At 41.5% G+C, this 72,089-nt stretch overlaps 4 protein-coding genes across 4 annotated transcripts; 3 read left to right on the top strand and 1 right to left on the bottom strand.

Annotated features, from left to right (window-relative positions):
* Positions 1-2,531: 2,531 nt before the first annotated feature.
* Positions 2,532-5,921, top strand: tmem216 (transmembrane protein 216; the record flags this gene model as incomplete). Its single annotated transcript, XM_080736900.1, has 4 exons — positions 2,532-2,550; positions 2,967-3,071; positions 3,802-3,894; positions 5,672-5,921. The coding sequence occupies 4 exons, from the start codon at positions 2,532-2,534 to the stop codon at positions 5,893-5,895; spliced, it is 441 nt and encodes a 146-aa protein (XP_080593026.1). The 3' UTR covers positions 5,896-5,921.
* A 15,395-nt stretch (positions 5,922-21,316) lies between these two features.
* eps8l2 (EPS8 signaling adaptor L2) lies at positions 21,317-48,371 on the top strand. Its single transcript, XM_080737624.1, has 19 exons — positions 21,317-21,618; positions 30,292-30,356; positions 32,718-32,879; positions 35,198-35,347; positions 35,577-35,656; positions 35,808-35,917; positions 36,088-36,164; positions 36,915-37,041; positions 37,865-37,953; positions 38,450-38,524; positions 41,073-41,221; positions 41,621-41,792; positions 42,120-42,154; positions 42,448-42,553; positions 43,050-43,181; positions 43,360-43,435; positions 43,815-43,998; positions 45,227-45,359; positions 46,108-48,371. The coding sequence occupies exons 1-19, from the start codon at positions 21,519-21,521 to the stop codon at positions 46,183-46,185; spliced, it is 2,100 nt and encodes a 699-aa protein (XP_080593750.1). The 5' UTR covers positions 21,317-21,518; the 3' UTR covers positions 46,186-48,371.
* Positions 48,372-48,974: 603 nt separating this feature from the next.
* fads2 (fatty acid desaturase 2) lies at positions 48,975-57,318 on the bottom strand (the record flags this gene model as incomplete). The annotated part of the gene is made up of 12 exons (XM_080736126.1): positions 48,975-49,026; positions 49,752-49,877; positions 50,617-50,696; positions 52,738-52,834; positions 53,145-53,242; positions 53,489-53,565; positions 53,660-53,720; positions 54,549-54,674; positions 54,781-54,882; positions 54,973-55,170; positions 56,568-56,678; positions 57,115-57,318. The coding sequence occupies 12 exons, from the start codon at positions 57,316-57,318 to the stop codon at positions 48,975-48,977; spliced, it is 1,332 nt and encodes a 443-aa protein (XP_080592252.1).
* A 7,277-nt stretch (positions 57,319-64,595) lies between these two features.
* Positions 64,596-65,810, top strand: lrrc10b (leucine rich repeat containing 10B; the record flags this gene model as incomplete). The annotated part of the gene is made up of 1 exon (XM_080736899.1): positions 64,596-65,810. The coding sequence occupies one exon, from the start codon at positions 64,596-64,598 to the stop codon at positions 65,808-65,810; it is 1,215 nt and encodes a 404-aa protein (XP_080593025.1).
* Positions 65,811-72,089: the final 6,279 nt, after the last annotated feature.

The following is a 72,089-nucleotide window of genomic DNA, read 5'->3' as shown; positions in this document are numbered from 1 at the left end:
TTCTCTTCTCTGTCAGCAGCAGTGGTGGAAAAAGTAGGCTACTCACTGTTTTACTTGAGTAAAAGTATCAATACTGCAATGTAGAAAGAAATACTCAAGGAGAAGTCCTGAATTCTAAATTTAATTGAGTAAAAGTACAAATGTAGGCTACTGGTATCAAAATGTAGGCCTATACTTAAAAGTAGGCCTATACCAAAAGTAAAAGTTCTTGTTATGCAGAAAGTCCCATTTCGCAAGTTTTCAAACGTAAAATAAATCTTTTGAAAATAGTAGATCTACAAGCTCACAATGCTTGTAGATCTACTATTTTCAAAACACAAAAATATATATCTGAAGTGGTTAAAGGGGAAGACCACCCATTTTCAATATTGAACTATGTCATTAATTTTATTATACCTTAGGAGTTGAGTGAAAATAAATAAAAAAGTTCCCCCTCTTCTGTGTTGCCTAGAACTGGAGGATTGATTTGGGGGTTTGTATTGTAAAGTACAATGTGTGATGTCATCAAGTTGTACCTTACAATACAAACCATAGTTCAATATTGAAAAATGGGTGGTCTTTCCCCCTTTAATGTAGCCTATGTTTTTTTTTAATAATAATCTAAATCTACAAGGTGTTAAATAGGCCTAATTGTACAGTAAAAGTACAATATTTGCCTCTGAGATGTAGTGGGGGTAGCCTATAGAAGTAACTTTACACCACTGCTTCTCAGGCCTTTTCATGTTAACACCCCCCCCCCCCCCCCCCCCCCCCCCCCCCCCCCCCCAAAGGACCCCTGGTGATCACTGGACCCCACTTTGAGAAGTGCAGGTCCACTGAAAACATTCCACTGCATGTTTGTTGGTTTTGTAGTATAGCTGTAGTGTCAATGAATCTGGCTGAACATTCATGGGTAACCATGTGGTCAAGTTGCTGTGTGTGGTCAAGGTGTAGTTTTCACAGGGACGTTTGACCTGATTCGGTGGAATTAGCTATACATGTATTTAGACCAAACTTATTTAGACCAAATTTATAATGTATAAGTGAATGGAGATACATTTCAAGGGGGCACAACATAAATTACAATACCATTATTGCAAATTAGAAGAAATTATAGAAAAGAAAAAAAACAAATCCTATTTATGGAAGAAGATGCACAGAAGAAGTACTATACTATTTTGTATACCGCACATGAAAAGCAATTAAAGCGTTATTTTAATCATACATATTTATGAAAACAAAGAAGGAAGAGGGCACCTGTGCCCAGACAGTGAACCAAGCTGGTATAAACATTAGTGTCATCTTGTGCTCAATTGATGCTAAATTAATTCCCCTTAGATCACATACTACATGCATGGTGTTTCTGACACAGATATGCAGTTTTGTGTAGTATGTACACATTGAAAAGGCTTTTTGTGTGTCCTGTTTCGATTCTCTCAGATTTCAACACACTACCGTAATAACAGCGTTTTGTGCCCGAGCTTCCCTATGGGGAGGATTTAAGGGAATGATCCATTTCTCTCTCTCCCTTATCAGCTGCAACCCCCCTATGCCCCCCCACACCAGCTCTCTTATAACAATGCCACTGTGTGCAGCCCTCACAGTGTTGGCCCCCACAGCCCCCCACTGAATGTGAGATGCTGTTTTGTTGTGTTGACCCCCACAGCTGGACCAACTCTCTCTCTCTCTGTCTGTCCACCCCTACCCTCACCCACCCTCACCCACACACACACACACACACACACACACACACACACACACACACACAACACACACACACACACACACACACACACACACACACACACACTTCCAGCATTGGACCCAAACAACGCCTCCGTTATAGTTCGGCCACACTATGCAGATTGTTTCAGAGGACAAGCGAGAAAGAGATAGATGCTGTGAGGGGGACAATGAAACAGCTGGCTATGTTAATGCAGTTCATTTTTTGTGTTTTAGTATGTTATATAAACCTGCATTGTGTAATGTGTAACTTTCTGGAGAGAGAGGGGCAGGGCCGGGTGGGATTTGAGTTGACATCCTTGCGATTTCATTTTACGTTTACTATAATTCCCTAGATTAACTTTACACTCCATAGAACAGGCCAGCTCTACTATACTGTAGGCCTAGCTGACCCTGCGTTGCAGTAACTTGAGTCATACTCATACAAGTTCCTGTTGACTGACAAAATAATGATTTAACAAGACATAGCATGCTGTTGTGACAGCCTACAGAGGCTGAAAAGATAAATCTATTTTTACTTTAATGCATTTTCTTCACATTTAACTTGACAGTACCACATTCCACACATGATAGATAACCTGGAGAGAGAGAGAGAGAGAGAGAGAGGAGAGAGAGAGAGAGAGAGAGAGAGAGAGAGAGAGAGAGAGAGAGAGAGACAGAGAGAGAGAGAGAGAGAGAGAGAGAGAGAGAGAGGATAGAGAGAAACTCTTTCACTTGCTGTAGTATATATTCCTGCCAATAGGTGGCGACGTTGATCAATGTAGGGATTAAGTGAAGTCATTGGAAAGAAGGAGAAAATCCAGTCCAAGATGGCGACATCCAGACCAGGTTGGCTGACGCGTTGCTATAGATACCATTTTTTTCCATGGCTAAATTACACTTTGAAAAACTGAGACGCCTCAATTTACATTTAAAACAGATACATTCTGCAGAATCTGCTTAGGTTTGCTACTTCGTTTGTGTCTGTAGAGTGCTGTATACTAGAGCGTGTGTGTGTGTGTGTGTGTGTGTGTGTGTGTGTGTGTGTGTCTAAAACTTTGTCATAAAAACAAATTGCCCTTCTAATTACCCTTCTCTTTGGTTCTATCTATAGGAAGGCCTGCCGTCGTTGTTGTATCCTTTTTGTTTAGCGTAGCCTACACTTGCATCTTGGGAAATGAAATGAAATGAAATGATCAGACATGATATGTAGAACTGCCAGTCTGCCAGGATCGTCCAACAATGCAAATAAAGTCCTTTAACAGGCTACATCCAGCTGTCATCTGTCCCTCTACAATCACTGCTGTACTTCACAGCCATCTACTACATCTTCTATTTCCTCTGCACTCTCAGCATGATCATCTACAAGAGTGAGTAGCCTACTCTACAGTTTTATTCAACTTGTCTTGTGTGCAAGTTGTCTTGTTTAATCAGGGACTGGACAGAGCTGGCATTCTATCTAGAATCTAGATGCAGTTAACTTTCTAGTAGAATAAGGAGGAGTAGTGTTAAATGTTGCTGTGTGTTTTTGGACCAGGGTGGGGGAGCATTTTGGGCTACACAGTCCAAGAAAGATAGATTTCTTTACCTCTCTAAAGCAGGGGTCTTCAACAGGGGGTCCGGGACCCCTAGGGGGTCCTCCAAATCTTTGTGTGATAAGATTTTTTTTTCTACACTACCACTTGAACCCTTGTATCCCTATTATATGTGGAACATTAGCCAAGAATAACCAATCTACAAGAATAGCCGATCTACAAGCTCACAATCGAGGCGTTGTGAGCTTGTAGATCTGCTATTCTTGGCAAAGAGGTTTAGTGTAGAGGGAAACAAGAGCAGTCAGACTAAGTATTGATGGTTCAAGTGGTTAAATGACACATTAGACCAACAACCTACACTGATGATAGTGCTGTCCAACGAGTCTACTCAGTCTAAGAAATCTATGAACATTTTTAATCTCCAACACAATTTTATACAATATATAGTGGGGGTCCCTGCTTGATCACTCTCTCAGCCCCTAGCTCTCAGCAAGGGGTCCTTGGCCTGAAAACGTTGAAGTCCCCTGCTCTAAAGTATCTAAAGTAATGTGTTACTGTGCCTCAGGAGAAATACTAAGCTACCCTAATGAGAACATCTCCGGTGATGTGTGCCTGCTCTTCATCATGGCTGGCCTAGAGCTGCTGCGTCTCTACTTTGGTGAGTTGATAGATTATTTTTTTACACTGCAGCACTGTAATAAATAAAACAATAAAACTGTACAGAATAGAACGGCATTGTATAGAAATACAAGCAACTACCGTCCTTGATATGATTATATACAGGTTATTATAACTGTTGCAATAAAAGGTAGGCATTGTTCAGGTTTGTTAATGTGCTTTACAATTGATTGTAGATAGTGTTGGATTTAAAATGCCATTTGATGATAAAGAGGGAAGTTCCTACGTATCTTCTATTTCAAGAGACACTTGGAAAAGAATAGAACAGAGACCCGGGTTTAATTTGGAGTGTTGCAGGCTTTCTGCCTTGTTGTCATGGAGACAGCATACAAAGTTCCAATCAAAATGGTTCTACCTAAAGTACAATAGTTGACATTTAGTTTATATAGCGTACATGACATAACAAAAACACTTCATGTAAACATCTTATTGGTCAATTCTACATAGCGTATGGATGGGACGGCATCACATGAGACATGAGTTCAAGTAGTAATGTCAACCATAAGGTGCTGTGGATAATCAAAGGGTCAGATAATATAGAGGTGGCGCTCTTCAGGGATCCTTATCTGACCTCGGCCTGCAGCAAGACACTAACAGAGCCATAAGAAGATTGTCCAAAAACAAGTTAAGCATACAGAGGGCCATTTCTCCACTAGAAGGAAGACATGGTATTTGTTGATGGCAAGATATGAATATCATCCATAAACGGTTGTTTCCATATCTAACAGATAGGTCAATGGGCTGCATAGTCTCCACAATACTTTATTTTGCCAGTGTTTTCAAGTTGAATTGCATTTTGAACAGCATCAATGTGGCATCCAAACAAGCACCATTTAGACTGATGATTCATGATGAGAGCTATTCCAGTAACATCATCCAAGAGAATGGATAGACACAAGTGCACAAAGGGCACCAGCTTATTTGGGGACTACGCAAGTCGAGAACGATGCAAGTTGGGAATGCATGCTCCACCCGGTTATGCAATACCCGTTGTACTTGTTTTCAGAGTACCCTTGTATCCATTATCAGAGTGCCCAGTGTGGTACCCAACCCACTACCATACGACTGATTGACTAAATCTGGAAATATGGGGATCCCTCATCATCATGACATCACAAAACTCTGGATTTGTTTCTCGAGAGCTGCTGGTCCGACCGACTTCCCACTCGCCACTAACCACACACTCCGGGTCATCGTTGGCTTTCACCAAGTTTGAAGTCAAGTAGTCGGACGCACCCGAGTTATGCCCAGGACAGATATACAGACAGATTGGATCAGTCTGAGTGAAGCCCTTGTGCAAACTACTTAAGACTAAACGTTTTGCCCTGAACTGAATTAAACATCCTGTGGTGCTGTGTGATCCCATCCAATGTGCATCATGTTACAATAATGCTTAGTCCGACACTCCGACTCCTTAACTAACGTAGTACAGAAACAGCTAAAGAACACCATATCATACAACACACAACAATAACACTATTTTAAAAGATCAGTATCATTTTGATGCATTCAGCTAACACTCTCACTGATAGTTAGTCAGGTGCAGATTCTCTTTGCAGATGAGTAAGGCTGGGGACGATTCTAGGTGCAGGTACTGTAGGTTGTTTTGTGCTGGTTAGGCTTCACAGACTTACAACAACAGCCATGAGTTATGGGACATTCTCTAACCAAAGTGAAATTATAGTGACTCTAACATCAACAATCAGTTTGTATCAAAATATATTCCCTCACTGTTGTTCAATCCCCTTTGATTCCAGGTATGAAGGGCAATCTAATGGAGACTGAGAGCTATGTGGTGGCTAGTTTGGCCCTGACGGGGACTACCGTGCTGCTGTCTGTATACTTCCTGGCCTGGCAGTCCTACGTCTTGCGTGCAGACGTCATCATCAATGCCGTCCTCCTAGTTGCATACTGCCTGGGTGGGGTGCTTTCTTTCATTACAGTGACCCGTTTTACCAGGTCAGAGTTTAGCTCTCAATAGCTCTTATCACAACCACTGTACTGGCATCCGCTACTCATGTTTGACAAGCTGTTTTTAATGAAGATTTTTGCACTGTTTTGAATCTGGTAAAAATCCTGTAGGCCTCAAGGCCTGTATTTATTCATTTATTTATTTTGTATTATAGCGTCAATTGTACACAGCATGCTTCACCAGCATGGCTGGAGTGCACTTCAGTCTTATGTTTCAGTCATACTGATTGACGAGATATTTCCATGTAATTGACATCTCAGTTATTCGTTTTGAATGGCCTAGCTTCGTTGAGCTGTTCTTTTGTGTACTCTTTTGTTCATGAATGAAATCAGCCCTGGTTTCTTCTGGACTTGTTTGAATTATTGATTTGGGTACCATTCATCAAACGGTTACTGTATACCTTGAAGGATGCCGTCAACATACTCAGATTTTCCTCCCAAGACGGATCGAAGGAACATTTCACGTCACTTAGTCTGAAAACAATGGATCTTTTGTGCAGAATGCTGGGAGATGTGTTCTTACTGTAAAACTGTATGGATGCAGGGTAGTGAAACACATATGCTATCCAGACAAAAGATTCTTTGCGTGAAAGAAAAAATCACACTCGTGTGAACTGAGCGGTGGAGGCTGTGTGTGTGTGTGTGTGTGTGTGTGTGTGTGTGTGTGTGTGTGTGTGTGTGTGTGTGTGTGTGTGTGTGTGTGTGTGTGTGTGTGTGTGTGTGTGTGTGTGTGTGTGTGTGTGTGTGTGTGTGTGTGTGTGTGTGTGTGTGTGTGTGTGTGTGTGTGTGTGCGTGCGTGCGTGCGTGCGAGTCTGAACAACAGCGCCCCTCCCTTAACATGTGTGGTCAGAAAAGGTTACTGCAGGCTACAGACACGCATACCCACACACACGGCCACAGGCTACAGACACGCATACCCACACACACGGCCACGTATAGGAGCGTTGTGACCACCGCTCAAAAAAGAGCTTGAACTGTAGTGTGCTGGCATTGATTGAGTTTCAATGAGAATGTCATCAGTCACCCCACACATTTCACCTAAACACTAGAAAAGCAACTACCGTATGTAGCAAAACTATTCTCTGCAGCATATTGCATTACAAATTAGGTGATGATGATAATAATGGGACACAGTAGGCCTACTACACTCATCAGTACACTGCACCGCGTGGAACTATTTGTAAGTCTTTGTTTCGGCCGGAAGGTTTATAATGGACGTACTATGATGTAATTCGCGTCATAGCATTAAATTATTGTTTTGTTTAATTGTACATTGTGCAAGTACAATACGTTCAGGGAAAGCAGCTAGGAATGTAGGGGGGAAATGCAGCGATGTATGTGTGAAAGGAGGAATCTGTAAAAGCAGTGGTGTGAGAGTCTATCAATGACATGCTTAAACAACACCAGGAGCTGGCCTGTCTATTATAGTAGAAAGATTGGTGAGCAGTTTGTCATTTCACTGCTTACAGTAAGTGTAACTGATGTCTCAGCACAATTGGCTGTGACTGTTGAGTAAGCACAAACAAATGAATGTTGTTTCTGGTCCATATTTCTGAAGACTAGTAAGAATGTTTATAAAGTTTGAACAATAAGGACACAGGACAGAGGTTCAAAAACAGGGTATATCTTTTTTCATTGTGGAGACCCTCAAATCAGACCCTTGAGTCCTAGTTTTTGTATAGAAAGGAAACTGTAAATATTTCTTTTGTAACATGTTTTATTATGTTTGGTTTTATTAAACTTTATATTTTGTACATTTAGTAAATAAAAGACTGATTGTATTTGTGGCACTTTTGAATGTTGGTACTTAACATACAGTAAATTGTATTATATTAAAGATAGGGTAAGTGATATTTTTATGGTCAAAACAAAGGTTTTTTGATAAAAGCTTAAAGCACTATATTCTGATAGTAATAATCATTGCTATAGAGTGTTTGTTCAATTACAGGGGTCGCCCCATCTCCCCAGACCTTTAATAAAACTGAAAATAAATGTTCTATTGGGTTGCAAATTTCGACTAATAAGGACTAGACCGAGTACCCATTTATCAGCTTAAATGTACATTTTGTCTGCTCATTTCTTTGTGTTGTCCCTTCAAATTTCACTTGTTTAACCTATCTCGTGAGCCAGACCGTTGCCTCCCACAATTTTCAAATGCTCCCGTCCTGTCATACAATCTGGTGCACGGAAGCTCTGAAAATGATCAGAGGATAAAGCGTACATTTCTCCTACTGTAAACCACATTAGTCTAAGCATATAGCTTGCTGCTTAGCAGAAATGGTCATTCAAATATATGTTTTAAAGATAATTATATTAGTTTTGTGAAGGGAAATGACAAACAGATGACAGCTTCCATTCTTGGCTTTTGGCAGGTGTAGTTCCAGACTACACCTCCCAGACTATAGCATATGGAGATTGTGGAATAGGTGTCTGGCTATGTGAGACTGTTTATCCTGTATCCTGTATGAGTCCTCTCCTGATTGGATAAAATTGGTATCCTGACCTGAAAATGCATTTTCTGTTTGTTAAAGAGCTGGAGAGAACAGGAGACCCCTGTCAGAATATATGGTAATTTAACACATCATTTTATAATAATAAAATAATATTACTCATCCTACCTTTAAATAATATATGTAATATTGTTCTCCAGTAGAGGGCAGGAGTGTTTTAAAATTTTGAAAGATACCAGCATTGATTTATAAACGCAACAAACATTTCTATACAAACCAGGCAACATAATTTAGGGACCCAAGTCCCATGTTTAACTCTTTATTTGTATAGAAATTATATTCTATATAACCTATATCATATGAGCCAAAGTTTATGTTCATTGTTTATTGATGTGATAGTAGCCTCGGAAACCCAGACTTTTAATGTGACAGCAACTGTACTGTATAGGCCTATACTGTATGTCTTACATTTCTGTTTTAGCTATAGGTTCGACTACTTTGCCTTTTGCAGATGCAAATCTGTAGAGCTGCTTTATACCATATCCATAAGGTAAAGCAGGTAATTTGTCATTGGAATTTAGTGAAACTTTCCTTTGCCTTCCACCACTTCATCCTTCAAATAGGCCATTACTCAGCTGTGACAGGTGAAGTTAATGATCAAACCCAATTCCAAGGTTTCCAAAGTAACCAGCTTCAACACAATGCATTTGTATGTGCCTATGTGCTTGAGCAACAACTATCAATGTGCACACATGGACATGGTGTTACATGAGCGGTTCTCAAACCATCTGTGTCAAGGACCCCCAAATGTATATTAATATGGCTGCGGACCCCCATCTGTAAATATTTTGTACCGGGGATCCCCATACAAGATTTGTGTTGTTAAAATATTTCAAAAATATACCACATTTTTCCATTTATTTTGAAAAAAGCCTATGAAATCAAATCAAACTTTATTTATGAAGCATTCACCAAAGTGCTTTACATAATAATAAAAACATTAAAATAAAACAATAAAAGCACAGGCATATACAGGTACACAAAGGTGTCAACATGAGCACAAAACACATATACCGTAGGCCTATGTATAAAATAAAACAAACAAGATGTGGTCTACAAGTTCAACTTAACTTGAAGATTTAACCCTATTTTCAAATAGCCAGTTTCAGCAGGTATTGGTTTAAAGTGCTTACTATATTAACTAATTTTGCAGGGAGTGGGGGACCTTCTTAAGGACCACTTTGAAAACCACATTACATTAACAAGAGGCCATCCAGGTCAATGTGAGTGAGGATTTATCTGTACCCTCTACAGTTTCCCACCACTGGTGATCATGTTCAAGTGTGTAATTAAGATCACTTGCTTTCCTGTAAGAAGAGCGTTCCGGGATTTACATGGTGATTTAAACAACTATTCTATTACCTTCTCTATCCTTTTCTAGAGAGGCCAATTGTCAGTTTAGAAATATTCTAAATGATCTTACACTAGAGACTGTTAGACAAAGAGGGGTCATTCTTCATATCTGGAGACTGAAACCTGGGCTGGGCAGTGTTCCATACTGTTGCTCCTCTTCAGTCACCTATATTTAAATTCACCTTCCTCAAAGTAAGCCTCTCTGACTGACACACATACAGTAAGTAGCCTACATGTGGGAGTAATGTTACCAGTAGTCTATTGAAGAAGTCTACAGGCGAATTAATGATAGGCCTGTTTAAAGGTGGTCTATATGACTATAAATGTTTGACATTTATTGTAAGTCACAACTCAAATGATCTTTTGGTTGGATATCATGTCATGTTAGTCTACCACCCAATTTCCCTGCTAGGAGATAGCTTGGCTATCTTAGAATTTGACAAAAAACTGCACCACCCTTTTCATGGGGGGGCCTGACAGAGGGTTTGATATAGGCCTACTTTTATCAGGCTTGCTTTACTTGCACTGGAAAATTATGGGTCTAGCCTACAATTTCAGCCATTAAAACGCAAGAATTATGCCTCATTGATTTGATGATTTTGATGAAGCAATGTAAGACCCATCTTTAATGACCAGTAAGACTCCCTAATCGGAAGATAAGCGACCGTCAGGTCACAGTATACACAAAGAGGCCTGTAAGTGGCATTGGTTCCACCCACAAGTTTGTACGACAAACGGTTGATGAGTAAAGCCAAATAAAGTTTCGGCCAATCAGAGGAGGGGGCGGGGCAACGTTAAACCAATTAAGGTGAAGGACTCTTAATGAAGTTAATTGACACCACCCACAAGTGTGTACGACAAACGGTTGATGATTTAAGCCAAATAAAGTTTGGGCCAATCAGAGGAGGGGGCGGGGCTAAGTTAAACCAATTAAGGTGAAGGACTCTTAATCAAGTCAATTGACACCATCCATAAGTTTGTACGACAAACGGTTGATGTGTAAAGCCAAACAAAGTTTTGGCCAATGAGGGGAGGGGGCGGGGCAAAGTTAAACCAATGAATGTGAATGACTGTTGGAGCAGCAGGAGTCGGTGGTCCCCGGGAATTCCCCGTGAGCAGCCCAGTTGGGGTGTTGATTTGGTCATTTTTGCACTATTTGGCAGCGGTGGCAGGGGGTCCCTGCGGGTCCGTGGAGGTGCGGGGGTCCTGAAGGTTGTGGTTTGGCCGGCAAGGAGTGTGTGGAAAATTTCACATGGATAGGGGCAATGATGGCGGAGATATGAGTAGGGCAAAAGTGTGACGTGACGTGACAGACAGACAGACTGACTGACTGACGGACGTACGGACGTACGGACGGACGGACGGACTGATGGACAGACAGCCGGTGGAGGTTTTGATAGTAACTGCGACCTGACGGTTGCAAAAAAGTGAATATCTCGACTGTTGCATTCACTGCCCTCCCCCGAAACATTTTAACATAGTAGATGCAATTTCCTGTGTTCTGGTGAATTTGGGGAGTTTGATACCAAATCCAGGAGAAATCCAGAAGAAATGACAATCCAGGAGTCCAGCAGGAGATGTGGTCGACTCGAAATCCAGGAGACTCTTGCTGGATCCAGTCACTTGGCAGCCCTGCTTTTACTGCCTTTTACAGAAGTCACAGCTGTCACACAGCTACATTCAAACACGATGCTGTTGCTTACATTTTTGCAACATTGTTTAGGCCTATTTTATGATATAGACATAGACTATTATATCTATATGATATGATATACATATGGTGTCCATTTGAATTTTGAATTCATATCGTCCAGGTCAGGACGTGCGACTGCTCCGCCCCCTCTCAGGTTGAGTTACCTGCCGACTCACGTGTCACGCACCTGCTGTCCGGACTCCGGACTGAGAGCCTGGCTGGCCACATCGTCAATGTTGAGCTTGCAGAGTGCAGACGCAGACCTCCATCTGTTTTGCATCTCTTTTTTTATTCAACAACACCGCAGCATTCGAACTGGTTTGCAGGCTGTACCAAAACGAAAAGGTCCCCTGCTGCCGTCAAGAGTTTCAGTGGAAAGGAGTCTGACAGCAGTGATGATGGCAGGCTGATGCTTCAGGCAGCTTGTCACCTTGAGCATCCCTCCAGGAAACCACCAGGTGTGCACTGTGTGCAGTGGTAAAATGCTTTCTTTGCTTGCTGTCTTATTGCCTTCTTTCCTTCTTTCTTTCTGCTAGTAAATGTGCTTGACTATTCAAGGTTTCTTTCTTTTCTTTTGGTAGTAGCCTAGCCCACTGTTAGCCTGTTTCCCAAACAGTGGGTCGGAGAACCCTTCATTTTTGGTTTCCTACATTTTGTTTTTAATTATTATTTATTTCAAAACATTTGCCAAAAGCATTCCCCAAAAAGTTATAAGATTTTCATGAATAAAAAAATAATTATCAATTATTTTCTAAGTAATTTAATTAATTAAAAGGCCAAAGGAAAAATATAAGGAATTCCATTAATTAGAAAACAAATAGGCTGGTGAAAATAGCCGATAGCTCGTTAATAGATCGGCTATTTTCACTATATAGTTTGTGTCCCGGGCAAACATCTAATTTCTCTTGAGCTATAAGTTTGGGAACCACTGCCTATTTGCCAAGATTCTATCTTTAAGCCTACATTATCTGAACTGGTCTTTTCGTTCTCTATAATCTCTAATGTCAACAGATGTAGCAATTATAGGCCATGGTCAACAAAAAGAGCTTTTGTTTGAAACCCTATCAAGCCATGAATGATGGCCTATTTTCAAAATGGCTTTTGTTGAGGTGTGTGTATGTGCAAAGAGGAAAATAAATATGTCATGTTGTGTTGTGTTGTGTTCCATGGGAGCCATTAGGGGTTCCCAGCTGCTAGCCATTAATACATTGATCCTAATGTGAGAGAAACTGTTTTCTCACGCTATACACATGTAGTGATACGCGGAAGCGGGGATTGAACCCGGGACTCCCACTCGCCAGTCCAACGCACAACCAGTCGTGCTAATAGAGCTGAGCCCGATTAGCAGGGCTGTTGTCGCTGGTTCATGGCTGGTACTAACTGTGGGGGCTACAATCACCCCCCTGATCTTTGGAGCGCGCCCTCGCGCTTCACACTTCACGCCGCGGACCGCCGCACACGACGTGGACCTGTCCCTCACGCGAGGATATTACGCTCCTCATCCTGCCGACAACGCCAGATGTAGTGATACGCGGAAGCGGGGATTGAACCCGGGACTCCCACTCGCCAGTCCAACGCACAACCAGTCGTGCTAATAGGGCTGAGCCCGATTAGCAGGGCTGTTGTCGCTGGTTCATGGCTGATACTAACTGTGGGGTGCTACACACATCTTTTCTTTTGTAGCCTAATACACTTTAATACAGACGCGACTGTAAAAAGTAATTGTAGTGTATTGTTTGTTTCTTCTATTTTTCCATTTTCTTTTCCCAGATTTGCAAATTAAATAAGCAGTAGACTTGGTACAATATAGGCCTACTGTATGTTGTCCTAAAAGGCAGCATCGTAGTATCTGAGCTACAAACATCAGATTCTAATCGCACAGCCTACATTTTAACCCTTACAATTACAACCACATAAATAGGCCTAGTATTCTCTCCGTGCCCTGCATCAGTCCTTCTTCTTATAGAGGCAGATCAGGTGAAAGATCCAAACACTTTCTTCTGATGGTCATTAAATGCCACAAATTCCAGGCAGATTAGGTTTCTGTGTAACTGATCACGTTTGCACATGGCAGACAGCGCCTTTGTTGAGTCTATTGTGTGTCATGTGAACCTGGCAAAGTTTTCAGTCCACCTACAATTACATCAACCTGACCAGAGCATCTACCCGAGGAAACAATCCTCACACCTCTTCACAAGTCTTTATCTCTCCTTAATTTACAGGCAGTACACTACCATGCAGGCAATCTATACCCATTGATTGTAATTGCCTCCCCCATGCAGGCCGAACATATAGATATATTTCGCTGCTGCAGTTCATTGGAACGACTGGTAAAAAAGGATAGGCGGAAGTGCGGAAGTGTGAAAGGCATGCTGCCACTTAAAGTGACTACTGGCCAATCACAGTGTGTCTTTTCCAGGACTTAAATTCAATCCAAAGGAGCTTTATTGGCGTGAGGAGACAAACGAAAGAGGAAGTACTGCATCTGATTGGTCTACCGAACTTCCGTTTCTGTGACACACGCGGAAGAATTCCGTGACAATTGCCTATCCTTTTTTACCAACACCCCAGAGCCAGAGGAGACGTCTACCTTTCTATGTCTATATGAGGCCGAAAGGCATGGCTGAGGCTATGTTTTGCACCCTGTCCGTCGATCTGTGTGTGTGTGTGTGTGTGTGTGTGTGTGTGTGTGTGCGTGCGTGCGTGCGTGCGTGCGTGTGTGTGTGTTTCTGTCCGCCTGTGAACAGCTAATCTCCGGCACCGTTGGCACGATGGCAGTGAAACTGTGCACACACTCCATGGGTGCCAGAGCAGAACCTCTGCCCACATGGGCCTTTTATAGCGCCACCGGGAGGAATTTGTGCCTAACCCTATAACCTTAACACATTTTTTGACCCTGCTCCTACAGTTTGTCCATAGTAAACATCACGCAAATCGGTACACAGTATCTCTATAGTCATAAAACGAAACAGGTCTTTCAGATCTTTCACATTCCATCTTGATTGGCATCCAAAGTTTGCATGAGTGCTCTGTTTTCAACAAAATGCCTCAAATCATGAACACAGTGTGTGATTTCTGTGAAATTCTGCTCGCACATTCCCACTAGGCCAAGGAAGAAATGCAACATTTATTTTTCTTTCAAATGAGCCTCATGGTGGCGCAATAACAGGCCGATTCATGTTTTTACCTATAACTCTACTCCACCGATCAGTGTAAAACATTATATACTACGTGCACTCCCTAGAGGCCAATGAAAAACCCTTGCCCTGCATTTTTCACTCCTTATAGCGCCACTATGATGTCAGACGTCAGTCATCCCCATATGGCCAAGACACTTACAAATGAATTCTGTCTTACTCTTATACAACCAGGTCTGTGATTTATTTTTGGTCAAAGTTGATCCCATGCCAAAGCTTCAGCGCTTGCCCAGCAGTCTGCCGTCACCCAAGTGGATGCATGCCCTTTAGGGCGAGGTCGCTTCTCGCCCTTAGGGCATCTTAGTCTCTATATAGTCATGTGATCAAGACGGATATATTTGCTTTTTCATATGCCATCCTGATTGGCTAAGATTGACTTCAGGAGTGGCCCGTTTGGAACAAAATGTTGCAAATCATGAATGCAGAGTCCAATGGCGGTGTGCACGCACATTCACACTTGGTCGAGGAACAAATGCCACCCTTTTCACATTGGCCTGTTATAGCGACACCTGTACGACGACTTTTGCTAAACAAATTAAATCATGAATTCAGTGCCATGAAATACCCTTTTCACCTATTATAGCGCCAACCTGACTTGGCGGAGACCTGTGCTCAGAAGAGCTAATTTAACAAATCAATTAATAGATCTAATAATGTCACACACAGATAGAGTCATCTGATTGATTGATTGATTGATTGATTGATTGATTGATTGATTGATCGATCGCTTGATTGATTGATTGATTGATTGATTGATTGATTGATTGAATACTTATTAGACAACATTTTTAACAGCACGTGTTACCGTCAGACATTAAGGCTAAAAGGATAACACAAAAAAGTCCAATAATTATTAAAAATGACAGCATTATGACACCTCCTTTTTCATGGGCAATTGCATTTATCTCCCCTTAGATGATGTCTCCTATATAGATAGATGATTTTTCAGGCCAGTTTTGAAAGAGACCAACATATTTTAATGGATGGTGTATTTTGGCGGCAGAGTAGTAGAATGAGAATGTTCCCATGTTTGTTTTATATTTGGGTAGAACCAGATTGTTGTCGCTCCCTCTAGTATTGTGGCTGTGGGTGTCACTCACTTTGGAGAAGTAGTTATAGTCAGGTAGGAGGGTATTGAGGGCACTGCCCCTTTGACTATCTTAAATAGCAATCCCATTTTTATTTGCTTAACCCTGTTTTCTACCTAGGGCTGTCACAATTATTACATAGTCATTTAATCGTGATGTTTGGACATAATCGTGATTATTTTTCATAATCGTCATAATCGTTTCCATGTTGAAAAATGTTCATATATTTAAATAAAAGGTCAAAAATAGTGGAAATAGCAGATCTACAAGCTCACATGCGACGCGTTGTGAGCTTGTAGATCGGCTATTTCCACTATCAATGTTCTTTTTTAAGTATAAAGTTGTCAAATATGTCAGTAATTATGTGTCATATCTACCATGTGCAACTTAAAAGCAGAAATGTAATTGTCAACGACAAAAACACAATTAAATCGTTAATCGCAATTGTTTGAGTGACAAATAATCGTCATGTAAAATGTCATAATCGTGACAGCCCTACTTTATACCCTGAGCCATCCCAGACAAAGCAAAGTGTGTTGGAATTAGGTGGTTCATGGACTTTAGGCAGAGAAGTTGTCAAATCAGTTTGTTTTGGGAGGTCTGAAGCTTAGTTTTTAGTGACATTCAGATGTTGGCGAACTAAGATGCAAGTGTGACGGAGAGAGTCGCAGCCCCAGCCTTGAAGCCTCAAAACTCTAGTATCTCCCCTGTAGCAAAGAGATGTTTCTTTGGTCTAGTGGTTAAGATGTTGGACTTTCACGTGGGAGACCCGGGTACGAAACCGGGCCGGGGTGGGTAGGTTAGGATCACCTCCGTTATACAAGCATATAGCCAAAATGGCACTCAAGAGTCTAGAGAGCACTTTTGTTGACAAAAGAGGGAATTTCCCCAAAATCATGTTTTTTGATTGACTTGATGCCATTTTCTCTCTTGTCAAGTCTCTTCTTGTCAAGAGTACAGCCCACATAAGTAACTTCTTTGCTTGAGATTAGCTTCTTTTAATTTATTTACTCTATTTACAACTAAGCATGTTTTCTTTTTCTTTCTTGTTGGACAATGGGGGGCAATTTTGAGATGTTCTTTCCCCCCAAATATATGCGTATGCACTAATGCAGACCTGGGCATTGTATGGCCCGGGGGCCCTTTGGTTCACTCTGACCGGCCCGTGTAGGGTTAATGGCAAATTTCAAAATAAACACATTTTCTAATTTTACCTCATGCATGGACTAAAGCTGCATTGCTTTTATTTTGAATTTTTTTATTCACGTACATATGAACGCAATGATCAGCACATGTGCGTGATCATTGGATCATTGTCTCAATAACAAGCAGGTGGTCAGACTAGTCACAAGTCAAGACGACCTGCCTTACCGTAACCATAAAAAAGTGGCTAAAAAAGAAAAGTCGATGCCGAATGCAGGTTTTCAACAAAAATTGGACTGCTAAATATTTATTTACTGAAGTCCAAGGTAAAGCCGTGTGTTTAGTTTGCGTGAAGCACATCTTGCAGGGAGCACTACCTTTTGGCCCTCCACAATATTTTCTGTTGTTCATGTGGCCCCATGGAAAAAATAATTGCCCACCCCTGCACTAATGTCTAAATCAAAGGTCATATGCTATCCTGAAAAACACCTCCTACTCAGTGATTACAACTAAATACAACCCTGTGTTATTTATTAGGCTTTGGCTTGATTTGTGATTACTGATTATTGATTTTCATGAGTGGGGTTGGTCAAAAGAAGCAACTGTGAAAACATTAGGGTCAGGTCAGTAAAATCTGATGGGATTTTAGGCAGTTCATTCACAGGATATTGTGCTCTGATTGAAATATATCAGACTCCCCAGAGTCCCCACACAGCTCTTTAAAAGACACAATGTGATCAGCAATCACAAGACTGGACTACATGATAGAATGGTTATAGTCATATAGGCTTTATATCTATTCTAGAATGCTCATTCAGGACCATGGAGCAAAGGTGATGAAGTGATGAAGGTATTGGACAACTGTTGTCATTTGCTTTTAAATGTATTTGACATTTTAGCTGCTGCGCATTTATTTATGTTACACATTTTCAAGCTGAAGCATTTCTGATTCCTGTTTGACATCCGAATTCCATGTTGCAATGTTTCATTACGCTGCATGTGGGGCCAAAGTTCACATCCCTCTGGGTCTAAGGATATGAGAGTTGCATAATTCCACATCAGTAGCCACACAATACAAACTGTATGGTACTGTTACATTTCTTGAATATGAATATGGCCTACTGTATGGCATAACATCTAAGATAAGATGTTTACAGTAATAATACCAAGAGATGAAATAGTATTGCTGTTGTCAACTGACATGATTATTGATTTGTGCGTGTAGTTATACAACTGATAAGTAAGGTATCTGCATACCTGTACCTCATCTGAAGTTGCATACCATTTGAATGCTAAATGTTTGTGAGCTCTACGGTAGATAATGATCTGAAAACGTAGGAGTCATATTGGTCAAACAAAAAGGATGGTTTATTATTTGTGCTTAAAGGAGGACTTCACCACTTTTCAACCTATCTTCATATAATAGGTCCTCATGATAAAATATAAAAAAAAAAATCCTACTCAGTTTGGGTCTCATAGGAGAGCTGTGGGCGGGTCAAATCCTTCCACCGGTGACATCATCAATGGGAAATGCAAGCTAATAGAAACTGCAGGCTCTCTATTCCTGAAAAGTTGCAATGTTAAAGTGGAAGCCATTGTTCTCATGATAATAAAAATCTAATTTTTCTTTCTTCAAAAATATTGTTTAAAAAAAATCTGTCAAACGATGATGTCACCGGTGGAAGGATTTGACAGCTCTCCCATGAGACCCAGACTGAGTAGAAAGAAAATTGTGCTATTTTATTTATGAACATTAGTGAGGACCTATTATATGAAGACAGGTTGAGAAGTGGTGAAGTCCTCCTTTAATTAGTACACAGAATAAGCTACATTGCAGACAAGGTAAATTGTATAACTTTCCATAATTGTTGTTCATTAATTACCCCAAGACAAGAGGGGGTTGTTAGTGAACAAGCAGAGCCTTAAATTGTGTGGACAGGGAGGTGTGTGAGACCTTTGCCATGAGGACATATAACAACACGACACCCTAGCTGTTCTCTTCTCCTCCCTCCTGAAACCTGGCTGCCGACCAGAGGCTGGAACAATAGAACGGAGAGATGGCCAGAGGGAGATAACTAAGTACAGAAAGAGGAAGTTCACCTTTTGTGCAGACATACTGAATTAAATACTACTCCTTTTCTCTTGTCTGCTCATCTGTTGCAGATAATCATACTTTGGTCCGCACTGAGGGGCACAAAGCTGTAGGACTTCAATTTGGAAGTGGGCCTGATTGAATACAATCTGACTTTGCCTGCAGGGAAATAGGGTGATATTAGATTTGGAGCTTGTTATGGATGCTGATGATATGATTTGCCCTTTATTTGTTTGAGATCTGAAGAGATTATCTTTAGAGGGCGTTTATCTTTGCAAACTGTTCGGATGAGCTCCACTGACTGTGCCTCTGTTGGTTATACATCAATCATTTGTATGTCCTGTGCATCACCTGCTGTCTATTAGGCATCAATGTTTTCCCACATTACTGCCCTATGGGAAGGAATGAAGGTCATAATGCTATCACTGGTTAAATAATGCTATTGAAATATTCCTAGCGTCACCCAGTCCTGCAAACTTTACTATTACAGATTGGATCAGCCATTACAGTGTTTAAATTGCTTGGAATTGGAACCTGTCCAATGTCCTTCTTGTACCAATTAATAAAACAAAACTAATAGCATTTCTAAAAGCAATATATAGCAGTTCTAGAAGTCACAAAAAGTAAAATAGGATTAGCATTATTATAAAAGAATGCACTCCAACTGCAAATTCTGAAACATTAACAGAGCCCCACATTGATCTGTGTGTGTGTGTGTGTGTGTGTGTGTGTGTGTGTGTGTGTGTGTGTGTGTGTGTGTGTGTGTGTGTGTGTGTGTGTGTGTGTGTGTGTGTGTGTGTGTGGACATTACATAACAACTGCTTCAGCAAATACCTTGGCAAGCAACTTGGAGCTGCCAGGCACTCTCTAGCTGACAGTGTAGGAGATTTGTCTTGTTACATTCTGTGCTGTTAAATTCAGTTTAGTTTTTCTAATCTCTGATTTACAGGCATCAGCACTGCATTGCAATTAGCCTTTTCCTTTGAGAGCAAAATATGTCCTCCCAAATGAATTAATTGCAACTATACAGATAGTAGAGTCATCAATAGATCAGATCTAATTACATTGTGTATATCAACCTGCTGTCTTCCATTGTCCCACAGCAGTCCCCTGACTCCAACCATGCAGGCCCAACACCTGGCCCACTCCAGTGGAAGGTCAGGCTGTGTAGAAAACTATATGTTGTGTTTTGGGTCTGAGGTATCAAAGACCTTAGTAAAGCTGCACGCAGCCCAGTGGCGTCAGTTCAGAAAAAGCTAAGGTATGATACATTTATTTTAAGAAGTACATCTATTTTCCCCCACGTTTCTACGGTTTCTTGGGCTGGATATGGCAGCCTGGAACAAGTGCAGCTAAACTTGGCATGTTAGTAAACGTGCCACAATTAACAACAATGAATTGCACCTGTGCAGCTGACCTGCGGAACCTGGGAATATACCATTTTGTCAAGATGGGGAGAATACAAGGATGGAGAATATAATTATAATACCTTGTTAAAGTGACCATTTTGTTAAATTTTGACTGTAATTTAACAACATAATAGCCAGAACCAGAACTTTTATTTTCACCCCTGGACCCAGGGTATGGCAGCTGCATACCCCTGCCATACCCAATTGACGCCCCTGACGCAGCCTCAGACTTATACTCACTGTAGGTGAGTTTCCAAAGTGGAACGGGAAGCAAGGAAATAAAAAGACACCTGATGCAACAGGCTAAAGAAAGGGTAGCTTGAACTGAATAATGTATGTTTGTTTTGTGGGGAAATGTTCTGTTTCCCTGGCCCTCCTCCACCCTTCCTTTAGCCCCCCCCCCCCCCCCCTCTATCTGTCTGTCTGGCACATCACCTGTCCAGTCTCTCACCCGCTCCATCTCTCATCTCTCTCTTCCAGGTGGATGTCTTGAACCATGAACATCCCAGGACCTCCAGGGAGGCAGGGCAAGTGAGTCAACATACATGTACTCTTTGGGAATTCCTGGCTTAACCAATGCAGCATGTTTACCTTTCTGCAAGTTAGCTAACACCCTTATCCTGAAGCCACTGCCACAGGGAACAAGAGAGAGTGAGGGAATCGCTAACCTAGTATGTGAGAGGCGGCATGGGTCAGAGACCTCGGGCACAGAGCTGTTCTGTTGTGGAATGTTTGCCTTCCCTGGGTACCCCCCCCCCCCCCCCCCAACACACACACACACACACACACACACACACACACACACACACACACACACACACACACACACACACACACACACACACACACACACACACACACACACACACACACACACATACTCTCTCTCTCTCTCTCTCTCTCTTTCTCTCTCTCTCTCCCAGTGCCCCACGCCCCCTTCCTCCTCTCTCTCTCTCTCTGTCTCCCTGGCTGGTCCATATGCTCAGAATCTCAGGCTATAATCTCCTTGTCCTGTACTGTTCGTTCTGACACTCTGTATACCACTCACTAATTGTGCGTGTGCATGCCTCGATGACAAGCGGCAGTGGAGTGGCCGTTCCGGTGCCTTGGTGACACCACAGTGGCAATTGGGTTTTTACGTGGGGCTAATGATGAAGGGCCGACAACGTAACGTTGCCTCCTCCTCTTCCTTCCCTTGCAGTGGGGTGGCCAGGTCGGACAGCAGGATAAGCGCCAAGGCCCTCTACGGTAAGATAACGCATGGAAGGATTCTGCTGTATCTTTTGGCAGTGTGAGTGAGAGTATGCTGATGTGTTCTTCCTCTACATGGCCGTTAACGCCACCTTATTTTCTGTAGGCTGACTAGGTTACCAGGTCAGGTGAAAATGTGTCATTACACAGTGTAATTGTCCTCCTTCATATACTTCATATCGTCGTTGTCGGGTGGAAACCTCGTATCTCCAAGTTTCAAATTTGTACGTTCTTTTGCAAAGTAAAGCCCTGCTTAATCATACAAGGCCGTCGCACAAAAGTAGTGAAAACAGCTGATCGGCTGTTTTCACTAGTTTAAATCATTTTTAAAATGATAAATGCTAAACGAACGGTTTTGGACATACAAGGTTTTCACCTGACAACGGCGATATATAAGTGTGATGGTTGCTCATCGTGTTCTTTCATTGGCCATGTTTACTGCTGCATTTCTTTGCAAGCCAAGAATGGACAGGCAGAGAATGTATGGTAACAGTATTGTAATTGAGTCAAATCATAGCGATCATGAATTTGCATGGCAAATGGCTGGGTCAGGAAATCCAGTGCCTCATATTGTTATGGTTATCTGGGAGACATTTTGCTGTGGCCCCACAGCTCTGCTGCCAATCCAGAGTCGTCACAATCCTATCCCCAGTGCACACACACACACACACTGATAAGAGGGGGCCAAGGTCCTTGCGAGGGTTCCTGTCCTGCTCAAATAAACCAAACAGGGTGCTGCTTTGCTTGCACCTCTGCTGCTACCAATATGAGGGGCCTGCGCTTCTGGAGAGAGCAAGGGTTGGCGGTTCTGTATGAACCAACAGCACACTGGGATTTGTCAAGAGACAGCTGATCTTTGTGCATTCCTATGCATGCAATACAATCTGTCTGGCTTACAGAGCTTCCAGATAGGGAGGAAATGTTATTGTCATGACAGTTTTATACGACGTGGCACAATAAATGTTGCATCACTTTGTTTCTCTGGTCACTATCTGCAATTAATCTCTATTAGGAGTTTACAGCATGTTATGACACTGTGCGATTTTAGCTGTCGCATGCCCGTGTTGGAGCTGGGTGTGTTTGTGTGACTCAAATATACCGTGCATTAGCAGGGAGTGCAGGGCGTGCCTGTTTTCAGAGTGCGGTTGGAACAGGGTGCGGATGGCCATGTCTTGCAGGTGAATGAAAGGGCCATTGAAACGGGGAGCGTTAGAGGTGGGGCCGCCTCGCCCCCTGGTCCTCCCTGCCCCAGACATGAGCTCACTAGTTGTAGCCAGCAACACTCTCTGGACTACCAACATATAAAGAACCTTTGTACTGTATTTTCGGGCCCAAATACAAACTCACACCAAGCCAAGCCATTCCCAATTTACAATTGGTCGGAAATTCAGATTCGGATGTTTACCACAAACATAGACAATGATAATGGGATTTGCTTATGGTTCTGCATCAGGATTTAGCTCAGTTAAACTATCAAGCACAGGGCTAGAGTCATTTGGAAAACACACGCACGCACGCACGCACGCACGCACGCACGCACGCACGCACACACACACACACACACACACACACACACACACACACACAGACTACTGTACTGTGCTTTACACTATTGTGTGTATATCATATATATACACAAGGAATATGTTTCCCTAGCATCATTATTATCCCTTGAATACACACATCAATGACACATATTGATCCTCCTCTCTTTCCTTAGGAAGCTTACGGTATAGCATTATTCATTAGCATTAGAATTATTCTCGAGAAATCTTGAGTGGTGTAAATACTGTAAGTCAAATACCAATATCCAGTTATCCACATGGCGCGTGGTGAGTAAGCTCTTCAGCACGATATCCTGCTGTATGTGTGATGAAGTGAGGCCTCTTTCTGTCATGCACGGCAGATGGTCACTGCTGTCTACTCACTGCAGGACCTCTGGGACATTATGGCTGCCTTCTCTGCCTAAAACCATATTCTATTGAATGAATCCCATATCATATTTTTACACTTTCAAAGTTAACACTGAGGATTTGTATGACCGTAGGCCTATAGAGGCACAATTGCAGTTAGAAGAAAACCAGTACTCAAAGATAGCTTACTGTATACATAAGTCCCTTTTAATGCATTAGGAAGCCAAAAGCAGCGTGTGGCACACAGCCAGCGTTAGATGGGTAATGATGGTAATAGCTTTGTGCCAGCTGCCCAATGCATTAAAGGTGACTTACCTACAGTATCTGTGAGCCCTGGGCTCCAACCTGTATCAGACATTATAGAACCACAAATGGAAAGCACTTTCCATTTGACATTATATTCATGAGTGGTTTAACAATGGGAGGAACATGAGGTTGCATCAGTCATTTGTACCACACCATTATAATCTTGGTGATACAGTAAATGAAAAGCAATTCAAACAATGATTATACATCTGAAAGATGTTTGCCATCAAATATTTGAACTTTTGGGGCATTGTGCTCAATTTGAATTAGTGCTACACATGCAGAGGCTTATGAATAAAATATACTGTACTAGTATATTACTGATGTAGTAGAACGACAACAGGAAGTGTCGCCAGCTCAATCTCCACTATGCAAAACGGCCCCATCACTCTTGCAGTAGTGCAGCAGACAAGCGATGCAAATTGTACGTAGGGCCTCCCACCTCTCCCGTTATCAGGGGCATCAGGGTGGGGTGATGAACTGAGGGGCAGAGGAACACAGGGGCCACAGACTCATCAGCCCTGGTCGGATCGGAAGACGCACCAACTTTATCAAATAATTCGGCCAGTTTCTCAAGGGGGAGAATGTCTATTCCAGGTAAAATAGAACTTTGTCAAACATGAGTGCTGGGATGGCATAAACAGTAGCCATAGAAATATTTCTGCACTGTATTCTTTTGTAGATCAGCATGTTTGTATGAAGCTGGCTTTAATATATACCGGTATTACAGAGCTTTGCTTCTTTTTCTAAGTCTATGTGTTGCAGTGTCATTTTATATACAGTAGGTTTGTCAACCTATTAGAGCTAAACGCAGTGCTGTAAAGCCTCATGTATACTTCTTCACACGATGATGTCGCTCGCCAGAAATAGCAGATTTTCTGCTGATTTTGAGTCATTGTGAGTTCATGGTAGCGTTGGGTATCTCATATGTATTCATAAAATATTATTGTGCTTTATAAACCATTGCACCGTCCTCTCAGGCTGTTATATAGACCAGTGGTGTTGGGACCTCTGATACTGAGAATTTGTTATTGTCCTATTGTACCAGGAAGTTATTTGCATTGACCACCATGCATCCCAGGTCATACTAACCCCTGTCAAAATGAGGTGTGAGATGGTGATGTGATTGCGTGTGGTGACGTGCTGTATGGACAAATCTGCACAGCACCACTTTTCCGTATCACCTGTAGTACTGTTGATATGTAGACAGATTTTGTACTATAAAGTTACAGATACCGTAAATGCCATAAACTCACACCAAGATATTTCTTATTTTATTATTATGGTTTTATTTGTCCAGCTAATTTTCTTTTTCTGGTTTGAGATGTTTCTTGAGAATGTCTCTCTCTTTCTTTCTCCTTTATCCATTTGTACACAGAGTTATGGTTATGATCATTATAATAATAGACTACTAGGGAACGATGCAAGTTGGTAATGCATGCCCCATCAGATGCATCAGATGCAAAAAGTACGCTTTATACCCTTCTGTCTGTGTCCCTTTAAAGGCTCTTTTCCACCGGCAGCGATAACGATGACGATAACGATTTAAAAAAGTGGGTTTTCAATTGAAGTGGATCGGCAGCATCCACCCAACACCGATACAGACAACGATAGCCGACAACTACATCAACAACGATGTGGTTAAGATCACAGTGATATGGAACTGGGTCTCTGACAAACAGCTCGCGATGCGCTCTGCGCGAGCGGCTGTTAATTGGCGCCTCTTCACATTGATGTCCGATAACTTTATCGGACATCAATGTGAAGGCATAATTATCGCTGTGATATTTGATGGCTATCGTCATCGTTATCGCTGCCGGTGGAAAAGGGCCTTTATGCCCATATATGAAGGTCTCTGTATGTTTTGCAAAATAGAGGGGTAAAGTCCAATAGACTATCATACTCGGACCCTACCCCTACTGTTTTCTTTTTCAATTTAGAGCAGCCAGTTTAGTCGTTATGCCAATGAATTCCTCCCCATATACATTTCTGTGTTGTCACTGCTGTTGTATCCTATACTGACTCACCTGCCAGTGAGGAGCCCCCACCAGGAGGACGTATAAGTCCTGGTCCTAGCGCCCAACACTCCCTGACAGGTGCCTCCCCAGCCCGTAGGAGTATGTGCAAATACCACCCTCCCTGCCCGGCTTATACTTCCCCTGATTGTGTTGGCATAGATGCCAGACAAAGCACCACAACCTCTGTGGTGGTGGGCTTTAACACTGCGCCACCCGTGCTGGGACCCTTTTGTATTTATTTGTTTGACAACCCGCTAGATGTGCTTTGGCTTTATCATATACTGTACATATATAAATAACACATATTAGGGCCACTGTAATAATGCTTGGTCGTTTTTGGTACGTCTGGATTCCAGCATGTTTTGAACGCAAGGATATAACATTGTAACTTCATGTTTGTCCTGCATTACATGCCACACTTCTGTTCGATGTGTTCACTGTCCAATTTGGACAGTGAACAAAGACAGCTTTGGACAGTCCAAAGACTGGTCTCATACATTACAGCCTGTTGCACTCTGGCTTTTATCACTTTTCCCCCAGCGTCCCATGCCTTTTTAATACATTTGTATATTTTTCATTATTTCGTTTTTTTGCTTATAAACTACCAAAACCTTTTCTGGCCTATATGGAAACACATTTAGTACAAAGACACTATTGCCACTTTAATCTCTTGTATTTATGTTGACTGAATAATGAATATAAAACCTGATCCCAGAGTGTGGTTTGGCTGTGATGAAGTTGTAATGGCAGAGGTACCTCAAGACTAGACTTTAAGGACCATTGACTTAAGGAGGTTCTTATCAAGCCCAATTAGATAGTCAGTGTTACCCATGCTTCGTGTCAGACACAGTCGGTTACTGACGTCCAGGTAGTCATGTTTGTCACTGGTCAGTGGGTCTGGAACGCCCTGAGGATCTGCCCATCTGCCCGGTAAGTGGCTCTCATTGCAAGCTGTCGCAAGGCTGTGAATTGATTGGCATAAATGTCAGTCATTAATAAGACATGAGGCAAGCTCGACTTTCACCAACACCTGCCGCTTGTGTTTCACCTGTGGGGAGCTAAGCAGGAAAGAGGAGTATTAGACAGGAAATGGACATATCACTGGAAGGTAAACAACACGCTTAGCTCATTGTGCAGTTACACAGACAAATTCCTCCCTTTAGACTTTGGTTGTATTTCATTTGGTTTGAAGGCTCAGGCCTAATCACATGACGCACACAGTCATTGCATTGAGAAATTGAGAGCTAGAGTCTGTGTGATATCAAAATGTTGACTCTATTGGGTGCGGAGACTCTATTAGGTGGGGAGAGAGACCTGATATGAGATCTGCAGAGCTGATAGGAACAAGCTCTCGTTTACCCGTAATTGTCACCTGCCGACTATTCACCTGGAGAATAGCTCAGTGACTGGCACAACTAGCACACTCATTTAACATTGACCAGAATAAAAACAATGGATCCAGCCCTTGGTTTATTCATTGCAATTAGAATTTTGAAGTCAAATTAAATCAGAAGAAAATACTTAATTCTGGTAGTAGTGTTGTTTATAATGATATGTCCTAAAAAATTATCTACTATCCATCTTGAGTATCCTCTTGTGCACACACCTGCTGGCTGTCATACATTGCAGAGTTCTGTGCATGTAATATTTTCAGGTTAGACCAATTTGAGATCATTGGCGATAATGCTGTTATCACCAACAATAAAGTAATATCATAAGATTCACAACACTGATAAGGAAGTGGTAGCGCGTTGCTGCTGGGAAACTGCATCCACTGCTCTTTGACACTCAAAAATCTGTTCCAGCCGCTTATTGGTTTGTCTGAGCCACAGACAGGCTGATGCAACATACCTTGTAATATCATGCAGGGGTGTCACACCAAATTCTGGGCCCTGGGTACAAGGATTCACTGGATTATTTTGTGCTTTAACTATTGAAAAATAGCAGATCTACAAGCCCGCAGCACAGCACTCTGTGCTATTTTTCTTTAATCGTGGAAATTTGTGCAAGTCTTTGAAATATTTCAAATCCTTCTGAGTTTTTTTGAAAAACCTATTTTTCTATGTCAGTGGTACTCAAAACGTTTTCATGTGAAGGACCCCCAAAATGATATGTATTTGGCCACGGAGTTACAAATGTTCGCTTAAAAAATACATATATTCAAAGATTTGCACACATTTTCACGACTGCTATTTTTCAATAGCTAAAGTATAAAATAATTAAGGCCCCTCCACCTTGGGCAACATACCTCGTAATATCATGTAATATGTCAGTAATATCATCATGAGTTTCACAACATGACTAGAAAAAGTGCTCCACGGAGCACAGGTCTCCGCCAGCCAGGTCAGGTAGGTTATTGTGGGCCAGCAATGTTGTGTAAGGATGTGTGTGATGTTTGGACAAAACCTGTAGCAAAAATCGGTTTAACAGAGTAATGCCAAAAGGGTGTCATTTGTTCCTCAATGTAGTGTGATTGTGCGTGTAAAATGTCACCGCAATTGGACACTGTGTTCATGATTTGAGGAATTTGTTCAAAACAGGCCACTCTTGCAAAAGTTAGATTGATCACATGACTATAGAGATCTTGTGTACTGATTTGGGTGAAATGTGGATAAAATGTTAAAAAGTAATATCAATAAATGTGTTTTACATAAGTCGGCCTCCTGGTGGCGCTATAAAAGGCAGATGTGAAAAATGCTCTGGCATTCAGGGAGTGTTGGTCGAGTCATCATTGTGATGTCCGAACAGGTCAGCTATATCCATATCTGGAGTCTTATGGAGATGTCTTGGTCATATATGGAGCATGACATGAGGCGTCCGTGAGGTCAGATGTAGAGGTATTGGCCAGCTCCATATATGGAGATGTCTTGGCCATATATGGAGCATGACATGAGGCGTCCGTGAGGTCAGATGTAGAGGTATTGGCCAGCTCCATATATGGAGATGTCTTGGCTATATATGGAGCATGACATGAGGCGTGACGCATAGATAGATGGACGGACGGACGGACGGACGGACGGACGGACGGACGGACAGACAGACAGACAGACATGATCTGCAGGTTTTTCATAGTAAATGAGACCTATACGGTCGCAAAAACATATTTTCGGCCATGTGTTTCGGCCTGGCGGAGACAATAGCACAGATGAGGAAGTAACACATTGCTGCTGGGAAACTGCCTTCACTGCTCTTTGACCCTATAAATCTGTCCCTGCCTCTGATCGTGCCTCTGATTGGTCGGGCTGGATAGAGTACTAAGAGTAGACTGCATGCCAGCATTGCCAAGACACTTTGAAGTGAAAAGCTATTGTTTGGTTGTTTCTTTTGCGTTGGTAGTTTATCAGTCAAGAAATGTGAGACCTTACTGCAGAATCTTCTTGTACAGCTGGACACAGGGTGAAGCAATGGGATTCTTGGCTTTCCTATGTTTGTGATAGTCGTAATTCGCTTTAGTTATTCATATCGCTTCCTTATTTCCCCGGCTATCATTCTTTAAAACACATCAGTCTCTCCTTTTATCTATCTTGTCAACTTCAGTGCTGCTAATATCAGCAAGTGGATTTCAGGTCAGTGTTATTTTATTTTATTTCCTTATTTTATTTGCACACCAGGAGTGTGATGAATAAAGATTAGGGAAATGCGGATTACTCACTGGTGAATATTTTGCATACAAATATTCGTGTAGTTGATGCTTTATTCATACAGGTTGATGCCTTTATTCGCGATGCGGAAGCTCAGAAATATTTACCTTGTTCGAAAAACAAATTATGTTGCTTTTCGGCGTGTAATATTCACGTTTTGTGTCAATAATGACACAATCGGCAATTCAAAATTCTAAAATATATATTCAGGCAAATTAATTGCACAAAAAGAAAAGAAAAATGCACGAAAATGTGCACGTCGGAAGGTCGCAACTCACCAATCATTTCGGAGGTTTCGGAGATACTATGGACAGGCCTTAATAGCTCAATGCATAAAATCCAGATGAAATAAATATAGAGAGGAAATAAAAACTAAGCTTACAATTTTAGGCAAATACAGAAAAAAAGTAAATGAATAAAAAACTCTAAACAAAAAAATATACAGTACTGTAAAATATACAGTACTGTATATGTAAAGAAATCTTTTGATTAAGACATCGTGAATGTGATGACAATTTCCTTTGTTTTAAGATAACGACGAGATAAGATCTCTTTATAATATGTACTTTGACATTCCATATCTGTACGCCACGATATCTGAGTGTGTGCTGGCCATGTTTCATTTCCTACAAAGGAAGGCGACTGAGATCAACCTGTCTAGTATTATGTGAATACATTTTTGAGTTACCGCTGGAATTAATTTGACATTGGATACATGGACAGAGAAACGACCTGCAAGGATCGGTTAGCCTCTTTTAACTGTAACGCATAACTTGTTCTTAAACTCAACAGAACAAAGGAAGATATACTCCAACTCCAATATGATCATGCATGAGACGTCCCAGTATCATGTGGAGGTAAGACCTGCTGTTTCCCTCCGGACACAAACCTACTAATAAGCATAGATTTTTACTTGCAATCTTGTCTGTGCTGTGTTCTTATAGAGGTCTGGAAAGTAAATGACTGTAGCAACAACAACAGGAAATAATTTATTTGAGATTTAATGCAATGCATTGTTCATATTTAATGAAAGGTGATTCTTGTTTGCTGACTTAATACTTTAAATTAATAGCTTTATTATCACCCCATTTTGTCCTTTACATATTGCCATTAGTACATTATGTCTACAGTACCTGTATGCCTATAAAGTATGTTCCTCTACAAGGATTAAAAAAGCTGATGAAAACAGCATATTTTGATTTTACAAGTAAATATTGCCCACCTTTATAGGGAAACTAAGATTGTGTTGTTTCATCTGGTATTAGAATTATTATAAGAAATTAGTATTATTCTAAAATTATTCTAATTCTAATTCTATTATTCTAAAAGCAAACTTCATAATTTAATATTATACCCATACCAGTGTTACTGTATAACACAACATTGGACATCTCTGAGAAAAGTGTTGTTCATTTTGGCCATGGCAATTACGTTAGCAGTTATGGATAGGTTATGGAAAGGTTAAGGTCATGGTTACTGCTGCAGCAGCACAGCGTTAATATGGCATGATGTCATGCACACGTGTTTCTGGCATGATAGCATACTGCACTGTCAAAATGATGTAATGTGGTGTGAATTCGCATGCTGCATGTGAGTTTTGAGGAACCGCGAGCTAGGATCGTATCACGTCATGCATTGCAAGTCTCCTCAGTCTTTGCACTAGGTTTACTGTCTCTACATTCTCATGTTCTCATCTCAAAGCAAATCAGTAGCAAACTAGAAGCAGTGCTCTTCCGAGCACAGGTCTCCACCAGGCCACACAAATTGCCCTGTTATAGCGCCACCATGAGGCTGATTTGAGAAATTTGAAGTGGCATTTCTTCCTCTACCTAGTGGGAACGTGCACGCCCAATTTCACCAAGATTGCACGCTGTGTTCATGATTTGATGCATTTTGTTCAAAACAGAGCAATCCTGCAAACTTTAGAAGCCAATTGTAGCCAATCAAGATGGAATATGGAAAATCGGACATATCCATGATGATCACATGATTGAAGAGATATTGTCTACCGATTTGTAGGATTTGTGGACAAAATCTCTAAGAGTAGTGTACAGAAATGTGTTTTGCAAACATCGGCCTCATGGTGGCGCTGGAACAGGGCCATTTGAAAAATGTCGGGCAGAGGTTCTGAATTGGCATCCAGGGAGTGTGTGTGCTCATTTTGACAGCGACCGGGCCAACGGCGCCAGAGATTAGCTGGTAACAAACTGGAGGACACAAGGACGCACGCACGGACGGATGGACAGGGGCGAAAACATTCTCTCCTCCATGCCTTCGGCTGGTGGAGACAACAAAGCAGAAACTGCTAAAACATAATATTAAAAAGAAAAATATCTAAGCATTAGGGTGATGAAGAAGAATAGGTTTTAAGTTAACCCTAGCACTTAAATGATGAATCTATCTATCTTGCCTATTGACACAAAAGAATGTACACTGGTTTAATGTCTTGATTGCCTTTCATATGCTGGACCTGTGTTGTAATAAAGCAATAAGGGCAGCTGATTACAGACGTCTCAGAGCTAGCTGGAAGCTATCTGAGGTGCATCAAATGGTGCAAATGATGTCACCAGCCCCCACACACATTATGTATCACACGTAATCACAGATAACCAGAGTACTGCACATGTAGAGCGTATCTCATATCAAGCTATATAATAGTGTCATTTAAAGGACAATTGAGGTGTGCAATAAATCCAACTTATTTGCAATAGGATCAGCACCTTATAGGCATTCATACATTTAGATGTTCATGTAGAGCGGTGATGTCTAACACTGGTGCGTGAAGAAAAAGATAGTACTATTTTTTTTCTTTTTCTTCCCAAGGCTATGTTTTTGGCATTTCTGCTTTAATTTTGATAGTGACAGTAAGTGGAGGGACATGAAGAGAGAGGGTGACATGCTGCCAAGGGCCAGCTATGCATTCTTACCAGGTGAGCCACCAGGCGGGCACCCCTCCTGGGTGTTTGATGCCTCCACCTGGTCAATACGTTGACTAATTCGACAACATAAATTACAAGAAATGCCAGGTGAATGCAAATAATGTTGAATTTATGTAATCAGGTTAGAAAGAAAATGTCCGGGAACCACTGCGGTAGAATACAACAGGCACTCCAAATCAACTCTCTCTCTCTCTCTCTCTCTCTCTCTCTCTCTCTCTCTCTCTCTCTCTCTCTCTCTCTCCTATCCTTCTCTGTCTCATTCTCAAATTTTCTCCCCAGCATCTCTCTACCTTCATGATGGACAAGGCAGAGTCCATCGCCACTGTGGACGATGCCATAAAGAAGCTGGTCCTGCTGGATTCCAAAGACAAGATCTGGACACAGGAGATGCTGCTGCAGGTCAGCGACAAGGCTGTCCGTCTGCTGGACTGCGACACGCAGGTATGAGGCTAAAACACACTGTCTACTCACCGAAATAAATATTTTCCCCGCTGAAAGCTCACAGTGCTCCCCAAAATGCCCAGAGATGAAAATATTTCAACTTTCTGTGACGTGAACGCGTGGCACAGAATATATGATCAGCGTCTGCACGTTCCTGACTTTTCCATCATAGTGTAAATAGTACTCACATTGAAAACAATTCAAAACATTTGCTGCTCCCAGGAAAAAAAATGCCTTATGGACACAGCCCCATCTTTCTTTTATTAAAAGAGATAGCAGGAAAGGTATGCGAGAAACTGGATAGAGCAGTGAACCAAGAATCAAGAAAGAGTGGTTTACAAAGTGATAACAGCTGGTATAGAATAGAGGACATTTGTTGAAGAAGAGGAAATGGGTGTGCCTTGAGATTTTGACTTGCTCTTTTGGGTGCTTTGGGCACAAAAAGTTTAAAAACAATGGGATAGATGACAGGAGAGAACTGCTGGAGTTTGATATTTTCTGACTATATGTAATATAATACAGCCTCAATGAAGGCAGATGCATTTCATAAAATGGTTTATTGCTTAGTTTATTGGCACTCGTCTGAGTCGAGTCTGACACCATCTGTATTCACCAATTATAGTTATATTCAAAACATTCACATGCCTGAAAAATAATGTTAGCACAGTAATATCATGATGACAGACAATTCTATTCAAGAGAATAGACAGGTTACAAGTTACATGGAGTGAAGTGTTCCATGGTTCCCTCATTGACAGGCTTTTTATAATGAATGACGTGCAGTTTATGACAGGTCAGCTGTGGAGTGCGTCCATTGGCTGAGATGAGAGGGCGGCAGGATGATGTCATCTTGGAGAGACTGGTGTCTTGACATGTGCATCTGATATTGACCAGTGGCAAGGATCATGTTCATAGGATGGATTGTTGACACGACTTGGTATCTTGTTGATGTTCAGAGAGGTGTCTGCACGTTGAAAACATTATCCTGGCCCTAATAGTGGTAGCTATCTTTGTATGTCAAAGATTGTTATCTGACATTGGAAATGTCAGCTTCAATCTCCTGAGGCTATGATGACGACATGTTGTTTCAACTTGTAGTATGTGTCAGTGTCAAGGCAGATCATACAGTATATGGATAAGACATTTTGATAACAATCCTAGCGGGGAGAAAACAGTACAGGTCAGGATTGGAGAAGCAGGATGTCATAACTAAATTATCCATAACTATCGGATATATATTGATAGGATCTCAGATCTATCAAACAATAAAACAAAAGGAGGTTCACCGGTTTATAACAATGTATCCCATGATTATTAAAGAACGTAAATCACAATTGAATTGCAGCCCACAAGAGATTCACAAGAATAGTTAGGTTGAAGTTGCGTTGAAGGTATGTTGAAGTTACGTTGAAGTCAGGTTGAAGTTAGGTTGATGTGAGGTTGAAGCTACTGGTATGTTGAAGTTACGCTGAAGTTACGTTGAAGTTAGGTTGATGTTAGGTTGAAGCTACTGGTATGTTGAAGTTACGCTGAAGTTACGTTGAAGTTAGGTTGATTTTAGGATGAAGTTAGGTTGATGTTAGGTTGAAGCTATGTTGAAGTTACGTTGAAGTTAGGTTGAAGGTATGTTGAAGTTAAGTTGAAGTTAGGTTGAAGCTATGTTGAAGCCATGTTAAAGCTATGTTGAAGTTACGTTGAAGTTAAGTTGAAGTTAGGATGGAGTTAGTGATAGATATGAATTATGATACATAAATGTATGATTCATGTATGAGGCTCATATGACCATAAAGGTTACATTCTGTGAACTACTGTCTGGAGTACAGGTCATGGCGACCTACCCTGACTACAAAATCATGTTTTGATTATACTGTATGTCACTGTGGAAAGTTACCAGGACCCTACGTGTCTCTGTATTCTTGTTATGATCTGTGATCTGTGAGAGAGATTAGAAAGCTGCCACTAGGATGGTAGCTCACTGTTTTGTCCTCTTTGTCTGACTCTCTTCAAATACAACAATGTATTGATATAGTCCTTTGAGTCTTGGTTATGGATTTAGAGATCCATATTTAAGTTGTTTAACAGTTAGGTTGATGTTAGGTTGAAGCTATGTTGGAGTTATGTTGAAGTTATGTTGAAGTTAGGTTGGAGTTACGTTGAAGTTAGGTTGAAGTTAGGTTGATCTTAGGTTGAAGTGTTTTTATGTAGTGCCATCATCACTGTATGGACATTTAAAATGATGTAGTAATGTTATGCCTACTGTACCTCAAAATCTCTTTGTCTGCATCATTTCATTGTCATCTCTCTAACATCTTGCGTAGGAAGAGTTGGAGAACTTCCCCCTCTCTACCGTTCACGTCTGTCAGACAGTGCTGAACCAGACGCGGTATCCCTCTGTGCTGCTATTTGTGTGTCAGGACAACGAGCAACAGAGGCCTGATGTCCACTTCTTCCACTGTGATGAGGTTGAGGTAGGTCTGTTTGTCTGTCTGTCTGTCTGTCTGAAATTTTACTGAAAGATCAGCCAGGAGTAATTCAAGAAACTCAAGATAAAAAAATAGAAAAAGCATTTTGAATCAATATCAAGGTGAAAATTCCCTCATCTCACAAGTGCCGCCTGGTACCAGCTTATGCATACATCAGTATAATATACACATACTGCATGTGCTGTAAGTTATATCTGTGTTCATTGCTATTCAGGCCGAGATGGTTCATGCAGACATAGACAGTGCCCTAGGAGACAACAAACATGGAAAGAAAATGAGGCCGCAGACGTTGAAGTGAGTGGTCTGGACACAGTATACTATTATGCTCTCTCTATCGCTTTCACCCTCTAACGCAAACATGGACTTGCTCACTCGTGTGCACACACACAAATTGCTCTTTGACACTTGAGCTGACTGACGGCTTGGATGTCTCTTCATCCTCCAGGATGAACCAGGAGAAACTGAAGTACCACAGAGAGACTATCATCCCTCCCTCCTCCCCCAAGGGCCCAGCCCCTGGCGCAAAGGGTCGAGTTGCTGCCTTGAACATGCAGGGTATGTTCACTTTTGACATACATGTGTATACAGCATGCATCTTTTTACATAATTGACACCCAATTGCTTTTATTTCACATTAAGAAAACGTCTTCGCCGTAGCCTATGGTGAGCGAGTTTAGTGGAGAAGAACCCTTCTTTTCCACAAATACCTTTTTTCTTTGCTACAGATGGAGACCTGCGAGGAGCGAGGCCGCATGACTCGGAGTCCTACGAAAAGCTGGCCCAGCGCATCGAGAAGGACGTGGTGAGTTTCCTTCCTGTCACAGTTATTACTTAGTCCCCTAATCGCAATGATTTAACATCATTTCAATTATTTTTGGACAATCGTCATACAGTAATCAATTTTCAAAAAAATGCATTGCATAAATAGCTGATATACAAGCTCACAAAGTGTTGTGATGTGACCCGTTGTGAGCTATTTCCGCTATTTTTAAAATAGTTTGAAATTTTTAAATGTAGGCATAATCTATTTATATATTAAATTATTTGTCATATTTTCCCATGTTTACAAAGCCTAAAAGGCAAACCGAAATGTAATTTTTATTTAATGTTCAATGCCAAAAACACAATTAAGTTGTTAATCACAATTATTTGTATGACAATTAATTGTCAAAAGTAAAATGTCAATGACAGACCTACAGTACTCACTCATGTTGCGTCTGGCTAAATCCTAAGATGAAAGAGCGTTGACGTGCATATCCAGTGGTTGCTGGTGCAAGACAAAATAACAGTGAAGAAAAGAAAATCTTTGCTGTCCAATAATCAGGTAACGTACACAACATTGTGTACCTGATTATTGCACAGTAAACCCTTTTCAGAGCTACAGCTGTGTGCGGAGTGCAGACATCTTCCCTTTTTTCCCCTAAATCCTAAAATGAGCCTCAAGCGTTCATGACTTCAGTCAGCTCGTCAGACTTAACTGAACCACAAAGCCTCAGGATTCGTTTCCTGTCAGATTAACTGTTCTAAAGCCTACACTCTGTCCTGCCTTTAGCAAATTCTCAACTGTGCCCTGGATGATATCGAGATCTTCGTGGCACGCCTGCAGAAGGCGGCAGAGGCGTTTGCGCAGCTCAAGCAGCGCAACAAGAGTAAGAAGAACAAGAAGAAAGGACCAGCAGGTCTGTCTCCCTTTCTTCTTATGCGGTGGCTTGAGCTCAGCGGCAATATGTCCATATTGTCCCCTCTCCTGTGTTGTTGCTATGCTCTTCAATACTTCACCGTGTCCTGAATACTTCACCGTGCCCTGAGACGACCTTTATCCAGTAATGTCTGGCTGGGTAGAGGGGGATGTTTTGTCTGGACATCAACATGTCTTGTGCAATGGGGAAGTACCTGTGCAGCTGTCTCTGATGGTAGGGCTGGGCGATATGGACAAAATCAGATATCATGACATTTTGATCAAATACCTCGATATTGCGATGATATTGAGGGAATGATTATTGGTGCTTTCACAAAGTATTTACACTGAGATTTTTTGATAAATAACAGTAATGCCTATATAATAACTAAGTGAGTAATGGAAAATAATATAACAGCGAGAACAATCAGGTAAGTTCAGAAAAATACCTAACTTTGGCACTGTAATGCAGTTTTTAAAACCAGGGAAAGAAAACACATATCATGATATTATGATTTCCAATTTCTGATGTCTAGTCTCATATCTTATCGATATGAATATCGATATAATGCCCAGCCCTGACTCACTCTCTGGCCAAGAAGGCAAAAAAGGAACATGACTATAACCTACCTCCAACTAAAAAAAAAAAAAAAGTATCATAATGTGATGCCATGTCTCAGTCCCACAGTGACTTGGTCACTTTGCAGCTTGGCTAAACAAGTGAAAACCATGGTTCTCCCCTGTCCGTCTGTGCTGTGACAAGGGCTGGTAACCCTGGAGGCTTTGTGTGGTCATTGTTGTCTTTCTGCTGTGTTTGTTTACAGAGGGCATGCTGACCCTGCGAGCCAAACCCCCCTCCGAGGCAGAGTTCATCGATAGCCTGCAGAAACTCAAGCTGTCCTTCAACCTCTTGGTGAGCTCTTACAGCTCCCCATGTTACCGTCCACTACTGACCACAACATGTTGTGCTTATAGTACTAATAATAGTGAAAATAAATACAAAATAATACTAATACACTACACGATACTATTACTTATATTAATACTATTGCAGAGCTGCTATACTACTATGAAATAATCAGTAATTCAACCCATGTCTATGATGCATTATAAACAAACAATGCTTATAACTGTATAATTATGGTTATAATCCCTCACAAATACTCATAATGCTTTATAACAATAATCATAACACATTATAAAGCATTTCATAATGACTTATAAGGTCAATTATTATAATTGTCTTGCATAAATTATATTTTCTTACAGTGCATTTTGCCCGCTCACTCTCTCTCTCTCTCTCTCTCTCTCTCTCTCTCTCTCTCTCTCTCTCTCTCTCTCTCTCTTTCTTTCTCTCTCTCTCTCTTTCTCTCTCTCTCTCTCTCTCTCTCTCTCTCTGCCCCCTACAGGCCAAACTGAAGAAGCACATCCAGAATCCAAGTGCAGCCGAGCTGGTACATTTCCTCTTTGGGCCTTTGGAACTGGTGAGGCACAAACAAAGCTGTTGAGCCCAGTCAAGCATGATTTATGCCTCAGCGACCAAGTGTTTTGGCGTAATGTCTAGGCTTTTTTCAGTTGAGAAGACATTATTTTTGTTGAACAACTGGTTGTATGACACTTTGACACTAAAGCATAAATCAGGTTTTAATGTGTGCTTGCTGTCACAATGGTAAATGAGTCATAACGATCTAACAGCTGGCAGCACTGTATACATGATGGTTTTCCTTAATAAAGTCAACCTTATCCATTCTCCACTTAGCCAAACAACTTACAGTATCTGTGTCAGTGAATACCCAGAATGTGGGCTTAGCCCATAGGCAAAGTACATATGGTATTATTACTATTGTCATATGATATTTCTATTTGATGAGGCTTTGCCTCATATAAATGCCCTGTATTGTCTTGGCTGACAGCACACCCACAGTGATCCTGCTTAACCCATTTAGGACTGAGGCCGATTCTAAAAATGCCTTCTGGGGCAGATTCACACTAGCCTGGGGCCAGCCTATATACTAATGCAGCTAACTAACTGCAGTAACGGCCCCTCCTTGTTTTAACATGTGTGGGGATGATGTCTAGCTGTAGCTAGGCTAGATTCACACAGTGCCCTGATTGATTCGAACTGTTCCCGAAATGGTTGCCTGGTCCCCGCTGACCAGCATTCACCATAGAGTTATAATAAGTACTGTAGGCATTCACATTGGCCAAGATTCTTCCATGCCTGGAGTACACTTCATTCAACTGTAATGGTGTTTGTGTGTCTCCCGGGGGCGCTGTTGACTATGTCACAGAAGAAGAGTCTCATCAGAATTTAGAGCAAATATTAAAGTTTGACTGTGTTCCTGACGTTATCTTGAGTTGTAATAATAACAGAACAACGATACACAACCAAAGCAGTGTGTACATCACAATGTAACGTCTGTAATCTTCGCATAACAGTAACGTCACTGGTGCATCCTTGGTATCTTAATAGTGGCGTAACGGACCAATCCTTGTTATTTTCATCCTAGCAGCAGCGTCACCACTTTCTTGTTTTTGGAACGATGGCTTCACATTGCAGCACATCGTTCCCGAGGACGCATCAAACGAACTCCAGACTACCTTCGGAGGTAGTCTTAGCCTATAAGACTACCTCCGAAGGTGCAGTGGGTGCAGGGAACAGTACTCAGCCTTCACACTATCAAAACATCTGCCAAGTGGTCTCGAGTGCGCACCCGCAACCACAGTGTGAATTCGCCCCCAGGTTTTCTGGAAAAACTTCAAATATATAAAAATGACAAAAAATGTACAGTATGTTGCTTGCTATATACTACTATACATAGCAACAACTATCGTGTCTTGATTGAAAGGTAAAAAAAAAAAAAAAAGTTAATTCACTGAGCAGGCTGCAGCTATGCAGCTCTCAGCTCTAACACAGGTGCAACCACACTTACATAACAACAGGCACATTTGATTCCTCATTATTCTACCACGCCTGGATACTGCTGAATAGAAACACAATGGGGCGCTGCACAGATGGTGATATTCAGCAACATTAACCAAATGGGCCTGTCAAGCTTCTGTGATAAGGTGAAGATAAAGTGAGACTTGAGTCCAGGTCCAACACAGTGGCCCCTTTAAACTTTTCTGTATAAATATATTTTTGCCTATGACGATATGCTCAAAATAGTTGAAAGTGGTTATCATCACAACTATATTGTACAGTTAACTTATTGCTGTCACACAGAAACTCCCACAGACCCTAAATGAATTATACTAGAAAGATGATATTGGAAATTGCAAGTGTGGTTGTCATGACACAAGTCATATATCATACATCTATCTTGTAAGTCATCTCCATATTTGGGAAAAGTTTAATTTTTAATGGAGTCAATGGAGACAAATAATTCACAGATAAATGTATATAAATTAAACTATGTAATGTATATATTAGCAAAATGCAAGGAATCGATTCCCGATGAAGCCGGTCGATTTGACAGATGGCCCGAGTGCATGTCACCAAAACTGTGGAAGGAGTAGCTCGGCAAAATAAAGTTTATCTAGGAAGGGAAAGATGGAATAAAGTCGGACAAGTAATAGTACTAAAGTACTAATCACTTTCAGCTGTGTCTGCCATGAAAAGGGTCCATTTGGAGAGTTAAAGTTGTCTATATTCTATAGAGAATTTGATAGGCCTACTCTCCTAGTGCATGGAGGGGGACGGGGGTTCATGTTATGGTCAATCTTAATTATTAATCTCATTCACAGCACATTTATGAAACCCTTTGAACAGTTTTCTTTTGAACAAGAGGAATTTTATTGAATACTTAAATGTAATTCAAGTTAGTAAGTTCAGTTCCATCTACATCATTGGCCTTCTGAACCCATTAGTTGATTTGTGTGTATTCATGCATGTGTGTGTTCAGGTGCGTGTCTTTGAGTGTGTGTGTGTATGGTATGTGGTGGACACACCTGCATTTGTTTATAGTACTTTATGTTCTTTCATCAAAGCCAACTGCATTGTGGGTGATGTATCCTGTGTGAACCTTACAGGTACTACAAAGCTGTGGCAGCCCTGACCTCCCACGCTCAGTCATTTCCCCCCACCTGTCTAAAGATGCTGTGGACTTCCTGAGAGGACATCTGACTCCTAAAGAAATGACCATCTTTGAACTGCTGGGGGAGGGATGGACCCGGTCCAGGTACTTGATGTTACTCTGTTTGTCTGGATGCGTGGGGGTCTGGCTGAGAGGCTCGTAGGTGTTCATTGACAACTTAAGGATAAATGCAACCAACTGGACACATACGGTTAATTTTGGTTGCATTTATACCGGTATACTCTCAGAGTAACCATGATTAGATCAGATCAGATAAAATAAGCGAAATAATTGGTAATTCTGGTATACGATTGGTAACTTTAAATTATATATATCCAAGATGTGAAAGCTCTTTTTGGAGCATCATATTTATAATATATATATATATATATATATATGAGCATGTTGAAAATAGCTAAAACTAAAACTAAACTAGCAACCCCACTTTGATTCAAAACTAATTAAAAATGTAAAACTATAATAACCTTGTTCCTCATTCTGCAGAGCAGAATGGCCAAGGGATGAGTGCGCCCCTACTTACTACCCCAGGTTCCGTAACGGCTGGGAGCCCCCAGCAGAGCTCTTCAGGACGTCTCCGTGGGAGACGGAGGGGCTGTCGTCGGGGCCCCCTCTGTCCCCCACCAGCCCAGGCTACAGAAGACAGTCAGGGGAGGAGGTAGGGCAAGTGGTTCTCAAACCTTTTGATTTCAAGGACCCCCATAACTCTGAGAGTGTAGAAATTGAACCAAATGGACCCATATTTGGTTCCGTTTGCACACTCTCAGAGTTACAGACCTGTAACAGTTTGAGAACCAATGAAGTTAAGTGTCTGATCCTCAACACATTGCCAGAGCCAGGAATTGAACCTGGGACCTTTTGCTTCCCAGGCGGGCTCTCTCTTTGTGGCACAACAATTGCATAGCTCTGCCCATTTCAGGTCTCAGGTGTTTTGGGATGAGGTCAAATACTTGACTTATGGCTTTTCTGTCCTTTGTTTTTCCAGTTTTTTGGAACTCACTCCTCAAGCTCTTCAAATGGGTAAGTTACTTTAGATGTTTAATTCCCAAATGTGAGCATGAAACACCTACTGTCCTCTGACAAACATTATTTGACTAGATTGTTCAATATTAACAGTTATCATCGGCTTTGATCCAATGTCACCTCGAATAGGTTTTCAGTGTTTTGTATTTTGTAGTGCATGCGCGATATGTATTGGTGCCATGAAATGTATTAAACAATACATTTTTATTTTATGTCAAAGTGATAACGCCAATTATAGTTCAAGTGTTGCTTTAGGAATTTGTGCTGAAATCTGATACTTGTTTTGTCAGGTCTTACAACGGGATGCCCTCCGTCCGAAAACATGCCAAGATTCGCTACCACTTCGTAGCCCGCAATGCCAATGAGCTGTCAGTGCTTAAGGACGAAGTGCTGGAGGTAAGGCAGTGAGAGCGGGGAGGGGGGTTATAGCCTACATACTGTACAGGTCATAGTCAGTTGCATACAAATAATAGTCTGTACGAATTGAAACCTTTTACTTTCTTGGACCCTTAGTAAAATTGGGGAAAACATATTTTTGGGGGGATAGTGGAAATTCATAGGTTTCTTTGTTGACTGGTTTAATTTGTTGGAATGAAACCAGAATATGGAAATGGGTTACCTGTATAAATTAGGCTTTAGTGATATAAAAAAATATCTAAGTTGGTCCCAGCAAAATAAATAAAACACATTAATTTGAGTATTCTCCACACTCTCCACATTCAGTTCAAACAGTTCAGCCATGTTCAGAGTATCATTGAACCATTGTATTTAACAGTGTAACTTCATTTGTATATCGTTGCAGTATCTTTTTATGTCTCTGCCTCTCTCACAAGATTTCAGTTGAATGAATGGGTACAGCATGGATGTCTGAGATGTTAAATGTGTCTTGTAGGTGATAGAGGATGACAAACAATGGTGGAAACTTCGGAATCGGAGTGGTCAGTCGGGCTACGTTCCATACAACATCTTGGATGTGGTGAAACTAGAGGAGCCCACTGGTATTCCAGAGTCTTTCTACACCCAGGTGACCTACTGCACACCTTCTTATATACAGTATACTGTACTAGATTGGCATGATATATGTGATTATTTAAATGTAAAATATATATATGTGTGTGTGTGTGTGTGTGTGTGTGTGTGTGTGTGTGTGTGTGTGTGTGTGTGTGTGTGTGTGTGTGCGCGCGCGCGTGTGTGCGTGTCAGCCAGGGCAAGCCTATGGAGGGTCCTCACCCTCCAGCTCTTTGGGTCACGGGGACAGAGGTCCTCTCAAAGACAAATGTGAGTGATGAGAAAACGACCCCTGAATTTCATTATCAAGTTCGAAAACATACGTAATTTTTGCCCTTACTCTATGAGCAATTGTTTACAGAAGTTAAAATCAGTGAATATTTTTTAAGTTGCAGAATGAGAAAGCAGTATTTGAAAAGAGCTTTTGAAAAGAGTGTTGGTTTGCAAGGAAGACAGTCGAAATTATGTACAAATGGTTATCACATACCTTGCTATTAGAAATGTAGCTGCATATATTTTATGGAATGCATTGATTGCCCATTGTTTATGTGCAATAGGCTGTTTGTATAGTCATGTTTTGGTTGTCTACTGGCAGATATTTGAGCTCTACTAAGGGCACACTTTTGTCTTCTGTCCTGTTTCATTTTAGCCATATCACACCAAATGAATGAAGTGAATGATGAACTATTGAAGAAAATTGCCAACAGCAAGAACCAGGCTCCTTCCAGGCCTTTCAAGGTTGAGCGTACCCCCAGCTCCCCTGTACCCTTGAACTTTGACTCCAATGCAGAGCAAGTCTCAACCTGGCTCAGCAGCAAAGGATTCTCGAAACCGTAAGTCGCTGTTTAAGTTAAGCAATCAAGGCTATCAATTGTGTTTTCATTTACTCTGTAATAGGATAGTGATACATGGGGGTAAAGATATTAACAGCTGATATTGGCTTGTCATAGTTTGGTACAGTAGTTGTAGCCCTGGTAGCAGAAAGGCTCTTAGCATAGCCATCCTGTTTGTGTCTGTGCACCGACACCGCAGCTACATGGCAGCACTCTGGAAAAAGGTCTATACTAGAAACACATTACTGTACATCTCTCTTCCATTTAATTAAAGAGCCATGACACACCAAAGAAAAAAATACAATATAGAACTAAATAAAAGCCATTGTTTTTGTAGTGAGTTGTTCCTTTTCATATGCCCACCTTTTTAGTCCATTAGCTCCAGCTGTACCTTTTCTGCTGCTGTGTGTCACACTTGAACATGAACCAATCAATTGCACTGCCATGATTACTTATCGTCTTAAAGAGGCTGTAGTCTTCTTTCACACATACAGTAATGTACTAATAATATATTTACCAGAAAAGAAAAGAGGTTAGTCCCTCTACTCTCTCACTGTCATATCAGAATGTGAGATGGTTTTGCAACAATGAATGTTCTTTTTAGTTTCTCTTATAGGGAAGAAAGAGCAATTCTGGGCAACACCCCAGAAAGTATATAGTTCTGGATGAAACCTTGGTCAAGAGAAGACTGAATGGTTTCAAATTATATTTATAATTATATCAAATGTCTAAATATTTTCAGTTATCAGCACTGGACCCAAAAAGCATTATTAGTGTACTTGAAATAATGCAAAATAATGTATTGATTATGATAAATCACACAGTCATATCTCCAGGGAGTTAATGACAGGTCTTGCTGGCCCACTTGGTATGCAATGCAACCATTCTGTGAGCTGTTGAAAGTCACTGCTTTCTCCTCTAGATTTTGGTTCCTTTTTGCCCTTATTAACTCCAGTGTTTCCTTAGCCAAGAATTCTACATCATCATCCGTAGAAACCCTGTATGACAGCTGAATTTCATCCACGTTTGAACTGGTTAATTCCTTCAACAGTGAGGCTGCTCACAGTGACAGCATGTGGCAACACTAGCTTGCACTTATTAGTCAGCTGGTAGTTTACTGCACCAATCAGCACAAGCTTATCACTCTCTCTCTCTTCTTTTATCACTCACTTTGTCACCCTGGGCAAATAAAGGCTGGGTGTGTGATGAATATTCTGTGTGTTTGCAGGACGGTAGAATGTCTGGGGATCCTGACAGGCGCCCAGCTCTTTTCCCTGAACAAGGAAGAGCTTAAGGCTGTGTGTGGTGACGAAGGCTCCCGTGTCTACAGTCAGATTACTGTACAGAGATCACAGCTGGAGGTCAGTCACACAAACAAAACATACACACACTAGAAAGGCTGCGTATCCCCAACAGGTTTGGTTAAGTCATGCGTTGCATCTGTGTGGCTCAGTTTGTGTGACTGAGCCCCATGGTCTGGGGCTTTGTAGAACAGCGTTGCCAAATCAAACCATGTTCTGTCCAAAATATCGTAATCCCCAATTCTGAATCCTCAAATACTCTTTCATTAACCTAAACATCACTGAAATTAAGTATGAAAATAATGCACAAATTGCGAATATGCACATGGACCCCTCCAGCTTTCATTTACCAGTGTTCATTTAACCCTGGGAGTGTACAAAATGGCCAATATCACTTGTGGAAGTTTTATTTAGAGGTCCTTCAATCTGTGATTCAAATTTGGGGTAGATGGGATTCTGCGTTTATGGTTGTTTTGTAAAATGGGCCCCTCCCCAAAACTTTGGAAGGCAATCATAACCAATCGGAAAGTAATATAGTGAAGAAAATTGGATTCGGAATGATATATTTATGATATGTTGACCACATTACTTCAAAAAGTATGCATACTATGCTATGCGTTAGTAGTAGAAAAAAGTGTGTTTTGAAGAAAATGCAACACACACACACACACACACACACACACACACACACACACACACACACACACACACACACACACACACGCATGCGTGCGTAATAAATCATTACAAATAAAACACAAAAGCTACCTTCAAAATACAATTCAATGTTCTTTTGCTGGCTTTACAGCAGGGCAGTGGAGACTCTGAGTTGCAGGAGATCATGAGGCGGAGACAACAGAAGCTTGACGCAGCCCCCAAGGACTGAATAGCTTAACATTGCTGACCAGCAGGGTCGTCACAAGGGGTAGGAAAGTGGGACTGAGTTACCAGGGCCCAAGGTGGAGGGGCCCTAGTAACTTTAGCTATTTTTGAAAAGTCGTGAAAATGTGCGCAAATCTTTGAATATATGTATTTTTTAAGTGAACATTTGTAACTCAAATTTTGCTTCTGGGGGGTCCCTGGAACTAAATATTTTGAGATGGGGGGGTCCTTCACATGAAAAAGTTTGAGCATCACTGACATGAAAACATAGGTTTCTTGCCACACATTTTCAAGATTTTTCAAAAATAGCAGATCTACAAGCTCGCAGCGCGGCACTCGGTGCCGCGCTGTGAGCTTGTATATCTGCTATTTTTCAATAGTTAACATTCATGGGGGGCCCGCAGTGAATCCTTGTACCCAGGGCCCAGAGTTTGGTGTGACGCCCCTGCTGACCAGTCACATCCCTCTGTGGTCAAGCACCAGCCAATCAGCACATCATGTCCAGATGCTTGCCTTCCTTAGCAGCATTCCAATTGGAGCAGCTTTTTCACAATAGACAAACTGCTGTTCATTTTGGTCTACAGTAGAATCTATTGAAATGTTGTTATACATTTGTAATTGTATATTTATTTTGTATCACTGATGAATATGTATGTATTTGATTATTTTCTTAGCTAATTGTGTTACCTGATGTACTTCAAATGTGTCTTGGGATGTGCGTTGAGATGTGTTGAATAGAAAGAGGATATGAATGAATATACAGTTCTGTTTAAGTGTGTGCACGTGAGAATGTGTGTGTGTGTGTGTGTGTGTGTGTGTGTGTGTCATAGTATGCATGATATGCATGCAAGCAGGTTGTATGCTGTCGATGTTCATGATTATGTCCATATTGCACCTGTTTACTAATAACTTTAGATTGTAGTTATTGCGTACCCAAATCCCTGTGCCAGAATATACAGTATGTGTGTGTGTGTGTGTGTGTGTGTGTGTGTGTGTGTGTGTGTGTGTGTGTGTGTGTGTGTGTGTGTGTGTGTGTGTGTGTGTGTGTTTGGAGCATAAAGGGCATAAGTGACATTTTCAGAATTTTACAGTAGAGCAAAAACAAACTTTTCATTGATTGTTATTACTGTATATTATCAAAACCAACATATTTAAGCAATCTATACTTTTATACAGATGTGGTCATACTGATCGTGGTCATACTGTCATGATACTATATCTCAAGACAGATGTCAGCATTACTGCCTTAATAAATGTTTTCCCAGATATGATACTGACCATGATCCTGACATGATACTAACCATGATAGTGACCATATTTTTTTTTTTTATTATTAAACAAAAGTGGAGATCAGTACAAGTATAGTCAATACAATTGAAATGTAGTACAGTACAAGTACAGTTAAACACCCTGCCTAAAAGGAACATCCCAAATACGACCTTTTACGGTCATTTTTTATGTTGGAAGCCCTCCGTATAATTCATGGACATAATAAATAGCAAGCACAAGGGCCGATGCATACTCCACTTTTAGAGACAAATGTATTTCGGTTTGGGGTTTGGTTCAGGGTCAGCGAGTCACGAAATCTCTGCAGCACAGAACAGCCGAATTAATGACCATCTACAGCTCATAGGGACCATTAAAATTATATATAAAAGTCTGTTTTGCCAAAAATGTCATATATGCCCTTTGTGGTCCAAGCCCTGTCTGAGATGTCTAACCAAATATTTTCATAATACTCATAATACAGTTACTCTCAATATAATCCCTTCTCTAATGATATACTATTCCAAGCTAAAAATCTGCAGAAAGGCATAGTTCATCATAGTGTCATGTTATATTTGTTACCGTAGAGATCAGTTGCAACGAATAGGGTGAGGGTACATCAGTTATCAATTATTAGGCTTCCTGTTAAATAATCAATAGCTTGCTCACAAATCCCATAATGTATGGTCAGCTCTCAACAAAGAGCAAATTATAAAACATCACACATTGCATGAAGTCATTATTAGTGGACGTCAGATCTTGTCATTAATGTGCTTTTTTGCAGCATGGAACTTATCACACATTAATAAAATTAGAGAAAGGTATATTTGTTCTGAAATAATACTTCCATCCTTTTTTTTATGTTGAAAGTTGGGTTTGTAAATATCATGGGCATAAATAAAAGAACATCTCAATAAAGCTTCATGTTACAGACTTGATTCCACACCTTTGCGTTGATAACTGTAACAGTTATGACAAATTATTCCAAAATCAAGACAGTAAAAGGTGTCGGGTCAGTCAGGTTTCTTTATTGCTGTATTTGAAGAGTTGGGTGAAGAAAAAAGTACATTTTGAGGTCTAACAGGTAGAGGAAATCTCAACTGCAATACAATCAGACCTTAAGTTACAGTACACAATATTAAAAACAACTCCGGAGGTTCCCACATGTAAACAGGATTGTCACCTTTTATTGATGAACATATGTAAAGTATGCCTCCTGGACAAATTACAAAAAACATTGTTCACAACATTGTCATTTCACGCAAGCATATTGAATATAATACATAGTACAATATGTTGTTGCAAGGCAACTTTGGGTCAAATTTGTGCTGTAAATTGTAAAAAGGAAAAGAAAGAAATAACCCATACACATTAAAGCAACCCAGGCTGACAACACAGATAAGAGATCAACCCCAATACTATATTGTATCACAAAGCCAAACATATATTTATCCTCCAGTGCATTCAGTCTAAGTACCGTAAAATGAATGTTTTTGGTACAGTATAGGCAGTAAAATCAATTTAGCTTCATTTATGTAGATAAGCATCAAGCCACAGCTCCCCAGAGTTTTTCAGTGACCTGAAGCAAAAGAAGAGAGAAAAGGACAGAACATGTGTAAGTATGGTGTGTGTTTGATTTACTGCTCTAACCAGATAACAGAAATACGTTTTTTTGTTTTGTTTTGTATGTAAATACTGTACAGTCTGTATCGTGAATGGAAGTCTGTGTGACAGGTAGGCCTACACAGTAACACCAATGTTTTTAATACTCTTGTAAAGTTGAGTTGAAAGTTGAATGGAATCTAATTAGGCCATTGTTTTCTCAGTTTATTCTAGGCAGTGTTGTATTGGTCCGGTCACGTGTGTAGTAGACACTGTCTCGTATCTTTTTTGAGCAGTGTCACGCATCGGACGTGCACCGATGTAAAACAACCTTTAAGTTCACACTTCGACAACGTTTACATACACTGTAGTGTCACACCAGGGTTTAACAGAAACAAGCCTGTATGCATATCAATAGACCATTGTCAGACCTGTTAACTGTAGAAGCGACGTGCACGTAACGTCATAAAAAGAAACATTGAATCACCAATACAGCATTGATTATAGGTGACTTGCTATATGAAGATTCACATTAACGCATGCATATGCATTGCTTCCAAGCCTTTGAAGTTACAGCGGTCCTTTGGCCCCCATAAACCATCCATTTAGATAATCTCTGTCATAGCTGACACATCTGTCATTGTCAGCCATTAGCTGACTGATCACTCCCAGTTTGGAAAGAAAACATCATAGTCAACTCACCTGACAACATCTATGAGACCTTGACGCAATGTTTTAACATTGTAAGGAACCTGGTGTTTCTCACACACTGCCCGCACTAGTGGCGCCACCCGGTGGTAGTTGTGACGTGGCATGGTAGGAAACAGACTTAAAACAAGAGCAGAGAGGAGATTAACACCCATTTAGGCCTAGAATTATTGAATGCTTTAACCAGTGAAAAATAGCAGATATACAAGCTCACAGCGCGGCACTGCCGCGCTGCGAGCTTGTAGATCTGCTATTTTTGAAAAAGTCGTTAAAATGTGTGCAAATCTTTGAATATATGTACTTTCAAAGCGAATGTTTGTAACTCAAATTTTGCTTCTGGGTGGTCCCTGGAACTAAATATTTTGAGATGGGGGTCAGTGGCCAAATAAATATCATTTTGGGGGTCCTTCACATGAAAAGGTTTGAGCACCACTGACATAGTAGTGTCTCAAGAATAGACTAACTGAGCTCCAGTTAAGTGAAAAGGACCTTTTCTTTGCCGATGGCTGGCCAGATTGCTGACATAGAAACATAGGTTTTTTCCAAAAATCTTAGAAGGATTCAAAAGACACTTATAGAATCGGGTCAAAATTCTAATTTTCACGATTTTTCAAAGATTTTTCAAAAATAGCAGATCTACAAGCTCGCAGTGCGGCGCTCGGTGCCGCGCTGTGAGCTTGTATATCTGCTATTTTTTTTATATTTAAAGCATAAAATATTGCGTCATAATGTGTTCAGGCCTAAATGGGTTAGAGCAGGGCATCCGTAACTGTACTAGTTTGAATCAGCAATGTATCCTGCATGTACTTGTACAGTATGTATCAACTCAGTTGATAGATACATCTATTGTTTCACTTACTGGTGTTCGATCTGGAAGTTGAGATGCCCACTGAACCAATCATTGAAGGCAGACTGCTCAATATTGCAGGTGGCACTTAACTAAAACAGAGGGTGACATAAATGTAGGCATAAGAGCAGAAAACTAAAACAGTGGCAACAAGTGATACTCAGGCACTTTGGACTTCTAGATAGACACATCAACAGCTCATCAGTTAAAGGAATACTCCAATGTTGGAGTATTCCACTGTAAAAATGTACTTCCATATAATTGCCGGGTCCAGTGGTCCTTTCCCTGGAGTGCCCACAGGCCATCCTTGCCATGGCTACCAAATACATCCTGTCTAACTAGTTGGACATTTTCTGTCTGCGTACCAACAGAAATGGTCTCTCTTCTATGCTTTGTCACAACACAAATGGCACTGCCGTCCCGACAGAAATTACATCATGCTCAACACACAGGATACAAATTTGCATTTTCCTTTTTTTCCCACATTGTTCTGGAACAAAGTATTATATATGTTTTTTTTAACTAAATGTAATTTTTACTAAATGCATGGCCAGGGCCGGGGGCCACATGCAATACCTTCACAGGCCACGGGTTATCACATGTAATCAGGAAAATAATAGTTGTATCGCTGTTAAGTACTGTACGCTGTTAGCAGTGTTGTACCCGAACGCGTTCAAAGAACGATCGTTCATGAACACGTTCATATTTTGGGCGAACGTGAACTGAACGTAATTGTTTTCGCTTGATGAACGATATTGTCGAACGCGGTCATTCTGACGCCCGTGAACGACGTTCGTCGGCGTTCGTCGGCCGTTCATGCGGCGGTCCGCGCCTCCGCGGTCATCTGTCCTCTGCTCCTCTCGTCTCTCTTTTCATTCACATGCTCCAATAGTAGGCAGTAGGCACTGCACGCAGCAGCACGCAGTGCCTACTGCATCTCGTGAACGTTCCTCCGTTGATATGCGGTGCTGTCTGCACTCTGCTGCTGCACTGTGAATCTCCTCCTCGTCTCGCAAGCCTGACTGACTATGCACTATACTTTGTCCTATGTGTGTTGCACGGCGAAAATAGCTGATCTGCAAGCTCACAACGCGTCGCATCCACGAGACAACGTGAGCTTGTAGATCAGCTATTTTAACCAACGCGGAAACATGCTGTGCACGGTTTAGAAACGTCTGCCTTCTAGTGGGGTTCCTTGTACATGTAATTTTTTGGTTTTTTTCTAGTGGGGTTCCTTGTACATGTAATTTTTTGTTTTCATTTCAAATGTGTGTTAAAGTTTCTTTCACTTCCAATTTGTAGATTATGGTTTATAGAACAATTTTGGTTAGAGTGTCAAGACAGTAGATTGAAGAAAAATATATTTTTTGCCCTATTTCCAAAATGACCAAAATCGGAATTGTGTTTTTTGAACAATGTCTTAGTTTTCCCACAACTGCTGTGTAATATATATATTTTTTTATTGCTATATCAAGTCAATACTGTGTGGGGAATCAATTGGAGTCAAATATTTGTTTTGAATATTATGATATTTCACACAATGAGACAATAACATGGTTATTACATTCAGCCCTTCACAATAAGGATGCAGGAAGACTGGGAACTAGGCAGTGGGCACATAAATATTGTGGGCACCTCAATGTTAAGTTGGATGAAATTATTGCTGTGTGTGGTTCTATATGGGCTGAGTCAATAATTTTGACAAATAATAGCATGCAGCAACGTCTAAACATTTATATATATATAGACCTTTATATATTTATTTTTTTTCCTTTTTTTTTTTTTTGAATAGCCAAAAGTATAAAAAAAATATGGTTAAAAAAAGAACTAAAAAAGAACTATGTAGTTCATTTTGGGGAACCATGAACTTTAGTTCATAATGGGGAATTATGAACTAAAAATGAACTAGTTCATTTTAGAAGTTCTGAACTTGAACTTGAACTAGTTCGTTTTTAAAGTGAACTTTCCCAACACTGGCTGTTAGGTACTGTACACAAATTAGCACACAAATTGACTAATGTTCCCAAATCTGACATAAGAAAAACTTTCATATTTAGAGGGTATTTTAAATTGTCAAATGTGTTCTTTGCGTTCTTATAAAGCTTCCAGCAGTGACAGCATTAGACAAGCTACCTGCATAGTCAGCCAGTCCTGATGTCTCTCATGGTCTATATCCATGGGCAGGTGGTTCATCTGCGTCACCCAAACAAACCAGTGGCTCTCAAGAAACCTGCATTGTTCAGGACAATATGCATAACAATGGTGCATAACATCACGTCATAGCATCTAATAATTATGTTCTTACTAAAAGGTAGTGACACTATGAAAAATGGTAATTAACCACATAAGCCCTTGTCCAAAAATAGCGGAAATAGCCACTCTACAAGCTCACAACGTGTTGCCCTGCGATGTGTTCTGAGCTTGTAGAGCTGCTATTTTAGGATCTTCGACTAGAATGGCATGGTTAAAGTAGGAGTGCCAGGATTCATGTGGTTAAAGTATATATGAAGACTTTATGGTTTGGCTTCTATGTCACTGACCTGACAAAGCTGATGAGCACAACACAGCCAAAGATACCATAGAAGGGGGCGTAACAGCAGAAATAGCGAAGGTAGAAGGACATGGACCAAGCCAGATCCTTCCAAAGAAAAAGAGATGTCTTCACCAAATTGCTTTCCAAACACCAGGAGTTTCTTTGTATTAAAAAGTTTATTTTAGGCTCCATATTAATAATAATATATACTATACTATATACTGTATATATATATATATAGAGAGAGAGAGAGAGGGAGAGAGAGAGAGAGAGAGAGAGAGAATCATATCTATTTTACATTAACTCCATATATTACGTATGTTAAACTGTACAATAGAGCTGACAACTCACCACCCAGTCACGGCGAGAAAACATGGTGCGTAAGATCTGAATATGGAAGTACACTGGAATGAGCAGCGGAGGTCCGACTGAAAGATAAACATGACAATTATTCACATAAAAAGGTCCAATGTTCTGAATTTTCATTCATTTAGGGCGAATAAACAATTCTAGAGAACTTACTAAGGAAGAAGTACTGGTGTTGGTGATGATAGGGCATGTGCTTTATCTTTTTAATGCCATACTGGAACAGGAAGAGAAATAGAGTCAGGCCAGTGATGGTTCATTACATTATTACTAGGGGTGTAACGATACAATTTAATAGCGATTCGATACATATCACGATACAAGGTTGACGATACGATACGTGGACGATATTGGTTCATTCATGGTGATACGATACGATTCGATTCAATGATTTAAAATCGATATAGTAACTATTTAGCAAAGAAATTAAATCTGTGTGAAAGGTGTGGATAGTGCAGGTTTTTAAGGGAAACATGTATTATTATGGATATAAATAAGTAAACACAGTGATTATCTGCCAAATACATGGACATTGTATATTGACAAACCTGCACCTTGACATGAACCCAGAGATTACACACATTTATCGATAGACCAGTGTAGCTATATGGAATGGAAAAGTAATTAAACCCTTCCTTTTAATTTTTTCTTCTTAAAAATCCTAAATACAATGCACAAGTAGGTAGTATCGATACAATCGATTCTTTGCACTGCCGATTCGATACGATACAAAATAAAACGATGCGATTCGATTTTAGCTGTTTTCATTTCGATATACTTCGATTTTTCAAGTTAAAAACGATATTTCGATACAGTTACTATATCGTTACACCCCTAATTATTACAGTACTGATGTTTGTGCAGACAGGTTTACATTTCCAGGGCAGAATTTCGTGGAGGCCATGAACCCCCCCCCCCCCCGAATTAAACAGCTATTTTTATTGAATGATGTCATACTATGTGCAGCGACAAGGACATGATGAGGTACTACTGCCAGGATTTGAACCCACATCTTTACACATTCATTACACATGATTATACTTACCTCCACTGGCTGTGACTCTCCCACTACAAATACATGTAACATGTTGACATCGGGGTCCTTACTAAAAACATTGGGCTTGGCATGGTGCTGGAAGTGCCGGTGATTCCACCAGTTGGCAGAGGCACCCTAAAATAGGAACACACTCTTTTGTGATGCAGCACTCGCATAAAAAGAGGTAATGTAAAAAGTAGAGAGTGGATTGTCAAGGAAAGGAGGTTACTGTCAAAAATACCTTTAGGTGACCAATGACAAACTTGTGGAATATGTGATTCCAGCTAGACCTCTTGAAAGCAGACAGGTGGCCAAAGTCATGCTGTAACCATCCAGCCTGGGACTGTTAATGAGCACAAGATAAAATACAAAGTTGACTTTGGTGCTTGTTGCAGCAGCAGTAGTGATGATAACTGGGTGTAGTGCTTCACACCTGAGCAACAGCCTGTATGCCAGAGCACAGCAGTGTCAGGGTCCAACTGGGCCCCCAGGTCCAGATGATCAACCAGGCCAGGACCTCTAGCAGCAGGATATGGCCAAGGTGGAGAAAAAAGAACAGAGGCTGAGCTCGGAAGAGGCCCTGACTCTCTGCGTGTGTTCGTAAACTATGGAAGTCCTGAACAATCGCTGCCTGTGCACAGAAGAGAACAGGGACATAATGGAGCTCAATGAATACAAAATTACACATTTGGGAATGATTACTAAACCAGCAGCACCCGCATTCATTACAAAGAGGATTATGAGATCGGCTACAATGTCTGATTATAAACCGGGGACCACCACCCTGACTTAAGAATCAACCTGGGCACCACTGTCGTGTAAGGTGGGGATATGGGCGTGGTGAAATTAAATAATGGCTGTTAAGAGCTTGATTTAGTTTGTTGCACAATTCCACATGGAACTACTGTAATTAAATCAAGCATAAAAAGGTCTGACAACCACTGATCTATTCCTATCCCACGTTTAACCTTATTCCGTTCACCTAACGTTCTATATTAAACTCATGTTAACTGATATACTGATTGTATCATACGTATGAGTGAGCAGACGCATGCGATTACATGGGCACATCTCCTAATAATGATGACTAAACCAGGTAATACGGTACACCTTCCCTTCTTGAGATGCTACTGTAAGGGGATTTATCTGTGTTATAGGTTTTGGTAATAATGGGAATGTTTTGGGGATTATCACAATGTAAGTGATAAGAGGGAACAAATATTTCGGGTTGGGGATATAGTCGGACTCATTAGGAGGGGACACCAGTTTTAACGTGCTGTTGACTTGTTAACTGTACTGGAGGGAAAGTTCTAAAAACAAAGATTTGAATGAAATTCCTGTCTCCATGTCTCATTTCTACCATGTCTGAAACTACAAGTTAAGCAAGTATCCTTCAGTATTAACTTCCTTTTTTTCTGTGGAAATTTAGACCTCCGACTTCCCAGTAACAGAACAGATTGACACGTCATCTATAGGTCACCAGGTCATTTAGTGCACTGTTTCTCAACTAGCGGTCAATAAAATAATAATAAAAAATACAAATCTTCACTTTTTGAAAGGACAGTAGACTGACAGGAAATGAGGAGAGAGACGGGGAATGACACGCGGCAAAGGTCGTCCGGATCGGGAATCGAACCGGCGACGCCAGCAGGCATCATAGCCTAGCATGTGGTATGGGCCTTGACCACCAGGCCAGTGGGCGCCCCCAAATCTTCACTTTCTTACATAGCAATAGCTCCACGGACCATCAGTTGAAAACCTCTGCCCTATACAGAGAAAGGGCTGTGCTACGGTACAACCTCTTGGAAACAGGAGAGTTGGAAAACAAAACATCAACGCTGTAAGACTCATGAATAACAAAACGGACCCTAGAATCATGGTCTGACCTACATGTTCTTTTGCACTTGACCTACATGTTCGTTTGTACTTGAACGTGATACTGATTACGCCATTCTGTTGTACTTTGAGTCCAAACAGGAGGCCACCAGAACCAGGTGGATGTGAAGTTTTATTTAAAGGAAGTCTCACATTTTTGTCTCGGTCCTGACTGGGCTCCGATGCTGCCAGCTCACCGATCAGCAGGGGCTTCAGAAACTTTTGCACAAACTTTGGATCTGGATGGAAAGCAGCAAACGCCTCCTGAAAACACAGAAATAACATCTTCCCACCATCACTGAACAGTCTACTGTAGGCTAGGCTTCTATGTGACTGTCTATTGTATGCAAACGTAGGCTATATAGGCCTAGCCCTTGCTAAAAAAAAACATGCTTTTGTAAATCTATTATCATAAATAACTCAAATAAAATGAACTAAAATGTAAATATAAAACGATTCACAGGAGGCAGGCCAGGCAGTGATCACCGCATGTGCACACGCCCCCACCACCTCACCTCGTACAATTCAGCAGTCAAAGTCTCAGTCTATGAGAACTATCTGAATTTACTGTATCTGAATGAATAAATAAATACAAATACGCAGCCAATTAAAAACCATGCAATCAAAGCAATGACATAACACGGCTGCTTTTCACTGATAAGTCTAGGTAACATGGTGTGAGCACTGAGCAAACAATCACCGTGGCATCTTCTCCAGCATAGTGGCTGATGACCCGAAGGCCACCCGGGTGCCTCTTGGCCCAGTGACTGATGTTGTACACCTTGCGGTTGATGACAAGCCACTGGTCGTTCCTATGGCAGTGGCGCTGCACCTCCTCCCATGTGTAAACGTTGCCACCTCTCCCGCTGCCAGCCGCCTCTGTCAGCTGGCCGCCGCCCCCCATCTTCTGCTCCCAACGCGCTGCTGCTGTCTGTGGCTGTCTGAGTCTGCTCTGCCCACACACAGGACCAGTCAGCTGCAAAGGTGGGCGCAGAGAAAGTGCCAAGGTGCAGTGGTGTAAAGTAACCAAGTACATTTACTTAATTGCAATGTTGAGGTATTTGTACTTTACTACTCCACTATATCTCGGATCCAAATATTGCACTTTTACTTTTTATGATTTGAAAGGTTTAGTAACTAGTTACTTTGTAGATTTGGATTATTATCACAAAACTTACAATAAACCACTTCAGCCCTATATACATTTCGTCCACTTGAAAATAGCCGATCTACAAGCTCGTAGACTGGCTATTTTCAAAATATTTGTATACATTTGAAAACTTGAAATTGGACATTATGCATAATGAGTATTTTTACTTGTTGTACTTTAAGTACATTTTGATACCAATACTTTTGTGCTTTTACTCGTGTACATTTTGAATTCCAGACTTTTACTTGTAACAGAGAATTTCTACATTGCAGTAGGTCCTATTGATACTTTTACTTGAGTAAAAAAAGAAAATGAATACTTCCACCACTGCCAAGGTTGAGGTGTGGTGCCTAACGGCCAAGTGTTAGAAATGCTCCAGTTGCCTATCTCTGCTTTAGCTACTCCCACGCAAATGGGATGAAAATATCCCCAGAGTCACAAATGTTCCAGACTGTAGCCTACATGGATGTGCATTAAGCAAAGCAAGAGAAAAACTGAACATATAGTGCTTTTAGAGGAGGGAATCGGCTAACCTGTTGATTTACTTTAACCACACATTGTAACAGTAGCCTAGTGGAGTAAGGCTAAAATTAAAGACATGGAGTGAGACAAAGGATGTCTTCACGAATAATTGATGATGAAAAACGAGAAGCACCGTGTACGTGGCTTGGCACAGTTGGCAGATCCCTTTTTGGCTTTTAATGATTTGTCCACCATATTCCACCTAAACTTGTCTAGGCATGATAAGAATGTCAGGTATAAATGAACATTTTAAGAAAGCTACAAATAGGCTTCTCGAAATAAACTACAGCCCATGCACGTTTTGTTCCATGCATGTGTGTGTTCATATTCATTTTAACGATAATACGAACAGTGTAGGCTAAATAAAACAGTGCTTTAACGATTAATTAGTGTCACAGATAACGGGTGATTCCATGCACCTAATAGTATAACCTAGAATAATCGAATTAAGAAAAAGAACACTCACTGGCATCCAGAAGTCTTCTCTCTCTCTTTCTCTCTCCAATAATCACATTAGTAGCCTAATACATGCTTTTGGTCACGTCTCATCATGGATATCCATCCAAATTGTAACAGTGGATTCATCCTCGTCTCTGGTCTAATATAGGCTACAGTACACCGGCTCATTCACCCACCCAGTAATTCAGTGTAAATTCCCAGCCGATCATTCGAGGGTTTCTGGGCCAATCCGCGCAGGCTACATCCTAGACCACTGGCATAAACCGCGACCATTTGCAGTTGGCTCAAATGCAGCCCGCCCGAAAATTCCGCGTACATGTGTCTTCTTGTGCGTTTATTTAATTATTTCCATATAAAACAGGCAGGCTGCATTGGGCCTACAACTCAATATTTGAATGGAAAAATGTCGATATTGGTCTCATGTAGGCCCTAGGCTAAAACAGCGGACAATAGCCTATGTTTTCTGGTGGTGGAACTAAGGATATCTATCTTATTTCAGTTAATAGTAATAGGCCTAGCTGATGTTTATTGGGTGATGACCTTTTCTTTTTAACATTTTTAGCGCATATGTGATCTAAGAAAACCAACATTTTTCATTTTTTATTTACGCCAATTAGCCTCAAATCCTACACAGATTCTAAATGAGAACAAAACATTGATTTAGGCTTACACAAAAGTCACATAGCCTACTGTAGCCTGCAAACATATAAATATCTATAGAGCTATAATAGGCCTATTATAGTCTTGAGAACATACTTCGATGCACCAGTAGATGGTGCAAACGATCCGTGGAATCACTCTCGAAATCGATACATCAATAATTTATCTATACAGAGGAGTATCCAGCACTCCACAGTTGGGGGGGACATATTTTGACCAGCCCACATTGGCCGTGCGCGAAGCGCACGGCCCGGCGATTCGGTTATTTTATGTTCAAAAACGGTTATAAATCGGTTATTTTTTGCCTTTGGATATTTTGGGTTGATTTACTGCTGGTTCTTCAACTTAGAGGTAATCTATTAGATCAATAGATATCAGATCACCATCAGACACACACTAGGCTACTAGCATGAACTTACTTGGCTTCATCATCAAACTCTTCAGTCTTGGAGCCTAGAGTAATCCCATTTCCTGATTCCCTGCACCAAACATATCCTTAATGTTTTTACATTTTGCAGCAACTTCTATTCTTTTTTGCTTTTTTCTCTCTCTCTCCTTCTCAGCACCCCCCTTTCTTTTTACCCCCCGCATTTTCCTCCTCAAAACCCTCAGAATTCTCTCTGCATTCAACAGTTGGTTTGTTTGAGTGAAGGAGTGATGATGAACCACCTGTGTTCAATGCTGCTGATAGCTGATTTATTAACACACGGGACACAGGTATGGGGGAGGGGAGAGGAGGCCTCTTCCTTGTCAGTACTGAGTGAGTGAGCTGGAGCAACTGATGGCCCAATGAATGTGATTGGCTGCTGCCAGTCAGCAACGGCCCTCTCTCCACTGCACCGGCCCACTTCCCCCCCCAGCCTGGGCAGCCCACCCTGGGCTGCAGCCCACCCTGGGCTGCAGCCCACCCTGGGCTGCAGCCCACCCTGGGCTGCAGCCCTCCCTGGGCTGCCCACCCTGGGCTGCAGCCCTCCCTGGGCCGCGGGCCCGCAGCCCACCTTGGGCCGCAGCCCACCTTGGGCTGCAGGCTGCAGCCCACCCTAGCGCAGCCCACTCTGGGCTGCAGCCCACCCTAGCGCAGCCCACCCTGGGCTGCAGCCCACCCCACCCTAGCGCAGCCCACCCTGGGCTGCAGCCCACCCTAGCGCAGCCCACCCTAGCGCAGCCCACCCTGGGCTGCAGCCCACCCTAGCGCAGCCCACCTTGGGCTGCAGCCCACCCTAGCGCAGCCCACCCTAGCGCAGCCCACCCTAGCGCAGCCCACCTTGGGCTGCAGCCCACCCTAGCGCAGCCCACCCTAGCGCAGCCCACTCTGGGCTGCAGCCCACCCTAGCGCAGCCCACCCTGGGCTGCAGCCCACCCTAGCGCAGCCCACTCTGGGCTGCAGCCCACCCTAGCGCAGCCCCCCCTGGGCTGCAGCCCAGCACCCTGGGTTGCAGGCTTGCAGCCCACCCTAGCCCTGTTATAAATCAGCCACTGACTAGCATGAACTAGCATTTGAGACACACACACTTTACAGTGCTCTAACTGAAACTCTGGACTCACTGGTCTCATTTCTATCCATAAACCCTTGGATATATAATAACCCCCAGGGGTCCACGGACCCCCGCGGACCCCCGCGGACCCTTTTGTCCCCCCCCCCCCCCCCCCCCCATCCCCCCCATTAGATACCCCCCTGTCTATACCTACTGCATTCCTGCCAGGCTGCCACTGCTCTGCCAGCTATCCTGAATTAAGCAAGTTTCTCCTGCTTTGCTTCTGAATCATCCTCTGAAAATATCCTTAATTTTGGACAACTCAACCCAGGCCCATGCAGGGTGACTCCAATGCCCATGGCCATGGGTGTTAACACATCCTACTGTATTGTATAGACCTAGGTGAGGTGAATACAAAGTCAGTCAATACTCAGTAAATAGCCTAACTAATTGTCAGTGAATAATACTGTCAAGGAATACTTACTAAAGTCAGTGATGAATAGACCTATTAAGTAGCCTTTAAGTCGGGGAATAGGCTAATAGCCTACTGTCAGTGAATAGGCTACTCATAAGGCAGTAAGTGAATAATAGTGAATAATACTGTCACTGAAAGTGAATACTAAAGTCAGTGAATAGCCTAGGCTACTAAATTAAGTCAGTGAATATAGGCCTATACTATAGTGCCTTCAAATGTTCAAATCAGCCTCATGGTGGTGCTATAGGCCTAGGCTTATTCGCGTCTTGACAACGTCCCATTAATTTTCACCATAGGGCTTCTCATTATCAGCCACAAAGTCGTAGCAATTCAATGTACACTAGTTACCACTAGGCTGGTGGTTGTAAAATGGTTGCATAAAAAAATGAATATTGTCATGATTCCTCACCAGCCAAGGTGGCTTTTTTCCGAGGCTTAAAAACGTTTAAATAAATACTTTATGAAATGTCTATGGAATAAATGAATGGGGAAACGGAGTGAGGACGGGGTGGGGCTTCAACGGATAAAAAAAAAAAGATTACAGTAGGTAAATACAAAGAAGAGTCGGGAGGGTAGGGCTGGGCTAGGTTTGTTTTTACCAGTTGCGAACGGCTGCCGCCTGTAAGTGGTTTTTCAGGGTGATTTTAAAGGATGCTATAGGGATCCACACTCCTTTAAGGCCTTCGGTAAGGCGTTACACATTTTGGTGGTATAGCAGAAGAACGAGTTTGACCCTTTGTTTGAGTTGACTCTGGGTTGAACGTGATCTGTGGCGCTGCCTCTGGTGTTGTAATTATGGACAGTAAAGTATTTTGACAGGTACATGGGTATCTTAGTGGTGTAGTGTATGTGTATCTTGTACACCAGGCCCATTGCAAGTTGCTGACGTACTCTGTCATATACTCTGAGCCACCCCACTCTTAACTGGTGAGTAGCGGTGAGGTGAGTCTGATAGGGAAGGTTAAGCATGACCCTAATTAGTTTGTTTTGGGCTGTTTGGAGCTTAGTTTTTAGGGCTTGTGGGGTGTCACAATACCATACATGGACTCCTTAGTCAAAGAGGGGCTGGATTATTGCACCAGGTCTTCAGTGTGTTGAAATTGACCATCGGGGCAATCCTCTGTAGGAAACGAGTTTGTTGGTTGATATTATTTATTACCTTAGAAGTCATATTTTCGCTGGAAAGATTAGCTTCAAGGATACATCCTAAGTAGGAGATTTCATTTTTTCATGTTATGACCTTCTCACCCACTTTGATTGTGAAGTCATCAACTTTTTTGAGGTTATGATTTGATACAAAGAGGATGGATTCAGTTTTTCCCAGGTGAATTGATAATTTGTTGTCGTTAGGCCATGTGCAGATCTTACTTAGTTCAGAGTTAAGTGTCTTTTCAACCTGCAAGTGGTCCTTGCCCGAGACTAGGAGAGCCGAGTCATCCGCGAACAGGAACAGGTTGCAGTCGCAAGCAGATACCATGTAATTTATATAAATTAGGAACAACAAAGGTATGCTACCTTGAGGTACACCACAGCTTACTGGGAGGGGGGGGGGGCAGGGTACCGTTCACCTCCACCACCTGTTCCCTCCCCAACAGGTAAGAAGATTGCATCCAACTCACTGCTGCGTTGTCAAGACCGATTGCTTTTAGTTTCTCAATCAGAATAGAATGATTTACGGTGTCAAATGCCTTCTGGAGGTCCATCATGACCATGCCGCTATATTTCCCCAAATCCGCTTCGCTTTTGATTTGGTCAATCAAATAGAGAAGGCATGTGTTAGTGGAATGGGATTTTCTGAATCCAGATTGGAACTCGTAAATCAGATTATTTCATTGTCCTACTATAGTGCAGGCCTATATAGCACAACATTCCAGAAGAGCACTTTTTCTAGTTTAATTTATTCGTTGTATTAAGCTATGGGCTATATCGTTTTGTGGAGCATGTCACACAATGCTGCCTGCTAATAGGCTATACCTTTATGAGTGACACATTAGTTCTTGAATCTATAGGATATTAATGATCCAAGGTAAGTTGAATAGCCATATTTTTTTCTTCTTTTTTTACATGCTTTAATGCTATGTCAAATTAAAATATAATAGCCTATATAATAAAAAATAATAATGCTGCACTATGGTAGTCCATGGGAAACTTTGTTTCACTGCAGTCTCAGTAAGTAGGCCTAGTAATGGGGTTGTTATAATTACCCATTTAGGAATAAAAATGCCCACCTTCACACGCACGCGCGCACAAGTTGCACGCGCGCGCATCTCACGCACGCACGCACGCACGCGCACACACACACACACACACACACACACACACACACACACACACACACACACACACACACACACACACTGTACACACACACACACACACACACACACACACACACACACACACACACACACACACACACACACACACACACACGCACGCACACACACATGCTCTATGACCATGTGATGTGTCTGCACTCTGCACTACGTGTTGCCTTGTTCCCGTTGCTAAGGCAGGGAGGGAGTAAAGCTCCCAATGATGGACGGGAGTCAGAACAGAAGTAGTCAACAACAGAACAGAGTGGTGAATGGATCATAACTTGGCGTTCTACTTTTTCGAAACTTTTGATTCAGCAGACTACAGGATTACAACTTTTGGATACTGAGCCCAGTTAGTAAAAGACGCTGTGGCATATCGTCCCAGCGTATATCACTTTGCCGTCACCAGATCACTGAGCTCAGCTGTCATTTGTGACACCGGGTCCGGGACTGCTCTGGGATCATGACTGTTGCCAAATTGGACTTTTAACGATGTTTTTGATGAATACCAGGATCAAAGGCTCAAGTGATCGTCGTCAAGTCTTGTACATTTGCATATTGACTAGTTTCAAAAGTCTCCAATGAATTCAGTGGACATGTGATGAACTGTTGAACATTTGCACCGGGTAAGGAGTGTAAACATCAAACAAATGCTTATGCTGGGGACGTTTTTTCTTTTTCATTTAGAGAACAATAAAGCAAGCACATTATTCCTGAATTGCAAGTTTTTCAAGAGCCAAAATTCAGCTGTTAAACTACAACCACTATTACAACTATTACTACAATTATTACCACTACTACTATTACTATTACTACTACTATTATTATTACTATCATAATTATTACTCGTCTTTTTGCTAGATCAAACTTTTCTCCAGTTTCTGCTAGGCTAATTACATGGTGCTAGGCTAGATGAAGGGGGAAAGAGACTCTTGACATTTGGAGGGCTGTCAAGTTGCCTGAACCAAGATGCCCTTCATAGATGTTGGCCCTGCATGTGGGTTCCTCCGGCACACAATGACAGCAGTGCTGAGGCTTGACCCAACACACTCACTACCTCATCAAATGACCCTGTCCTGACTCACAGGGGTGTCAGTGGCCTTAGACAGTGGTGGCCACGGCATGGGCAGCTCCTCCAGCAAGGGAGAGGGAGAGGATGAAGCAGGCAAGGAGATAGAGGGGAACGGGGAGGATGTAATAATTCCAGAGAAGAAGCAGAAAGAAGAGCCTGAGCCAGAGCTGCCCCTGGGGGTCGAGGAGTTGCTGGAGAGCGGAGACCCTGTGCTGGATATAAGCTACCGCAAATTCAAGCGGCTGCCGACTCGCGTTTGTAAATTGAATCACCTGGAGAAGCTGTATTTGTGTGGGAACAGCCTGAGAACCGTCCCAGACAAAATTACCCAGCTACAAGGCCTGAGAACACTGGCCCTGGACTTTAACAAGTTTGACGATGTTCCACTGGCCGTCTGCCAGCTCGTCCACCTTACTCGTCTGTATCTGGGCAACAATCGGCTGATGAGCCTCCCGGACGAGATTGTGAACCTCCAGGCCCTCCGGTGCCTGTGGTTGGATAAAAACTATTTTAACTTTTTCCCGCGTCTGCTCTATGACCTGCCCCACCTTCGCTCCCTTCAGCTGGCGCAGAACAGGCTCAAGTCACTTCCCCCTGACTTGACTCGCATGGAGAACCTGAAAGGGCTATGGCTCTATGGGAACCGCTTTGATACCTTCCCCAGAGTTCTGTTGCACATGGAGGGCTTGGAGATACTAGACATGGACAAAAACAAAATCACAGAGTTCCCGAGCCTGAAGCGTCTCCATAACCTGCACCTGTTCTCCTACGACCACAATCCCGTCAAAGACCCACCAAACGTATGTGATGAGGTGGTGGTGGTCGGCGAAGGGGCGGCAGAGTACATGGATGAGCGGGAAGCGAAGAAGGAGAGACGACGACTGAAGCAGGAGGAGAAGGAGGCACAGGAGGCCGCCCTGGCGGCGTTGGGGCCAGCGCCTCAAGGCATCCTGAAGAACAGCAGCTCCAAAGCAAATGAGGACGGCGAGTTGAACACAGCGGACACTGCCATGGAGGAAGAGGAGGGGAACAAAAAGGAGGGTGAGGCAGAGCCTGAGGCACAAGTCAATGAAGTCATAGAGTATGACGAAGCCGAACTGGAATATGACGAGGAGGGAGTCCAGTATGAGACAGAGGAGCTAATATATGAAGGTGAGGGGTTGGTTTATGAGGGCGAGGAGCTGCAGTACGAGCAGGAACTAATAGCGTACGAGTACGAAGAGGAGGAGTGGGACGACACAGCGAGACAACAAGAAGGGCCATGACACAACTCCAGCACCATGCACTCCCCGTTCATAGCACAGCAGGAGGTCACTGAGGCTCCTGCTGATTTATACTTTGTTGTACAACAGTGTTGCATGCCGAAAACAGACGATCTACAAGCTTGTAGTTCTGCTGTTTTCTGTGCGCAACATCATCATATGATGGTTAAATTAAGCATTACCCAGGAGAACTGTGGTGTTTTGGATAAAGTTGCTGATGTGGGAATGGATGGTATGTATCAATTTCAATTACTGACTCAGGGTTTCCCTACGGTCAACAAGGCAACAAATGTATGATTTGTGAATAATGAATCAACAGGACAGGACATTGTGGCTGTAAAGGTCAATGGCACATTTGTCATCTCAATTTGCAAACTATCAAGTCAGGGCAGGACTCTGGCGGTGTGCGTGTGGCTGCTTGATGTACTGTACTGTTTTACTTTGTGTTTTGTTCCAGAGTACACGACTGGTGCAATGTCATACAGTTTTGGCAATTCATCAGCGTTTGCACAGGAGACCCAATCTTGCCTCATTAAATATTTGTGTTGTTCTGAAGTCAGTGTCAATCATTCATACGCAATGATATTTGTTAACAGGGAACAATACCCTTCAAACCACTGCTAGCACACAATGCACTTCACCAGTTTACTGCATACACACTTTCACTATTTGTCGCACATCACAGCCTGCTTTAAGGGACTTGTCACAATACCTCAACCCGGGTTATTGCTATTTTTACACACTGTGACGTGTGTGTATATGTAAATGTGTGTATTGGAACATGGATTTGCAAAATATTTATTACAAACTAAACACAACCACCAAACAGTCGGTGCTGTGTAAACAATTGTAGGAGCGTCAGTGCCAAAAATGAGCGAGAGAAGGCCAGAGAAATATTACAGGGATGAATAGCTGGGGTACCTCACCATAAAAGGCCGGTCCATAGGGTCACTCATAAACATCACAAGGAATGGCAAACATCAAGTTAGAAGACAATTAGGAAAAGGGGGAAATAATCCTGATCCTCGATACTCTTGAATCCATGGATGATTTTTGTAATACTTTCTAATAACACAGAGGATTTTAAAGCGTAGGTTAGGGAGTACCACATCAAATATGGATGTGGTACAGCAGCAACACATCGTACGAGCATCAGTCTCAAGCCACATGCATGTACAGTAGTTTTTAGAGAGAAAGAATTGCGTCATCTCCTTTGACTACCTCAGGCCAATTATTTTACAGCAATGGCAGTTCATGTAAACAAAGATTACAAAGGCGGCCGCCCCCCGGCGTTACCGGCACACATAATTAGCGTCACATTGTGTGGATTTTTTCTTTTATGTAGGAGAGTAGTGTTTTCACTTTTCAGTTCTCAGTTGTTTCATTAAACAAACTAACATCACAATGTCGATGAAATCTCTTCCTTTTTTTTGACAGAAGGGGACAGGCTTAATTGGGGACAGTGAATCACTTGATTTGCTAATAGTAGTTTTCCAACATTATATGCAGAATTCATAACATTTCCTCCAAACACAGATGGCATCAAGATCAAATACAGAGCCACCTGCTTGGCAGAATCACTGGATTTATTTTCATGATAAAATTATGTGATAAAAAAAAAAGTATTTTCAATGGCAGAAACACTTTTTTTATGTCAGAACTGGTACTCTTTAGGGTAGCCAGAAGTGAAGAGTGGGCACTGGGCACCAAAACATTGTGGGACTGGGAGCTCGTGAACTTGGTTAATCTGGCCACCAAAACAGAGTGTGCACCAGGGATAGTGGGCACCAAATCAGGGTGGGCACCTGAGAAGTCTAGGCACCAAAACACAGTGGGCAGTCTGGGCACCAAAACGGAGTCTTCACTCTTCACGGGAATACTGAGTATGAGAAGTCTTAAAGCGTTAAGCTTATTTTATTATGCATCTGGTTAATATTGTGCCCTGACTTCTCAGGTGCCCACTCTCCTGGATACCGTCCGAATACTGAATCCTCAAAACCTGTGGTTTTCAACTAGTGGTCCTTGAGGGGTTTCCAGGTGATCCCCAGCTAATTGATGGAGAGTTGTTAACGCTCCATCATTTACGCTCCATGTTGTCATTTTACGCTCCCAAGTCTATACACAATTAGAGAATGTAGAAGAATTGTTATTTGGATTGACCAGTCATCTCTCCTATGGCACCACATCAATACAGCATGGAACTGTGTACAGAATCTTGAATAAAATCAACAAAATATTCTTAAGTTTTGGGTCTGAGAGGCTACATCTCATCAAATGGTGGTCCGCGGCTCAAATGCCGAATAAATAATGGACCTTGACATGAAAAGAGTTGAAAACCACTGCTCAAAATGTGTGTTGGTGAAGCACACCCTGATACATGAACCACATGACCTGGAGTGTTTCTGACCCCTCAGGCCGCTTCTTCTCTCCTCATTGGCATCAGTTGCTAAGCGAGTGTGGCTTCTGTGTAATTGTAGCCCGTTTAGTCTGTCATCGTATCTTCTTCTCGCATGTCACTGCAGCGGTGAAATATTCATCCAGCCGCTGAAATATTGATGGATGAGCTCAGATGATGGTATATAATAGATTCTGTGCCTGTTCTCTCTGGGAGTAACAGGCCAGCACCATGAAATCATAGTCAACATTAGATACTTTCACTGTTTTACTGATTTTCATATAGAAATCCCTACTGAATATACCGGTATACTGTGTGTGCATGTTTGCATGCGTGCGTGCGTGAGTGTGTATGTGTGTGTGTTAGTTTATGATATTATGTTTACCATCTCTCTTCTCAAACAGTTGGAGTGGAAAGAATCTCCATTATGCTGTTCATCCCTTGTAGTGCCTGTTAGCTTTCGATATTATGTTTACTATCTCAAACAGTTGGAGTGGAAAGAATCTCCATTATGCCGTTTCTCCCTTCACCTCATGGTGAAGTAATGATGTTGCTTTACTCTCTTCACGTTTCATGATTTAAACATTTCTGATGTTTTGACACAGCTAACCTGTGTTTATTTGCACTTCTGCGAGAGCAAGACTGTATGAAAGTGATGTGCTTTTTGAGAGCTGTTCGGCCCCACAGTAATGTTTGCATTGTGTTGCAAGCCCCTGACGCATGATGTGACGCTATTTGGAACGAGATCCTTCAAGGCTGACTTGCTCTACTCCTCATTCCATTGCTATGAGTAGGTGACTCTACACTTTGACAAATAACAGACTTACCCAGGAATTGGTGCCATACACAGTAAAATCCTCAGTCACATATTCAGTAACTCTTTGAGTGTATGTAGTAACTCTGTGTGAATGTAACCAAATGGACACGCATTTGTACACATTTTACAGTGTACTGGGGGTCATGACTATTTTGCTCATTAGCTTATGCACCCTGGGTCAGCCTGCAATGACAGCACACCATCTCTACCATGGCCCCTTCACTCCCAGTTTTGGCTTCCATGCTACTCCGTTCATACAGCTCATCTCACTGGCAGCATCTCAAATTAAATAATCCACAATGGAAAGTTTCAGGAGTACACTGTGCAGTGAGGGTTGGCTCCTGTTTGTCATGGCTATTATAAAACAGTGTCAATTGTTTGCAAAATGTGATTACCGCTATATCAATATGAATAGCATGATTCTAATATGCTTCATCATACGCTGCCTTGCTCGATGAAAATAACATTTGAAATATCAGCCTAACATTAACATTTTGAGATGATTTCTTTCTTCTTTTTGAGATACAGTGACAACAAATCAGCAAAGAGTTAGAGCCAGACCAATTCTTTTTGAGAATGATGCCAATCCCTCTTTTAGACTTTTAGGCAGATTACCAATATTTTGAAAAGGGTAATATTTTCTGATAAAGCTAAATTAGAGGTAGGGTAAGTTCATTTTCTTTGGTTAAAATAAGTGTTAAATAGCTCTATATTCTGATAGTTCTCATAGAGTGTTTGTTCAGTAACAGGAGTCTCCATCATGTCTCCCCAGCTCTTAAATGCAGTGGGTCTCAAACGTTTTCATGTCAAGGACCCCCAAATTGACACTTATTAGCCTGCGGACCCCCATTTGAAAAGACATGCCAGGGACAAGAGACATAAGAGATGATATTTACGGCCCTAGCAGTGATTCCCAACCATTTTAATTTCAAGGACCCCCAGTTTGTCATTTCTATCTCTGAGACCCCAATTTATAATGTATATTTAACTCTGTAAGTTACACTTAGTTCACTCTCTGAGTTACATACCCATAAAGGGTCCATTTGATTTGGTATAGCCGCTACGTTCAGTGGATTGTTTCGAAGTGACAAAACCAATCTACTGAACGTAGCTTGGAGGCTGGTGCGAAGGCTATCCATTTGGTTCCTAACTATCATTTAGCTGTGGACCCCCTGGAACTCCCCCAAGGACCCCGGGTGGTCCTCGGACCCCACTTTTAGAAACAATGCTTTAATGAACAGAAAATAAATGTTCACGTAACGGGATGCCAATTTGATCTAATCTCAAGATAGAGAACTCAAGACAGGATAAAGATTAAACAAGTGAAATTGGAAGTAATGACACAAAGAAATGAGCAGACACATTTTTAATTTGAACACTATGACAAATTAAGCTGATAAAGTGGTATTTTCTCATGATTGGCTGACATTTTTCACCTACACGTACCTGAAAGTGTATTTTCTGTTAAATAAATAGCTGGAGAAACAGGGAGACAAACACTCTATACTATACTATAGCAATGATTACAATCAGAATATAGTGCTTTAACCTTTTAACAAAATAGTGTTTTCACCAAAAATATCACTTACTCTTAAGTAATGCAATGACATGGCTTGTCATTTTGTAATTACATAATGACAAGCAAACAATTATAAAACATTTTAATTTACTTAAAGGACAACTTCACCCATTTTCACCCTTCATATATAATCTTCATATATAACTGATCCTCATTAATGCTCATCTTAGATGGCACCATTTCTGTCTACTTTCTCTGTCTCAGAGACAGGTTTGGTCATTTACATTTTCAATTCAATTCAAAGGAGTCGGGATCGGGAATCGAATCAGCAACACGCTGTCAGGCTACACTGAGCCCATCCTGGTATGGGCCTGGACCGGTAGGCCAGCGGGTCAGTATATAATTTCAAACAATATTTCAAAATGTTCCTCCTTTTTTAATGTAAAGTTCTATTTCAGCATGCTGACTTTCCAGGAAGAGAAAGTCTGTAGTTTCTATTAGCTTGGAATCAATGATGTCATAGAAGGTTTTGAAGTCCTATTCAAACAATTTCAACAATAGCAGATCTACAAGCTCACAACACGTTGTGACCTTGGAGATTGGCTATTTTTAACCCTAACCCTAACCCTTTTATTATTGAAAACATTTGAAAATATCTCCTGTATGTCATGCCCAAAACAGGGATGCCAGATTGAAAGTGGTAAAAAGAAAATAGAATAGAAATGTGCTGTACGGTATATGTAACGCTAATAAATCAGCATTTTTGCAAATTTTCTTGAATCATATTCCTGTAGAAACTATCGGCTCTTCCATGAGAAAGTAAAACCCAGCATGAAAGGCAGATCAGACAGTGAGATGTCACATCAATGACAAGCCATTTTATTTTATTTCACATTGAATCATAATGTAACCTCAAAACATTGGTTTGGTTTTATTTTGATACACAACACGTGGGAAGCTCGATGTCTTAAAATGGAACCTGTGAAAGTGAGGTGATATCAATTAAAGGAATAGAGTATTGTAGTATATAATACACTGTAATAGAATCGAACACAATAGAATTGAACAGAATCCTCAGTTCATAAAATTGTCTTTTGATCTCAGCACAGTAAAATTAAACGTAGCTATTGTAGATTATCAAGTGCACAAAAGCAGTTGGATCGCCAGGCAACACAAAGTGTTATTGTGGAGGTTGAAATGACTGTGTTCTGTGTGATTACTGTACCTGTCCATGTCTTGTCCAGCTGTTGCTCTTTTCAGTTCTACTGTCTGTGTTAATCCACTTGCACCTCAGCTTTTCAACAGCAACATGATCACAAAACCTAGACAATATAACAAATGATTAGTTTTTATAAAGGTTCTCCCTAAAAATGTGTCTGCTTATAGCACATTTTCATAACCTTGGACTTTGTATATAGCTACCTGGGAATGATATACAAGTACAGGAATGATATACAAGTACAAATATTGTTTATCTGTTGCTTCTGTGATCAAGAATAATCCTGACATTTAACCAAACTTGTGGGCCAACCTCACAAAATGCAAAAAAGG

This window comes from Nannobrachium achirus (genome assembly GCF_963921795.1).
Source record: "Nannobrachium achirus genome assembly, chromosome: 11".
In the NCBI taxonomy this organism is placed as follows: Eukaryota; Metazoa; Chordata; class Actinopteri; order Myctophiformes; family Myctophidae; genus Nannobrachium; species Nannobrachium achirus.
The sequence above is the reverse complement of the archived record's forward strand: the minus strand, read 5'-3'. Positions and strand labels throughout refer to the sequence as shown.

Bases quoted from the DNA above. Each gene is read 5' to 3' on its own strand.
- eps8l2 (XM_080737624.1), top strand. From the start codon at position 21,519: ATGATGAAGGGCCGACAACGTAACGTTGCCTCCTCCTCTTCCTTCCCT. The intron at 35,348-35,576 runs GTAGGTCTGTTT...ATTGCTATTCAG, and splicing joins TCCACTGTGATGAGGTTGAG to GCCGAGATGGTTCATGCAGA. The intron at 41,793-42,119 runs GTAGGGCAAGTG...TTGTTTTTCCAG, and splicing joins GAAGACAGTCAGGGGAGGAG to TTTTTTGGAACTCACTCCTC.